This window comes from Saccostrea cucullata, unplaced genomic scaffold, assembly GCF_032062105.1.
Source record: "Saccostrea cucullata isolate Sc308-1 unplaced genomic scaffold, CSIRO_AGI_Scuc_v1 ctg14, whole genome shotgun sequence".
NCBI classification, from domain to species: Eukaryota; Metazoa; Mollusca; class Bivalvia; order Ostreida; family Ostreidae; genus Saccostrea; species Saccostrea cuccullata.
The window spans coordinates 8681-80769 of NW_026941090.1; the positions used below are offsets into that span (position 1 = coordinate 8681).

Sequence of the window (72089 nt, forward strand, 5' to 3'; positions counted from 1 at the left end):
ACCTCAATTTTTGAATTTTTCTTAATTTTTTTCTAATTAGAGTTTAGTTTTTATATCCATGTCTTTTTTATGCTATGTTATAAACAAAACTTTGATATTTTCCTCCATTCGTCAAGTGAAAATTGTGTGAAAATGGACACTCATAACACTATAATCATATTTTCTCCTAAGATTCTAGATTTGCCAGTGATTCTTATTACTGTATTAAATTTTGATAGTTTAATTTGAAGATGTACGATGTATGTCCAAGTTTGTTTCTTTTGGTCTTATATTTTAGAAATCCATCGTTATTAAAACAAATAGCTAAAAAAAAAAAATTCAAATGATGATCTATATTCATACATTGAATATTTTGGCAAGGAATATATTTTGTAGATTTGGTTTTGCATATTATGATTTTAAATTTTTTTTATTTTCTAGGAATGCGGAAAATTCTAGAGAACGCTTTTTTTAGTTTTCATTAAAAAAGCATTCGAAATGTCTTAAATAATATCTCAGTATTCATATAAGTACTTTTCTGCCTCCTTTTCCGACACGGAAATGTTTCATTTAAAAAAAAATTGATGATTCTTCAAAATATATCGAATTTTTTTTTTTCTTTTATATACATATGGAGATAATAAACAGTATTCAAGCCTAAAGTCCTGTTAAGCAATACAGTTAGAAGCAGAACAAACACAGACCTCTAAAACATCAGAGATGAGATCAGGTACAATGGAGGAAAGAATATGAAAGATAATAATTAACAGACCGCCAACAATTATCTTGTAATGGGTAAGGGAAGAAAAAAGAGATAGATACAGAGTGTGAGAAAATAACTGAATATAACGTTGTCTATTCACTCTAAGGAATGAAATTCAATTGACCTTAGATAGTGCAACATACAATTACACGGATAATTCCTTTAGTTCTTTCAATACCTGTTTCTGGTTTTATTTTACACTTCCTAAAGAAACTTAAAATATTTGTTTTCAAAGCAGGTGGAGTAGTTGTAGGCTTATCATACAATATCATTGTTCTTATATAAAGACTACTGTAGTGTCCTTTTCAAGAGAACTATTTTCCTTGCAGTTTGGTTTAACAAATATACATTATGTAAGAATAAAGATTAACGTAAATGTGTAAAATTCTTTACAATGGTTGAAAAAGACGCCTCTTTTCATGAACTGAATCAAAAACAAAGAATCTTTGTCCGTCTTATTTTCTAATTTGTAAAAGTCAGACACTGTAATCAAGTAATGACCTAGAAAGAATTTTCTCACAAGATTTGTGTGAGGTGGAATATTTTGCAAAAAAATTCTAAAAACCGAACCTTATTTGCATATCTTTCAGAAAGTGGGCTGTACAGGCTAAAGTCCTAAATTTATACTTGATATTATAATATACACTTTTTTAAAACTTGCACATTTGATGCTTTTTTATTTTAATTATTTTTAAGTCTTATTGTGGAGAAAATGCGATAATATAGGGAAAAAATTGGATAATTTAAAAAGTGTTAACACTTTAAAAGTAAAATTCTGAACTTTGTCAAACTGATTATTTACTCTTTAGCTGTGTTTTTAAGTGTTGTGCGATGATTTTTCCGATAAACGCATCTCAGGAAACGTGTTTATCTCTAAATGTACTTACAACCAGCAAAACTGTTCACTTTATTAAATCTGTTCCCAGAAATAACCAACCTCTTTATTTATAGGATCTTTTTTTTTACTTTTATGCGATTTTGTGCAAAATCATCTGTATTATTATAATAGCTATTTTTGCTCTGTCTTTACGTCCCTTCAAACAAGGGATTTTTAGAGATATACTTTTTTGGAAAATTTATTTACGTTCAATTTTTTTAATTTACATTTAAAAAAAAACTTTCAGTCAGCTGTCAGCTGGGTTTTAAACAAATAAAGAATAGCTTAGAGTTTGATATAATAAATTTAAGGGGTTATCAAATATAGACTTTAATCACCTCTTCATGTACCGCTCAGTAAAGTATGATTTAAGTATTTAATATTTATGCAATTGGCGTTGCTTTTAGGAGATTAGATGTATCTATTGAGCTTAAAAGCATCTAAACAAATCGATTATAAATCACTTGAAGCAAGTCAATTTATTTTTAAGTTTGGATTATATAATAAATAAATGGCTTAATTAATATTTTGCCATGTTCTTCCTTCCGAGATTTACCTTTAATTTTGCATGAAATCCACCAATAATCATCAAAACCCTTTCAATATTATTATATAGATAAACTGGTAATTTTAAAAAAGACAAGAATATTGTTTAAGAAACCTGCCAACAGGTTTTTACTTCAATAAGCAACATTTACATATTTAGCTTAGCATAACTTAAGAAAATAAATATTATACAATATATACATACAAAATACTTATTTTTAACTTGAAATGAGGGTCAGGTTCTTCAGAAACACTTAATTCTTTGTAAGGATGTGTGTTTATTTTTAAATAAAAGCCCTCGAGAAATCGAACGCAAACAAACAGCTGTATGAACACTTGATATGGCAAAATAAAGCACGATTGGTTACAACGTAACACTATTGAACAATAAGTCACGAACACATACAAAAATATATACAGGAATCATTGCATCTTTCCCAGCCTTTCTGAGGTTCTTGGTGAAGCGTTTTGTGGTCTTAAGTTCATAGTCTATTTTGATAGTGTTTTCTACACCGTCTGTCAAATTCGTATTGTACTTCCCGTGGTCGCCATGCCCGCGGTACTTTGGACCAGTGGAACCGATAAACTAATCTTGTTCCGTCCTCCCGACTCATAAATCCGGATTTATAATAATGTCTAAAAATGTAAAGAAAGTTGATACATTAATACACAATCCATAAAAACACATTTACCGTCATCACTACAGATTTAAAATAAAAGTTTAATGCAATATTTTAAATACTCGTAGAGGTCCTTCAAATAAATAAATTTATGGTGTACAATTTTGAAAAAAAGTGAACTACATTTAAACAAGTGCTTTGGTACCAAGAGCTACAATAATTGATTACCTTATTCCTCGACTTAATTTTTCGAAATTCATATCAGATTTTCTTTTCTTCTCTCCCCACTTTCTACTTATGTCGGTGGTATCGACAAATCGGAAGGTTCCAGTTAGCAGATTTACCCAACGTATGGACTCAGTGCCACTTCGTAGCTGTTCCAGAATAAACTTCCATAGCAAAACATTTTTGGCTCCTTCAAAATACATTATTTCTTTTTAAATATTTTAATAGTAAAAATAAAGTTATTATTTGCATTTCTATCATTAATTGAAATATAACAAACTCAATTCTCTGAAAACATGAGGGATTTGTGCCTTTTTAAAAACATTAAGGTAGATCAAATAATTTTAAAAATAAATTTCGATATTCATCTTATTTTTACAAGTAGATATTGCAAAATTATTCAGTAAAATAGCTACCTCTTTTTCCTTTTCGACACATGAAGGAACTCTGATCGACAAACTCGGAATCATCCTCTGTTTTGACCTCAACGGGTGCATAGTACGGAGGGAATGAGGTCTGGAACGCAGGGAGGGTAGTAGTACAGGGCTGGGGATAGCCCGTATAGTAAGGTTGTCTGATGTCGGCACAGCCTGACGTCACACTACAGTTGTCATCAGTGACGTAACATAGACTTGGGTCACATGGTTGGTAATAATTTTGATAGTGGACAGATTCTGGACTTTGCTCGTAGGATGTTTCATCAGGAAGAGCAAGATGGTGATTAGGATCAAAGGAAGCTATTTAAGAAAAAAGATCTTTCAAAATTGCATGAAAACCAAAAATGAAATTTACTGCTTATTTTAAACAAAAGTCAATAATCCAACGACAAAACACAATAAGGATGGTGATGATTTTTTAAAATCAAAATTTGGGGAAAAATTGTTAGAGTACACATTCAATTTTTCACAACAAAATCATGTTTCTGTTTAGGAAGTGAACCTTAAATCAGATTATTTTTAGCTTTTCCTGAGATATGGTGTTTAGTACTCCTGGATATGAAAATGGCAAAGGATTGTCGTAAATAAATATAACTTAATTCCCTAAGCTTTGTCATTCGAAAACGAAATATTTTGCATCCAAATTATCGTTTATTCCTAACTTTTTTTCATTTGCCATACTTAATATTATCAGTAGGTTAACAAACTTTACATACTTACCATTATTATCCGACTTATCATGAACAAAAGCACAAGGAAAATGAGTGAATTACAATAAAGATATTGTTTTATTTCCTTGCTAGTTTATAATCTACATTGTTCAGAAATCATTTTTACAGATTCAATCGCAAGTGAGGAAACTTTAGGTCCTTTCCAATGTACTGAATCAAAAACACACGGAAATGTACTGTATAGAAAAATGTCCTCTTTAAGGATTTAATACATTTCCAATGTATAAATACTAAGTAAAAGCTAAATAAAAAATATCTTTATGACATTTTCCTCGTCTACTTCAATGGCAAAAAGCATGTGTAATTTTATTAATAATCTTAGTTAATTACATTGGTGTTAGATTCATATTTTGGCAGAAGTTAATTTCCACTATGTCTTACCGTTTGTTCCATCATTGGGCGGTAAGTGTTCAAATGACGATGATTCTCCGGTCTCTGAGATTAGTGTATCTATAAAGAGAACAATATTTTCTACAGCCATTCTTTGCAAAAAGTGAATTCCGAAGATTTCATGGATTTCTACATTCTACGAAAATTACAATACTGAGAAGTAAAACTGAGAAGTAGTGAAAGGGTAAGTTGAAAACAAAAAGGATAATAAAAGTAGGAAAAAGGATGACAGGAAGATTTCTTTAAAAATATTGTTTGCTCGGATTGTTAATTGTTACATCCTTAAGGAAGTCAACAGTAAAACAAATCAAGTTACAAAACTTAAACGCCGCATTTCGGGTTGTAACAGACTCTCGGATGTTTATTGTGGAAATATGTTACAATCTTTTTGTAAATGTAGGTTATGGTAAGTCGTATATATGTTCTCTTAGCAAAACGATCACTTGAATCAATTAGGTATATATTTTTAAAAATGTTATTTGATTTTCAAAAATGTCTATGCATAGTTTGGTTTTCTCTTGCTATTTTTTTTAATTTTTAAAACACATGGGTAGAAAATATGTCTTTCAATAAAAATAGAATAACAATCTGGACAATAATTTTTTTGCAGAAAAAAACTAACATTTGGAAAAACTGGATACTGTGGTTTATAAAGGAGTTGTTATGAAAATGATAGGTACTCACCAGATTGAGGTTCAATAATTCTGAAGATTTCGTTCATCATTTCGCTAGAAAACACTTCTATGTTCTGAAAAATTATGAAACTAAAATTCAAAACCAATTCGTGAAGTTGTGACAGTTGCCGATGTTAGGCAATTTCCTGAAATGAGCATATTGGATATATTTCTACATTTAGCATATAAATATACTCACATTGTCATTATAACTGTCATCACACGCCATTATGTTTCGACTTAACTGAAATCATAAGTAAAATTACTTAAAATGCTATAATATTTGGGTATTAGAACATTTTAAGATAGTCATTATATATTCTTTGGATGCAAAATTTCCCACACGGTGAGCTCTCATGTGAGTGTTACTCAAAGACAAGTCTCAAAGATATGAAAAAGAAAGTTCATCGACATCTAAGCTTCTGTAAGAAGGAAACAAGATGTATGAAATACAGTCTACCTTTTCCGTGTTTTTTTCTGAATTTCCGGTTAAGGTATGCATGTGATCAGTAGTTAGTGCATTATAAATACAATCCATGATGTCACAATACTGGACCCAAAAATATGAGGGTCAAAGGTAAACGCATAATACAGAAACACCCAAATGTCTGCCTACGTTTTTACTTAATCAGATGTTTGATATTTACAATTTATTGCTTTATAGAGAGCTCACACTTTCTTTACGTCGTGTGTTTTTATGTCCAATTTTGGTGATATGCCTTGTAGCTCAGCAGAAGGGGATCGGAAACTCATTTTTAAAGAAAATTTTTGATTTTTTCCCCACCCATTCCTCATTGATTATACCTATAATATCCTTGTCATATTAGTGCTTTGTCGATTTACTTATATTTTGATAGTTCTCTTTGCTTGTTGTATCTAAATTTCCTTTTGATGTAAGGAATTGTTTGTGACAGGTATAGTACATGAAGTTGCTGTTTGCTTGTATCTATAACTGTCTTTCATATCTCCTATATTTTGATAAATTAACTGGTGGCCATTTACTATGCCCTATACGTATCATGCACTTGTTTGTTATTTCACTCTTTAATTTACATATTCAATTTCTGATTCATTCACTTATTTAGTTAATCATCCAACGAACCACAATTATCAGTTTCAAGTTAAAATGGACTTTAAGTGGAATATACACACCCTTACCTTTGTCTTTGTTTCTGGTATTCGACGAGAAATTAACACAAATGAAATTGATGGAGTACGCTGAACAAGGCTTACAAATAAGTATTAGTGGATCATGATAGGGTGACTTTTTCAAACTTACATTGAAATATCATGAACATTATTTAAAAAGATTTAGAAAACAAAAGATGATAGGCTTTGCAGTAGAGGAAACGACATTAGGTTTTGCAGTAGATAATTCTACAATTCCTATTCTGCGATGGGTTTGCCTCACCAATATGATGCAAGTACAAATATAGAATTGACGAAGACAGTGCTTTGCATGAAATATATTTAGATAACAAACAGTATTCAAGCTCAAAGTCCATAAAACAGTACGAAATAGGAGCAGAGCAAACACGGACCTCCAAAACATCAGACGTTGGGTCAGGTGCCATGGACGAGTGAGCATCCCTTGCTGATCGGTCACATCTGCCGTGTTCTCCCTGTCATGATCGGGAAATAACGGGAAAACCCGTCGTCAATTCAATGTGTTAATAATTAGTTAACAATAAGTATGTTAAACGTCAGTAAGCATTTGAATCAATGAAAAAAATTTAATTGTTTTTTTTTCCTGATAAGGACATTAAATCGACCATAGAACTTACGAACTGATGACTTTAAGCGAGAATGCTGATATTCTTGTTTCATCAAGGTGTTTGCTGTAATTTACCCCTTTTTTTTCGAGGAAAGCGCAATGATACTTTGAAAACAGTATTGAAGGAACAGGGAAGACTTTCTTTTAAGAAAATTGATATCCTGAAATACGTTTTCAGTCAGAAAAAAATGTGTACTTGAATTTGATCCTAAGATCTTGTCACTTTAAGGTATTGACCGTGTAAGAGTATGAGCAATACTAGAATATCTGAATATGTCCTTCTCTGAACAAATGAGACTCATCTTCATTTTTCTTTTTATATTTCATTTAATATATTTTCTTTTTAGATGACCAAAATTCAAAAAAAAAATTACATGTAGCAGATCAAAGAAATTCTCGAAAGCAACAAAGTAATTGAATAAGTAAATGAACTCTGCTAAAATATATAAGTTTTAATAATGTGTCGTAGGTTTATAACTTTTTTCAAAACTTCTGGCCAGTTCCTTTGAACGTATTTGAAACAATTCAGATCAAATATGAATAATATGTCAGTATTTGATGATTTCAGCGAAATTTAAATCTTTCGACAGCGGTGTGATCGGAAGTCATGTTGTTTAAAATTAGAAGAATATAAAAAAAACTTCTATTTATGGCCTTCAACATATGTGTAGGTCAGAAAAGCATTTCAAAAATGTTATTGAAATAAGAGAAATCGTCAGATCTTAATTTAGTAAACAAATGTCAGAAAACAAGTCTTGTATTTTGCTCAGAAATTCTCTCTCTCTCTCTCTTTCTCTCTGTACAATAGAAAGCCAAAAGCATGGGCATGATGTTTGCAGGAAACTTATTCCTAAGAATAAGAATTGCACATTTTATTTTGTTCCAGAAATGGTCCCACACGGTAGAATGGAGGGCAATGTAAAGGACTCAAATGCCCAAAACTATTATGCCAAATGGTAACTAATCATTTTTATCTTCTCATTTCTTAGGCAAAAAAAATTAGATTGACGACAATATGTTGGATCTGATATCTACTATGCAATTTTTGTCATTAATCTAAATACTTTCAATAAGTCTTTATCTTAGAAACTGTTGAAGGTTTTAATAAATTCAATTTATTAATTTTCAAATTCACCAAGTTCAAATTTTTTCATTTTTTCAATTATTATTCCTCAAAAATATCTACTTCATGCCCACCACTTACATGTTACAGCTTATTCTGAAACGCAATTGACCTCTACATTTGATTTCTACAAACGGAAAGTCTATCACCATAAAGATTCACCATTGTTTTGCAAAAAGGCATGCATGGCGGTGTTTCAACGGATGTCTGGGTACTAAAAGTGGCCCTTAAAATTAAACCATGATTGTTTCATTCAGTAAATCCTAAGTGATGCTCTACTTTCAAGTATTTCCTATTACACTTCTCATCCAAAGAACTATGACTAACCTGGACCTATTGGAAAGGAAATAGCATTCTATTTTGTAGTGTAAATTCAACAACATTCGGACATACAAATCCATTGCGGTTGAATAATTTCTGTATTATTGTTCTTAACACTTAAACCAGCGTATTAAAATAATGTTTAAGTCAGATAAAAATGAATGCAATTGAAATTAAGCAGAGTCATTCAACATTTTCTAATATGGAGGTTAAAGTGTAACATTCAATGTGAATAAGCGATGATTTTGATTGCAATTTGACTAAACATTTGCTTGAAAAAATGATAGGTATAATTGTATGTTGTAAGAGGATGAGATAAATACATGAGATGATATGATTACTGGTGTTTAATGTTATTGATTAACAAATAAGGGGCTAAATCTTTATGGGTTCTTATTCTAAAAATCCCTATATGTTCATTAACCTTGTTTATCTTGGGAATGAAATCACGATGATACCATCCTGTCATAATGGACGGAAAGTACTAGAAGTAATTCATAAATACTAAAAGTAATCTATAAATAGACGTAGGCTTTCCCTTATCATGTTTAATTTTTCATTTACATAACACCAGACATATGATGTTTTATTTAATTGATAATAATTGATAAATTAACCGTACATAAATGATATTACACATCTGCTCAACATTGGCAATTCTCAAATTTCCCCTTTGACCACTAATGAAAAGTGGTCGAAGATAACGAACGATGATCGATCTCAAAAAATCTTATTTTTACACTTTACAAGGATAAAATTTGTCAGGAAAAAATGAACAGTTTTTGTCAATGAACTTCCGAAGAATAAATTATAACAGGTGAAGACTTCTTTTAGTAAATAAGGTTTTAAAACGTTTTAGATCCATACTGAGACATGCACTGCTTCGCTGGTAAGTTGTCTGGCACTTAGGTTCAGCGACGACAATCCTGAGGAGCATTTCGCTCTGCTTTGCTCAATAAAATTGGTGTCATTGTAGTGTCTAAGGCAACCAGTGGATAGTTTATCAAAATACTTTGTACTCTTTTACAAACATTGTGTTGGGGAACAGCTAAGTTGTTGTACTAAACGTGCATGTATTTTGTAGAGCGGCACTAGATGTCCTTAGAAAAGCCTCGTCGGACCTCAATACAAAGATCTCTGCGCTTGGTAAGTAAAGTGGGTTCCACGCTGAATTGTCTCCCAATGAGCTTTCTAATCTCTTCAGGCGATGTTGAAGAGTGTAGGAAAAGATGACAAGTTTCAACTGTATCGGGTGTTACATACAGGTACTATGATAATGATAGCATTGTCTCATAAGAAAACCATCATTCCTTGCAAGGAAGTATATGCTTTATTTTCAATAAATATGTTTAAGATATCGGACATAAAACAAGGGGTTTGTTTGTTGCTGTTTCCTCATTATTAACCTCACTAAAGAGAACTAGAAGCAGGATAGACATATATAAATACGGCACATTTATCTTATTTAGGGAAGCATTTTTCATATATAAAATACATATTTCTTTCGAAATCTCTTAGAGGGACTTTTTTATTAAGAAGTAAACACTAGCTGTGGTCCTCATGTCGATATTCAGCTATATTACCGATGTTTGATTAACTAACTTATCATAATTACATCCATTTATATTTCTACTTGATATATCTCAATTAATTCAAAATAAAAGACATCACGGAGTCTGTCTCATCTGTTTCATAATTTGGTGTTTTACTGACTGAAGACAACAAGGACCAATAACTATTGTAAGTCTTCGGCTCTACCATTGTTAAATTTTCTTATTAATGTAAATACATTCTGTTATAATCCATTCTGTTTATGACTCTCATTGAAATAACTAACCGTATTCAAACTCAAACGTCCACACAAATCGAAAACAGAGCAAACATGGACCTCTTAAAACATTATAGGGGATCAGGTACCATGGAGGAGTAAACATCCCAAGTTGACCGATAAAAGTTTATGTTTATCATTAAGTTTTGTTGTTAGGTTACCATTTATGTCTTTTTTCTGGTAAAATATTCAATAATGAAGCAGCTATGGAAAACTCTGCAGTATCTTTATGTCAAGTTTGAGGGAAATATCGAATTAATGGTGGAACGAAAAGATATATTGAAAATTGATAAATTGATAAAACGTTGTTGATATAGCTAAATTTTGAATTGGGAGCCACCGCAGAAGACTTCTTTTTGTACGTTTTTTTTATAATGAATACAAAAATAGGCCTTGTTATAACTTATTCGATACTGAATAGCATGATCTGAACTGTATTATAAAAGTATAACCGATTACTGACAGATGAGTTGGTAATACCAAAAATTTCTCTTAATTCAATATGTCATTAATACTAGAATCGTTATAATAACATTCTGAGCGAATAAACCTATCATTGAGACATATTCTGACTGTCATATTTAATATCAATTGTAAGCCCAATGTTTTCTACTAAATTTGACTACGGAATCTCCCATCTACCTAATCAATGTGTTGTCGACATGGGGTAATACTCCTCCTAGGTATCTGAACAAACTTTTGGATCCGTATTTTAAACCATGTTCACAGATTTGTGTTGTTTGTAGGTTTGTTTTTTTTTCGATCTATCACTGTTTTTATCTTCATCCTCTTTTCTTTTAAACTTCCACTGCCGGGCTACATTTCCGTAATTCAATGAAATATAAATAAGACATACTTAAAAGATGATAAAATGCACTCAATATATCACTTACCTTCAACGCCATTTGGAGTTTCCTTTGTTTTGAAAAATTCGTCTAAACTATACTTAAGATTTGCTGCAAAATTGTAGTAAATTATGCCCATCAAAGATAAACATTCATACCCACTGAAGGTGTATTATCATTGTCCGAAATGTTTGAATTACAAAGAAAAGGATCAAAAGGGTTAAATCTTTCATTACATATTTCCTTTCTTTCAATTTACTTCTGTGTTTATTTTTTTTTTTTACTTCTTTGTTTTTTTTTTCTTCAATAATTTACTTCTTTGTTTTAAAGGATGTATATTGTTCAGTCTGGCAAAAAAATGTAAGTTTTGTCATTTAAAGTGGTTTCTTACTGAAAAATAATCATCTGTTGATTCACATTAGTTGCTGATAAAATTTATTTTGGATTTTTCTTTTAGATTTTGCATGATTTTTTATTATTTTTCCCTTTTAAGTATTCCTTATTTTTCTTCTTCATTGTCCTTCGTTGATATTTCTTTTCGCTCTCCGAATGAAATATTAAGTTAAAATAAATTCTAATGAAGAGGAGAAATGATAAATGAGTTTTCTTTCTTTTTTTCTCTATGAGGAAGAAAACTCCCTACAATTTCTTGCCTTTGTTTTAAATGTTACTTTTGTGTAATTGTGTTGGATCTAAGAACTAATATGCTGGGAATTTACGATGACATTTCATTCGTTATACAATGTAATTTGTCTTTTGTTGAGTCATATAACGTCAACTTTATCGCCTGGTCTGTGGCCTATGAATAGTAAATATCACCAAATACTAAAATCTGGAAATGTCCGTCAATACAGAAATAAAATACGTTTACAGTAGAAATCAAAATTTATTTTTTAAATATCTGAAAAGATAATTCAAATTTGAATTTTTTAAAATTATTTTTAGGAAAGTATTCCTGTATAATTGGGTTTTGTTTTCGTTTATTTTGTTTCTATATTTCAAACAATATTTAAAAAAAAGGGAAAATAGTAAAAATATCAACGGACATTTTGTCAAGAAAAAAATAAAGGGTGTACGTAAGGTAAGACTTGTACCTCTTTTAACCGAAATAGGTTATTTTGCAATGAAGGGCTTCTTTTCAATTGCTTCAGAATATATTACTTCTCTTACATTTGTAGCAGTCTACCTTCATCAACTGCATACGGGGTTTACAGTGTATCTCTCAGCTGATTCGATCCGCAAGAGCATGCTCTACGTGTGTACAATTTGTAATACGGGGTAAATTATTGACAAACAAGTTGATGAAACAACTTGTTTAAAGTCATCATTTTGTAAGTTCTGTGGTCGATACCATGACCTTGTCAGCCAATACATCATTGAGTCAAATGCTGTCTGACGTATTTCATACTAATTGTTAGGCCATTTTTTCACACTGAATTGTCGACGAATTTTTCAGTTATATCTCAATCATGACAAGTAGCAATCGGTGGGCGTGGTTCGATCAGCAAGGGGCGGTCACTCCTATATGGCAACTGTTACCACCTCTGATTTTTTAGAGGTCCGTGTTTGCTCTGGTCATATTTTCTAATGTTTAACGGACTTCTGAGCTTTAATACTGTTGGTTATCTACATATATTTTATTACAAAAAAGCATTTTTTTTTACTTTGGGGGGAATGTCAGAAAACAAATCTGTAATTCTTTTATCGTTTACGATGAAAAGCATCTTCAAAGTATATGTAATTCAACCAAACGTTGATATATCAAGAACATTTTCCATAAGGGGAAATACGTACATGCATTCGTGATGCCATCTTCAAAATTCATATACATGCAATTTCTTTACGAAAATGAGTTTTTAATTGCTGTAGAAAGAGTTGCAAAAAGAAAGCTATTTTGATCCATTCGATTATCAGTGAAAGATTATTTATTCAGCATAATTTTTTAATGTTAATGTAATGTCGCTGTCGGGAAATGCTTTAAAAACATACATAGATTGACTATTCTTTGATAAGCAATTCACAATTAGGCATGCATTTTCATTAAAAACAGATAAAAATTTGATTTAAGATTGATTAAAACACAATTTTCAAATCATTTACATTAAGAAAAAGTATTTAGATAATCGTTGAATATTTGCATCGATTTGTTCCTTGATAAAATTGTGAGTGAGTATTTTGAAAGTTTATGTTGCTAACATAGGTATTGTATTACAGAGAGATAATCTGGGATTGCATCTCTGTAAGTTATTGTTTAGGTCATTGTTGTGCAAAAATATGACTATCATATAGTGATAATTATGTCAAAATAATCAAAGTAATACAACAAACTTAGAAGGAAGAGGGAAATAATATTCCGTCGGCTTAGGGTAAGAATAGAACTTAACGATGAAAATATTATACCCAGGTAAATTTCAGATTCAGCTTATCAAAGGTACATGTGATATGTCGGCCAAAATCTTCCTTGTTCTCTCTATCTGATTGGCCAATGTCAGTGATTGGATAATTTGAATTTTCAAATTTCCATCATCGCCCTCACAGTGTTATAAATGTTTTCTTTAAAAAAAAACAACAACATAAAAAGCCGTTATTGTTTTGACACTTTTTCTTGAGCTCTTAATAATGAATACCAGAAAAATTAATCAATTGATCTGTCTTGCTATACTTTTGAACTTCCTCATCCGTCCAAAGTTGTAAAGTTTATGCTTCTGTTTTATGAAAACTCCACATCAAATTATCTTATCCCTATATTTCATTGAACAATATGAGTCTCTTTGCATATGTTGTTTAATTTTCCTTTAAGAAAACATTTGATTTTTGTTAAGATCTTTAGCGACATGCATTGATTTTAATAGGCGTTGCAACTGCATTATTTCTTGAAATCTTTAGTTCACAAACTACGTTTACTATATCTACTTAATATTTACACAATAATAAATATTCATACATTATTTTTAATTATTATTGTATTTTCTTTTGTATTAATTTTGTTTTGTAAAGTTTCCTTATTTATGCATAAATCTCTTTTTTTACTTTTATAAATCAATCTTGCTATTGAAGAAAATAAAATTTGAGTAATATATAGTAGGTATATTGTTAAACTGTGCAAAGTGAATCTAAATTCAAATTTGTACAATAATTAAATTGTCGTTTATTATCAATAATTTATAAATATTTAAATTGGTGATAAATTTATACATATGTGCATGTATTAGGAAGTTGTACATTGTTTTGATATGAATTCTTTTTTACTTTGTTTTTAAGATGATTATTATAAATTCATTTTTACTTACCGGTAATTATATAGTTGGGTGATATTAGGTGTTGCTTATGTACAGTATTTCAACAAAACTTTTTTTTAATCATGCAAACAAAAATAAAGCAGTAAATATGCTCGCATTTTGAGGTAACTTTTATTGCAACTGTCACAATCAAATATTTAAGTTACTATAAAGTAAAAATGTTCATGTTTTTTTTTTTTGGACATTATCCATAAGCTTAAGCCCATATATGTTTCTCTAGGATTAAAGTAAAAAGTAAAAAAAAAATTCTTTTAGTAAATACATTCAAAGTTTTGTAACAACTTTTTAATACGATAAAAAAATCAATTGTTCTGTACCATTTTATTTCATAGATATATAATTAAATCTTTGATTACATTTCAAGAATACACTATTCTAATTTGTCTGAGACTTCCATAAACTGTAGAAGTACTTTTTTTCCGCGCGGTATAATTTACGCTATGTACGCGGTCACAAACTTTCCGCGGAAATTTGTTCAAGCGTACTTAATATAAATGTAAGGAATATAGTGACAGTCTAAGAAATCCGCGTAATTTTCTACCTGCGGATTAAACAGAAATTGAGATTCCGCGGAATTATGACCCCGTGGAAAAAAGTACGTCTACAGTATGTAACAAATATCTGTCGGGAAAAGGTTGAAAATTCATAATATTCAGATTTTTACATAATCCAATTTTTATAAAAAGAATAAAATGTCATAAATATCACATCAATGCTGAAATAGATTTTCTACGTACATATATACATACATTTATTCTACAGGAACCCTCTAGCAGGCATGTCCTTACGGTAATGTATCACATCCGGTATATGTTTCTAATTTATGATGCTTAATATAATTATAATGAAGCATGTTTATATGCACCATTCTATTGAAGAGTGGTACCTGATTTCATATTTTCCGTCTTTTGCTTGGCTTTGGGTTTCTCCACGTTATTAAATCACTTGCAACCATTATAAATTTACATTTATTCCTATGAAATATAAATGAAGTTATCATATTTTATTCCTTTATATCTAAATGTTCAATAATATATTATAATTTAGAATCCAATATCTAAAAGGATGTTTCTATTTTTAAAGTTTTTTATTGAGATAGCGATGAAATTTAGGGAAATGCTTAAGAAAACCTTATAAGTTTATGTATTTTATTGATCCTATTGATATGGCGATATGTTGATGAAAATTAGTTAATACTTGCATTGGATACGAGCCGTTTAAGTAATACATATTTTAAAAATATGAATAATATATACGTGTTATTCTTTTTTCTATATAGTCAATAATACTTTATTTCTGACATAGTATATGTTGTATTAATGAAGAAAGGTGAAGAAATGAAGAGTAATACATGTAAAACTATAAACAATCTACAAACAATACGAACCTGTACAGGGCATGAAATACGTATCTACGGAATTAATTTTAAGAGGTGGGATCAGAAGACTAGGAGGAGTAAACATCCCCTGTCGACTGGTCACGCCTAAGGATACCCTATATACATGCATTGACCGGGGAGATGGAATATTCCGTAGTCAAATGTAGTGTAAAAACAAAGGCCTAACAATTGATATATAACACACGTCTGTCTAACGACGACCCATTGAAAGGTCATATTTGCTTATAATGTCATTATAAAAAAGATGATAAATTACTCTATTTTAATATGTTCAAATAATAATAAACCTAAAGGCTATCTAGTCTTTCCATTTTAGCCATGTATCGTGTTAGTGTAATTTTAAAAAATCTAAAAATAGCAGTTATAAACCATACTCTTCAAATCTTCAATCTTTTCAAGCAGAGCTTTCCTCTGGATGTTACTTGGATAATTACATGTACAACCCAATTCTCCCTTAAACATATATGACTTTAATATCTTTAACCCTAATGAGACATATTTTTTTAGACGAAACATACACTGAGTAATATATACATGAAGGATTTAACATTTTAAAGTAATAATATACAGATTTCAAAATTTCCATCCCCCCAAAAAGTGAAAAATCATATCTTATTCTCTCATTTTGATTTCATTTCATTCAGCAAGTTAACTTTTTTGTGAATACATTTTTCAACTGAAATAAATAGAAAAAAAATGCCATGATGTTTATTTCACTTTATATTTAGGTTTTCAGAGAAATTAATTCAAACAACCAGTCAAGTGGAGATTGAGCTCTGCCAAGCTGGTACCATAGAGATTTTCCTCTTGTCCGTATCACAACGCGGAACCGGAAACAACAAGAACGGGAAGAGATTGCACTCAGGCATATGGCGCGATGATTCCCTTGCTAGCAATTATATTTAGAAGCCATTACAGCACAGCCAACAAACTCTTTGACCAAATAAAGAATATTCCAAAAATGTTCCTTCTTGTCATGGGTTTTTTTCTTTGGAAAGTTTTCTGGAAGATTTTTTTCTTCAATATATGTGTCCGTGTATTGCACTCCCATTTCACAGAGAGAGAGAGAGACAGACAGACAGAGAGAGAGAGAGAGACAGAGAGAGAACTAAACAGAAATATTTCTCAATTGCATGAAAATTAAAAGTTCAGCCTCCACTTCGTTTGGCATAATGTGACCTTTAAGTCATATATATATATATATATATATACACGTGTAGAGAGAGAGAGAGGGGGGGGACTCAGCCCAATGAAAGGATTTTTTGCTTCAAAGCACAACAAACTATATTTTTAAACATCATTAATCTCTAAATTATTTTATTAATCAACAGCATCATACAACAATGCATACTTGTGATTTATATACAGATAATAGATCAATATATACATGTAAAAAATATATATAATAATATTTCATAACAATCTTAAAAGAACTTTTCGAACACATGAAATATTGAGCTTTCTATATAAATCTTTTAGAAAGTCTGAACACATCATAGCGACATAGGTTGTCCGCGGGACAGTTGAGATTTATTGTCCTCCACACTGCTGCAAACACGAGACAATTTAAAAAAATAAGGCCATGACTGTTTGGATTTTATGCACATATCCCGGCTCGGATTTGGAATGGTCAGCCATTTTTATTCAATTTTAGGGTTGTCCAAACACACCACACGGTCTCCATTCCTTGGGTATCTTGGACCAGTTGAACTTGTACACCAGACGAACACCATCAATACGAGTCATGAACTTGTTCTTGTAGTAGTGTCTGTAAAAAGAACAAAATAGATGTGACTTCTAAAAAAGAATGTAAAAATAAAATAAAGCAAAATAATAAACATAAATATTGATAAACTTTGATTCTTACCGAATTCCTCGACTTAGTTTTTCGAAGTTCATATCGGTTTTCTGTTTTTTCTGCCCCCATCGCCTGCTCACTTCAACAGTGTCCATGAATCTGAATGTTCCCTCAACCTTGTTCACCCATTTTATATAACCTGCGTTTGGTGCACTCAGTTCAGCCAGAAGAAATTTCCACAGAAGTATGTTTTTCGCACCTGTTTCATATAAAAGCATATAATAAGTTTAAAAAAGAAAAAGCATTTCTTCATTGAACAAGGCATAATATGCATTGTGTATATAAATAATTCAATATATCTAACCTCGTTTTCGTTTTCCAGTCTCGTTATGGGTCGGAGAAGGATATGGATGCTCTAAATCACGAAAAATGTCTATGCTGGGGAGACTTGGGATTTTTTCAATAGAGTCATTTGAGTCCTCCTCGACAACAGGACTGTGAGAAGGATCTTTGTACTGGTTGAGGTGGGCATTGCTGTTGTTATAGCACGAACAACATCCCTGGCAGTAGGAACAGTTATGACAGAAGATATGGCCGCAGCTCGCGCATTCCGTAAGACTGTAGTCAAGAATCACTTTGAAAAAAAAATACTGATATTAAAATTTGTAAAGTGATTAGTTATTTTGATATTGTATTGAACATTCTACCTTATAGGCAAAATTTCATTAGCCTATATTAATTTCTATATTTCTATAATTAAAAAAAATCCAGAAGTGATATTTAAAGAACAAGTTGTCTACCTGATGAATCATCTTCAACCTCACTTCCATCAGAACCCGTTTCTGGGAGATATGCTGGATCTGCTTAAAAAATTAAGAACATTATATACATGTAACATAAAAATTTATTATTTAATTCGACTTTTAAGGATGCATTGATTCAAACTCACCAAATGGAGTACTGGGTAACGTGGTGTATTCTGGGATACATCCGTAATGATCTTGTTCATATCTAAGTGGTGATGTCTGGGAATCGGCTTCAAAAAATCAAAAAGTTATGGATGAAATATGGAGTTAACGTTCAGTGATCAAGTTTATTTAGTGTTCAAACAAGCTTCAAGATTATAATATCGTGACATGATCTATAATTAAACATACCTATACATGGTAATGACGTAGGTGATACTTCGGAGAACTCTGTGAGTGGGTCGCGAAGATATTGTAAGATTTGTACCAAATCTGGTGTCTGGTCCTTTACACTATTCATCTGAAAGAGAAGGAAAAGCCAATTTAAAAAAAGTATATATACTTTTCTATATATCTTTTTCGCTATTCATCAAAGCACTGAGAGAGAGAGAGAGAGAGAGAGAGAGAGTAGTGTAAACTAGCTACATCTGCTGCAAAATTTTAGCTACAGGCTTCGGTACATTTTAGATAAATCGTTTTACTTTGAACATTTAAAAAAATTATAATAAGTTACATTTTTGTGAAGAGCTAGAAAACATCACATATTACCAAAATGCACAGAACACTTAAAATAATTAATGAATCCGGATCTCGGAGAGAGATAGGTTTTCCTGTCAATGATGTTCAGTTTAAGTGGGGCTGAAATTATATCTGTCGATCCTCAAATTCATACAGGCTCGCGCTGAGTGTTTTCAAAAGATAAAAATACTGGGTCCAATGAGAAAGCCTCATCACCGACAGTTATATACACTTTGTATGTACAAAATAGGAGAGGCTATTTCAAAAAAATGAACAAAATGATATTACCTTTTTTAAAACAAGCTCTTTGTATTTTCTTTACGTTATCTTAAATGTCCCTCAAGGCACTGACTCTAAACAAGAAAGAAAAGAATATATAGATGAAACAAAAATGTAAATGTAAAAAAGAGTACAAAAGCATTTGATTATATTGGGGTAAAACACAGATGAAGAGCAAAAGAAGGTCCCTCAATGATACATTTGTAGATTACGGCTTTTAACAGAATAGAAATTTAAATACCCGAGTAATGTATTGTAACTAAATGCAATCTAAAAATACATCTCAATCCAGATATTTTTAGTTTTTATAACAAGAACCTGCAACGATAAGTCAATATTCTTTACTTTTTTTAACAAATTAACCTGGATACGACTTCAAACCTGCGAAACTTCGATATTTAAATGATAAACGCCAAATGTTTTGCATAATTTACGAACCAGGTTAATGCAAATATTTTCAAAACCTTTTAAATAAAATCTGCATGAAAATCTCACCTTGGATTTCGTTGCCTCGAAGACGCTGCACTGTCATGTATGCTTGCAACTACGACTGCAACGCTCACAGACGCTGTTCTAACTGAGTTGGAGAGTGCTCTTGCGCGTATTATTTATACCACACTTGGGATTTCCCCTTAACTTTTGTCACGTGACAATATTTAGGGAAAAAAGAGGATCAAAAGAGAGGAATTTCGTTCTGTCTGTTTAGTTATTAGAATCAGCTGATTTTATTATTCTTTTGGAGTTTTTCATTAAATTAAAAAAGCAGCTCAGAGAGATTTAAATCTGAATAGAAATATAGTAATACGGCGACGTGTATGAGACAATTGTGGAATTCACCTCGTTCTTTAAATACTTCCAGGTAGTAAAAAAAGTAGAATGTACCCGCTATCTGTCAAATAAAATAAACAAATGGTGTCACGTTTAAAAAAAATCAATAGGCGGGGTTAAGCGTAAATTGGTAAATTACTAGAACATTTTGAAATAAAATTGCATGCTGAAATATATCAAATAACCCATTAGATTTCCTTTAAGTTTCATTCTTACGAAATATAACGGAAGGGGTATCTAAATTTAATTTATATATATTATATGGGGGCACTTAGACCGATTTTACGCATCATCAACGCGTATTTCTTAAGGTCACACAACAATGTGATACTTATTATATTCATGGTCAAACTGAATAAAGCCAGAGGCCTTTTGGGGCGTGCTGACAATAATTACATTTTGATAAGTTAATCATTAATTATAGCGTCGAAATAATTAGATAATACAGTGTCAGATTGAATTTTTGCTTACTCTTTTTTTCTGTTTCTAAAATAACTAAGGTTTAAGTTTTCCATTCCAATTCACTAATCCAAAAAATACATGCATCAGGATAATTTAAGAATATCAAAAGAATCTAAACTCAAAAATCTATCACTACATGGAATTAAGTATTGAAAAAGAAATAAAAAGAATGAACATAAATTGCAAGGTCTTAAAAAAGGAAAATATACACATGAATCAATGTATTGATATAGTATCTATCAACAATGTTCCGAATGTGCTAATTATAATACATGTATATTTTTTTGAACCTGTCTATCTCAGAATAGTCAGCTGATTTTGTTTATTTTTCAATAATTGTTAGTAAATATATCACATTAAGATAAATTTTGATGAAAATTTCTCCGAATTGAAAAAAGTAACAGGGACGGGGTGATAAAAAAAAACATATCATGGTATCCATCAACTCACTGACAGCTAGGCACAATAAATAAATATATTAGATATCTATCGTGGTACTTAGAATTTGAGAAACTAGTCTTATAGTTTGAGATTTTATTTCGGATGTCCCTGCTTAGCTCGCAACGTGATGTAGTTAGAAATCTATAGTTTTTTTCCTGCAGGAAATTTTGTGAATCGAACATAAAGGAAGCTGAGTCATGCCTAGATATATGTGTGCAAAGATCAAATCTCAGTGAAACGTGTTCTGGGTTCCGTATGTTATAGCGAGTTCGTACATAGAAACAATATTTATATAATATTACATGCAATATATTTTTTAAATGCTTGGCAGTACACAGAAATTTGCATATTATAAAAACACTTTTAACTGTAGCTGGCATCTAATTAATTTTTTGGTTGTTTGCAAAGCAGGTAAAGTCGCAATGGAGTGGGACATCCCCGACAAAACACACATTAAGTGGTCTGTTATTGCTCATCTACATACAAACACACATACACCCCCTCACCTCACACGAAAACACAAGTATACGTCGCATTACTTCATCTTCTACACGAGTGTAAACTAAGTTTTCTGTTTGAATGCATTATATAACATCCAGTATTACAAATGAACTTAGAAATGACTTTCAAGTACATATACACATGTACATCTTAAAGATTGATATATGTGTAAAGTGCAGTCTCTCAAAAATAATCGGTTATATTGATTTCTTGTTAAGATTGTTAGTAAAACACATCCTTGTATTTAGTTAAAACTGTATTCTAGGACACACGTATGTTTATGTGTTTGTTTTTATACATTTTCTACAATATAAGATGTTTCGATCTAACTGCATATTCAAAAAGGATATGTTAATCTGAAACTTTAAAAAATGTATAAGTTACCTACAAATGGAATTCTCTATATAATAATGATTTATAAATTTTGGCGACATTCGAATATATAGAGTTTGTTTTGTTCATTTTACATATACGATTTATAAATCGAGTTCTTTTTTTCGCAAGTTTTCAGACCATCGTTGACAATTTGAGCCTAAAATGGTGCTTTTTACCACTTCTCCCTTTTGATGCCCCCATTAAACATATCAGATGTAAGTCTTAAACCCGATGAAACATATTCAAATATAAAACATTATCAAAACCTGCAACTATTCCTGAAAAATACACAAGGTTAAACCCTTTTCTGTTTTATGAGTTCCATGTAGATTAACTTGATTGACTTAGAGACTGCCGCTTTGCAGTTTCCAAATTTAGAACAAGGCACCTTGCCACACTGTTATTTCTTATCAAATAGGTTATACCAAGAAGAAAGTAAATTTTTTTTAACTCTAGACACACTTGCATCATCGATATCTATATATTACTGGTTTGACCTAAATAATAGGAAAATGAATTATGGTAAAAACTTGTTTATTATGCAGAGGAAATAATAAAATGAACATTTTTAAAGTAGACTTTTTGATCAGAAAACTTACTCTCTGGGAGCTAAAAACATCATCAAAACCTGCAACTATTTTTGAAAAATACACACGCTTAAACCCTTTTCTGTTTTATGAGTTCCATGTAAATTAACTTGATTGACTTAGAGATTGCCGCTTTGCAGTTTCCAAATTTAGAACAAGGCACCTTGCCACACTGTTATTTCTTATCAAATAGGTTATACCAAGAAAAAATGATTTTGATATCTATATAATGCACTATTTTTTTCTAATTTCTGGGAGAGTATATTTAATAAAAAAAATGATTTTGAATGTACTATTTTGTTCTTATTAACAAAGAAGGCAAATTCAGAATCTGCATTATGAAATTATTAACTGTTATTTAAGTTTAAAAACTAGATATCAGGGAACGCTGAGTGTTTTTTGACTCGGTCAAAGGTCATAAACAAGATCTCTCTACCCCGCTACCTAATCCGAGCGATGGTTTGCAAAATCATGTACAAATCTGATGTCTTAATAACCTTAATGCCCAACACCCACATCTTATAGCATTGCACCAACAAAACAAACATCGAAAGTGGATTGTTTGGCATTTTAATATTTACATAATTATGCATGTTGTACAGGTATATAATATTATGTCGATACGATATAATTCCGGTGAGCTTAAAATAAAAATATTAATAATACCATAGAGTCTGACAAATCCATTTCATATTTATAAAAAAAATATCTTATTTGAAGAAAAACGTTAATGGCAATCTAATAACAAACTTTTTAAGCTTTATATAATGACTTTAATTTTTCTATACCCAACTTCCCTTACTTATGCCTAAATTTACCTTTACCACCTGCATATGGTGTTTATCTCGCAGTTGATTCGATATGCATGAGCATGATCTACATATGAACAATTTCTCAAACGAGGTAGGTTATTGAGAATCAAGTTGATGGAAGTAGAATATCAGCAGTCTCCTTTTAAAGTCATTTCGTAAGTTCTATAATCTATACAATTACCTTGTCAGCAAACATGATCCATCATTAAATCAAACGCTGACTAACGTTTTTCATTAATCGTTAGGTCATTATCAACACACTGAATTGTTCACAGATTTTACCGTTATTTCCAGATCATGACAAGGAGCACCCGTTGGGTATAACTGGTTGACAGGGGATGTTCACGCCTTCATGGCACTTGATCCTACCTCTGATCTTTTAGACAACCGTGTTTGCTGTATTAGATATTGGTATTGTTTATTGGACTTCTGAGATTGTATACTGTTCAATATCTCCATATAGTATATACAACAAACATATAATGTATATATGGATACCCCTTTCCGTTCCAACCCAGGGGTTGAACTCCCGACCTTCTGAATCTGTCTTTGCGCTGATCTACACTACATAATCAATATGAAAGGAAGTGGATGAAGTTATTTGGAAATTATTTTCATTAGAAAATCGATACCGATACATGTATACATTAATGGAATTTATTTAAATTTTTAATTGTAACTGGGTTTTTTTTCACAAAAATCCCTACGACCAGGGCAAAGTATCTGTCATGAAGAAGAGCACGACTTTCTCTATTTTCTTTGCTACTTGAACATAAGACAACAGCTCCAATGTGAACAAATAACAGTAAAAACAGGATTGTAAATATTTATCATAGTCGTAATTTTTAGTAATAAACAGTTACTCTTTATATTCAACATATATATATATATATATATATATATATATATATATATATATATATATATATATATATATATATATATATATATATATATATATAAAAATATTAAAAGCAAACTTAAACATACAAATTACAAACGGTAAGTAATAATTCACTTGAATTCATAATGTTATTTTTATTAAATTTGTATTTTATGTTAGCATATTGTGATTTTCAAAACTGCATGTATATTGAAAAAAAGGCGTTAAAATTAATATTTTCATTCTGTTTTTTTTTAGAATTTAAACTTTAAACAATAACTTTTGAATGTATTATTTTAAAATGTTTAAAGATCTGAAACCGAAAGAAGGATTTCAAATTGTATACATATTGATATAGATGATAATAGTCTTTTAACGTCAGTTTATACCATTTGATCTACGTATAGTCCGTAAAAAAGGGAGAAAAACAGTTTACAAATTCCATATTATGGCATATTAAGAAAAACATTGCTCATTCGTAAAATATCGATTTCAAACAAATGCAGAAAACTAGGGAAACTAAAATTTCTTCTGAATGATGAGCGGTGAGTGAGAATACGCAAACTGTAATATATTAATATGATAAAATTAATTGAATGTATAAGAAAAAGTTCTAATAGTTACAAAAAAATCAAACAAATCCTAAGGTATAACCTTCGTATAGTAAAATTCCCTTTGATGGACGTGTACGCAGATATCGGCTAATAGAGGGTGGATATAAGGATGTCCTTTGGTCTTTCCATCCCGCAAATGTTTTCCAGTTCAGCTAACTGTTTTCCCAAAGCAGTTAATTCATTTTCGATTGTTTGTTTTTCTGATGTAATGTCATTTTTTCATGTTTTCTTTTGTTTTTGTAACCTATTTGCATATATGCATATTCAAAATATTGTTTGATATAAAAAAATCATACTTTGCATAAATTGGTTTTAAAAGAACATAGCTATTAAATACATATTCCAAAGCTTTAATGCCAAGAGGAATTAAATTTAAACAAGCAGACTGGAAAAGCACAAGTCTTTTGTTAAGAAAAATTATGGAATTCCAGAGATAATGAAATCTCCCTAAGAAATACCAAGGTTAAGGTCGTTTTGTTGAGCTATTGACACAAACGTGAAATTTCCTTAGGAAGTTATCTACTAGAAGAAGGTGGAAGTGATAAAAGGTGATAAATGCTGACCAAAAAAATACATGAGCATGCGCACATACAAGCTTTGGTGCCACAATCTTTAATATTCATGAGAATGTCGTAAGCCACCTTTACATTTTAAATTTTACGAATGCAAACTAAGGGTTTCTTCTGTAAATCTTTTTAACTTTTATTCTTTATTGCCCACTGCGTGTGTCAAATTGTTCTTTTGTATGCATATGCATGATGTCATTCACTGCAACTAGCTCGAAATTAAAGGTCTCACCTTTTTAGGTTTATCTTTAAAAATGATAGAGAAATGATAAGTTTTGGTGCCTTTTAGTGCAGATCGAAGTTTGTTTACAATTTGAAATTTGTCGGGGTCACCTATATAAAGTGTACGTTAAGACACACGTTCCGTTTATTTTTATTTACATGTGTTTATACCGTCGTACATGTAAAGTTTTTGAATATAGTAAAAAATAAAACAATTTTGTTTACATTTTGAGGCAAAATGATAGTATTTATAGAATCATTTAATATTTATAAATACTTCCGCTCGTTTGCTTTATAAGGTAAAATGGGAAGAAATAGAGGTTATCAGGACACGACATCAAATATATAACTGTCTATATGAATAGGCAGGTAGCATTGAAGTCTTTACTGGGAAGTAATTGTTCAATAAGGTTTATATTTCACATAAAAGCGTCATGAACTTTAAAGAAATAATCTTTAGACAAGGTAGTATTTCGAACATAATGTAAACAAATTGTAAAGCAAGGCTCTTAAACTTTGTGTATTTTTTCGTGTGTGAATTCAGTCAAATCCAAGTACTTGTACTTGTTTTAATACGGTTGGCACACTTTAACACAATCGTGTAAAATGTTTAGAAAATTATCGCTAAGGCTTTGAAGGATATAAGGATAGACTAAAAATCTCTAATTCTCTACGGACCTTGACCTTCTCCTCATTTAAAATATTTTTTTTATAGAATTAGAATCATTTTTTAAAAAAAGAATGATTCTAATTTTGTCATAGCATTATTTTGACCTGGTTAAAAATGTCAGAAGATATTAATTTCAACCACTCGATCTTCCCCTCACAATGAAGCTTTTAATTGCGGAGGACAAAAAACGTCAAATGATAGTACGTCAAGTGGAAGATTTTTTTAAATTTACAATCTGTAGTACATTAACACCTGAATTCAAGGCTACAGTAGTTCATATCACACATCTGAATCTCGCCACACCTTGCTGCATTATCTAGTGTAGTTTCAATATGTCTGAGATGACAACAATGAAATATTTTTAAATCTTTATTTCAAAATCATTTATTTTAAACAATGGTTCAACGATATAACAAATGGTGATATTTAAACTAGCTAGCAATGAACCAAAATAAATTAAAATTAAAGAGATAATGAGTTATTAATACCTTTCTTGTAACAATTTAAATATCAAAAATATGATAGAATAAACATCATGAATACATGTATCAGTCATGTGTGAATTTGAGAAAGACAATCTAATTTTTTGTAAAATCAAAGGGACTTTTTTTGTTACTTTTTGTTCTGATTAAAGCGTCTTTTATCATTCATTAAAGTACATATTTTGACAGAGGGTTTGAATTCTTCAAAAGAAAATATCATGCAAAAAAAAAAAAAAGAAAAATAGTCTTAAATTAACCTAATAGTATTTTTGTGATTATATTCAACTAATATAGAAAGTACAGAACTAGATTATTGAGAATGTAAAATTTGAAAATGGTGTAGAAATAAAATTAGTAAAATGGATCAACTTTGTCTCTTTTTATTTATAATGAGGTGCCTCTAGCGGAACTGAAACAAATGGAAATTACGAACAGTATTCAAGCTCAAAAGTCCATTAAACAATACAAAATAGGAGCAGAGCAAACACGGACCTCCAAAATATCAGAGGTGGGATCAGGTGCCGTGGAGGAGTGTGTTCCTTGTCATGATCGGAAAATAGCTGAAAAAAATTTAGTGTGTTAATAATGGCCTACCAATATGTATGAAAAATGTCAGTCAGCTTTTGTCTCAATGATAAATTATTTTTGCTGACATAGTCATTGTTTCGACTACAGAACTTACGAAATGAGGACTTTAAAGGAGACTGCTGATATTCAAAGAAATTTGAATGTATAGTATAAACTTAGGAATGAAATTGGATATTGGTAACTGCAAAAATACTTCATTTTCAACAGACTCAGCTACAAAAAAATATTGTTGGAAGCATTGCCTTATTTTTACCGCACGACACATTTTCTATTTCCTCATCGGAAATAACCTACTTTTAAAATTTCATATTTTATTAGTTTTGCAACATATATAACCGCAACATTTGACCACATTGACATGAAAGGTAAAATAGTTATAAGAGGTTCACATTTTTCTTACTAACATATACTAATGCTCCAATATAATAATGCTCTTGTGAGAATCTTTGCAGTTGAATGATTTACATTATGTATTTTGAAATATCAGACATTAATTTAACTCAAAAGTCCGTTTGATAATACTAATCAGGAGCAGAGCAGACACAGACCTCCTAAACATCAGAGGTGGGATCAGGTACCGTGGCGGAGTGAGCATCCCCTGCCGACCAGTCACTCCCCCGCCGTGTACTTCTTGTCACGATCGGAAAATAACGGGAAAAATCGTTGACAAAATTCCTAACAAAAATGACTCCTTAAACATTTTTGCTAATTTGTGTGAAGAACTCACAAAGCTTAACATTTTCTTTAATAATATCAATAAAATCCACTTTTTTTATCAAAAAGCAATCATAGTATTTTGGTCAACCAAAACAATATATTAGTTAATTTATACAATAAAATCTAGATTATAAATTATGTATAATTAATACAATAAATAAACTAAATATTTAAAGTAATTTCAAATTGAGAATAAATTTCTATTTACATGAAGTCAAATTCTATCACTGATACTTTTTACTTAGGGTTTGGATTACACCATATGAAATTGCTGTCAATCGACTCTCGTGTCAGTGCATACTGAGACCCGAAATAAACCCTTTCCTTTGCTACATCAATAGAAAAGTGAATCCATCTTTAAAATAATTGTTAGAGCATAAAGCATCAGCTACAATTTTACATAATTTAAATGCTGTTAAATTACGTTTACCTGTATTAAAATCCAGGAAGTAAATATCAGTTACAAACAAAAAGGGGGTCCGGGGGTGTAGACAATGTCACTGATTTTTTATTTCTATTTTTCTATCAGAATTATGCGAGTTTCAAGTTAACCCCATTAGTGGAAATAGTTAATAAAAAGTTTTTCTTAAGTTACTTCATCATGAAATATTATCGACGCTTTTTTCCAGAATACCGAAATTTGAATTTTAACTGCGCAATTCCAGAATCATATATTCACACGCATTTATGGGTAAAAGTGTATGAAGGTTTTAAGATCTTTTTTTAAATTTTCATATATCTGATATCTCCATGAAATTTACTGTTTTATCTTTTTCTTTTTTTTTTTGTTTAAACATGTACATTTATTTTTTTCCCGAGAAAGTTTTTAAAATTTCATTAATTAAGCCAGTTAATTAACAAAGATTGCCTCTCCAAAATACTTTTCAATTGAAAACTACCGGCTACAATTTTTTTAATTGATTTTTTTTTATTACCTAATATTACCACAGTAGGCAAAATAAATATTTTTATAATTATACAATTGAAAATGCGATTTGCACTGAATAAAATTACTTATTTTTGGAACTTCTTATTCCCTTACATTTTTATTTTTCAAGCCTAGAACCAAATTACGGTTATTGTAAAAACGTTAGTATGTCAAGAGACCACCTTCACTCTACATTATAATAAACCAAACAAACACTTAAGCATATCTCCATGCAACTTTTATAATAATGGAATACATATAATTTTTTAAGTTGCTTTTTTTATCTGTCTGAAAAAAAAGTAGATTGTAATAAAGACTAATCATGAATATGTCGACAGGGATGTTCACTCCTCCACGGCACCTGAACCCACCTCTGATGTTTTAGAGGTCCATGTTTGCTCTGCTCCTATTTTGTATTGTTTTATAGACATTTGATCCTGCATACTGTTCGTTATAGCAATATGTTTCATAGAAATGGAAAAAATTTATTATTTATTTGTGGTGTAAATGTTTAATATATAATAGTAATAATAAACACATGCCTCTTGTGGACTGAAAACGTAAAACTGCTTTCTTCTTCAGAATTAGAACTTTACAAGTTTCTTAATCGTTTCTCAAAAATTGAAATTGTGTTCAGTCACATCCTTGTCAAAGTAAATGTAGAAGTAAAGCTGATTTTTTATTGTGTATATTCATTATTTTTTGGCACTGGAGTACTTACATTTCGTCGAAGTAATTGCAAAACCTCAAAGTAGAACTGTTTCCTTTTTGTCTCCCGCTTTTGCGAAAGCGAGGGGACATTAAATCTCATTCGTCTGCCCGTCCGTCCGTCTGTCTGTCCGTCAGTCTGTCCGTCCGTCACAAAAACTTTAACCTTGCCCATAACTTTTGATTTAGTGGAGCTATGACTTTCATATTTCATATGTGTATTCCTTTTGACATGACCTTTCTTTGAGAACCATCAAATTTGATCTTAACCTTTGAGTTTGACCAACTTTTACACAAAAATTCCATATTTTTATTTAGGCCATAACTTTTGAATGGTAGGTACTAGGACTTTAATATTTCACATATATATTTTTTGTAGCAAGACCTTTTATTGGATACCAACAACTTTGACCTTTTGACCTTGACCTTGGAGATTTCCGTACTTATGAAAAAACTTTAACTTTGACCATAACTTTTGAATGTCAAGGCTTAGGGCTTTCATACTTCATATATGTAATTCTTCTGAGAACACCTTTCATTGAATACCAAGAACTTTGCCCCTTGGACCTTGACCTTGGAGTTTGACCTACTTTTCAAAAACTTTGACCTTGGCCACAACTTTTGAACAGTAGATACCAGGACTTTCATATTTCACATACGTATTCTTTGTGGCAAGACCTTTCATTTGATATCAACAACCTTGACCTTTTGACCTTGACCTTGGAGATTTTTTGTACTTATGAGAAAACTATAATCTTGATCATGAGTTTTGAATGGTAAGGGCTAGGGCTTTCATACTTCACATATATGTAATCCTTTTAAAAAGACTTTTCATTGGATACCAAGAACATTAACCCTTTGACCTTGACCTTGGAGTTCAGTGATAATTTGTAAATAGATGACTTATGATAGGGCGTTCATATTAGAAACAAAATGTCATAAAAAATGACATCTCACCCAAAAAGACACCGAAAGCGGGGGACCACAATTCTTTGAATTTGCTTGTTAGATTTGTTGTTATCATGCCGACTTAACTTTCAAGTAATTCTGGTAATTAGTAGAACTGTCTTCAGTGTCTCAAATGAAAGCAGAAGTCTATTGTGTTGTTCCTTTTTAAAATATTTTTTAAAATGATTTTTTTAAACAATTAATAATTTTTTTTTCATAAAATCATCTTTGGCTTTGTTATTAATTTTATTCAGTTGTCAGGTGCAATACGTTGAAAAACGAATATTTTCCCTACTTAAAATCCCCCGACATTTTTATGACACTGCATTGTATTATTGTTACATCGAGAACCGTGGGTTGATGTTTAATTGTCACACTAATAAATGCAGCTTTAGATTTTGATCCGGGACAGCTTTGGATATTCAAAGAAGTTTTATAGAAAACAATATACGTGAATTGTTTACAAAATGTTGCCCGAAACAACGGACCTAAAATTATGGGTATATATTTTCTATTCGGTAATTAAAACGTGCAAAAACCTTATGTTATACAGTTCAATCTATTTTTAAAATTAACTTGTTTACTTGTACATATATCAGTTATCATAATTTTGAATCAAATGAATAGATTAAAAAGCACTTGAGCACATAACCTGGGATTACTGTTAGGAAACGATTGCAGTTTTATTCAGTGACAATGATGGCGTCTTGATGATATCATTGTGAGAAAATTCGTTTTCAGCTTCCAAAAAATAAGCATGCTACATTTCATTATCGACTAAAAACTTAAGAATTTAAAAATATCCTTTTTTGATTAAAAAAAAACAAAAAAAAACCCAACAACAAAACCCGCATGTATACATTTAAATAAGTTATTATAAATTACTGAAAGAACACAGACCAATGAAAGAAGATGCACGTTGACTCCAAGTCAAACTTACATTAATAATTATAAGTCATTTGTGTTACAAACCTTGGGTTTTCAATGTGAGACACCCGTTATCAACATAAGTGATGGACAAGACTCTTTAAACTAAAGTGGACAATGAAAGTAATCGACAGATAAACTTAACATCAATGGACATTCAAGTACCGCAATTATTATACAACTGCTTGTGTGGTTTTCCAGGAAAAGAAAACAAAGAACTTTTCAAAAAGTAGAAGATGAAAATCTTTTGTATCTTCTAAAATAAAAATATATTGTCCATTATTTAAATTTATTAAATATTTCTCATATAAAAAAAAGAAGTATATTTGGTAAGCATATCGAATTTTTATATTTTCAATCATTGAAAAGTCTCCAGATTGGTTGCTTTGAAATAATTTTTTGTTATGTTTTATCTTTAATGGCAAAAATGAATTAAGTTACAACAACAACATTACCGTTTTGTCTTATATTAGACATGTACGATTATATATATATATAACAAAATGCTCTTTTTTCCTTCAACATTGTAACATTTTAATTTTACATCTACAAGTAACATCTCTATCCGTGTACAATACTTCGCATATTTCAAAGATAAGACTTTGATTTAGATGTATGCTACGTAGTTCTCATCAAACAATTGCAAAAGATTGTTTCTTATCTTTTAAAATTGTTTTTTTCTTTTTACCTATTCAAGCACTTGCTAAAAGATGTACTGAAAGTTAATCTCAAATTTAGCTTTAATTCTCGAGTAAACAAATACAGAAAACACGTGTTTTTTTTCATTCTGTGATATTTCATCTTAAGGTAACTTATTCATCTAACTTATGAATATAGGTATGGTATAGTGTTTCTCTTCATTATTCGAACATTCGATTGCATTATTCGAACGAAAGTCGACTATTTGGGATATTTTCTGAAAATAAAATCTCGGAAACCCTTTCATGTAATGCCTTTATTACAGGCACCCAACGCAGGGATAAGTTCTTGAAATAAAGTTTATTTACACCAGCAATTCTCAAAAAAAAAAAATGTATGATTGCCCGTAAATCATCTTTGATGAAATAAGAATATAAGCAGTCTCGCTTAATGTCATCATAAGTCATATGGTCGATACAATGACCAGCAGATACAATTTATCAATGAGTCAAATGCTGTCTGTTTGTTTCACTCCAATTGTTAATCCATTATTTACACACTGAATTGACGACTGATTTTTCGTTATTTTCTGATCATGACAAGGAGCATACGGCGGATGTGACTGGACGACAGGGGATGCTCACTCCGACATGGCACCTGATCCCATCTCTTAACGTTTCGGACGTTCGTGTTTGCTCTGCTCCTATTTTGTTTTGTTTAAAAGACTTTTGAGCTTGAATACTGCTCGTTATCTCCATATGTTTCAGTTACACTTGAGGTACCTCATTATAACCATTAAGAGACAAAGTTGATCCATTTTACTGATTTCATTTCTACACCATTTTCAAATTTTATATTCACAAATCTCATGGCATCTGATGCTACTTCTAATGTTTTGGAGGTCCGTGTTTGCCCTGTTCCTATTTTGTATTGTTTTATGGACTTTTGAGCTTGAATACTGTTGTCATCTTCATATATTTCATTCAAAAGTCGGTCAGAACAGTCAGTTTTTATTCTTGTAAATTTAGAGAATTGTCAGCAAGGCATCTTTAAAGCTTATTCAAATAAATTTGTGGAGGAGTAGAGGTATACACATACTATCCCATGTCAGGTGTTAAGTACTGCTTGTTCAATGAATGATTTTCCCGGCTATCAAAATGTCCTTACAATGTATGAATATTGTTTTAATAATTATCACTGTTTCAAAACTTGTGACGGCTATGGTGTGTTCCTCGCAAAGGAACGTTTATGGCAGTAACAATATGTAACTGGTACATGGTTTGAGATCGAGTATAATTAATATTTTTACAAACAAAGAACATTATAACGTTGCATAACTTATTTCAAAAAACAACATATTCAGTAATTTAGAAAATATTCCCGTGAAACATCTGTAATACTGTACTTTCCAGCTGTATATAGAAAATTATCGGGTATTATTGTCAACTTTATCAACTATGACTGTGTTTGATCTCTTATTTGTCCAAGGACATATACTATATTGTTTGAGAGAGGACGCTTTTTTTTCAATTTTGGGACGAGAATTCCCTCTGTTTATTGCACCCTTTCTTGTATTAATTTAATAATATTCGAATGCCGAATGTTCTTTATTCGATCGTCGGTCCATTCGATTGCTAGTCGAAAAGTCGACTCTTTATTGACATCCCTACTTATATTGATATCATTTTGATATGAATAAAAAAGGAACAACAAAAATTGATACATGCAAACTGAGGTTTCTTCAGTGCGATTCATAAAATATGCCTACTTGACAAGTCTGTGTGATTTACCCACCAATAACTCACACACAACACAAAACATTCCTTAATTAACAACATTTTATTATATTATTGTATTATTACACATTTCATTATAAAAACAAAATTGAATTTGTTCAATGAAAGAAATATATATTATTTGCAAATAATATAAATGTTTATTTTTAATTGATTATTACTTGTAAAATGCGTTGTCGGAAGTGTTGTAGCATTATGTCAAAATTAAAACGAGGCTAAGGTTGCAGATATGTAGCCTTCGTTGTTCACTCATATCTTTTATTTTAGAAACTTTGGCCATAACTTCCTTGTCTTATCAGTTTCCTATATATTTTCATATATTTTATCTATTGTTTCAAAATTTATATATATTTATATACTATAAACAGATTCCGTAGGTCGAGAATTCAAATGGGTATTTTTTCTTCGTGCTTTCTAAATTAATTTTTCTTTATTTAAAGACAATTACATTAGTTTTAGAGTTCTTAGAATATGTGCTTTATAAATGAAATAAAAGTTCATGCACAATGTGTATCTATAATGATCCTCCAATAAAACTAAAAATCAAATAGCTGTATTTCACTTCCATTCTTTGTGATCGTGTAGAGTAGAGTGACGCCGCGAATATTCTTTGGCATCAAAACCAATTCTAATTACTTAGTAACTTGCTTCGAAGGGCGAGTTGGTTAGAACGCTGTTCCTGTTCTGCTAGAAGGCAGATTCCATAGATCGACTCAGTATAACCGCGAGCTGGAGAGGAAGTACGTACTGGGAATTTCTTTGTGCTTATATATACATTTATTTGCTGAAAAAGGTCATTGTATCGGCCGTAGAACTTACAAAATGATGACGTTAAACGAGACTATCATCTTTGTGTATGTCAATAACTTACCTCGTAATTAGAAACTGCTCGTATATAGAGCATGCTCTTGTGTATCGAATAAACTGAAGGTTTTAAACCCTAGTATATTCTCCCTCACTTCGTTCGTCCGAATATAAATTAAGTGCTAAATGAATAAAACACATATTAAGTAGGAATGCTGCTCGCTAGTGCTTTTAATCAATTCTAATACAAAACCATTTTGAATAATACAACTGTATAACCCAAATTCATTACACTACATTGCATCACTATCAGCCATAGTACAGTGTACATGTAATTTTTAGCTCACCTGAGCCGAAGGCTCAAGTTAGCTTTTCTAATTACATTTTGTCCGTCGTCCGTCCGTCTGTCCGTCTGTAAACTTTTCACATTTTCGACTTCTTCTCAAGAACCACTGGGCCAATTTTGACCAAACTTGGTTCAAAGCATCCTTGGGTGAAGGGAAATTTAAATTGTGAAAATAAAGGGCCAAGTCCCATCACAAGGGGAGATAATCAAGAAAAGACAAAAATAGGGTGGGGTCATTAAAAAAATCTTCTTCTCAAGAACCACTGGTTCAGGAAAGTTGAAACTTATGTGGAAGCATCATGGGTTAGTGTAGATTCTAAATTGTTTAAATCATGACCCCAGGGGTAGGAGAGGGGGGCACAATGGGGAATCAAAGTTTTACATAGAAATATATAGGAAAAATCTTTTAAGATCTTCTTCTCAAGAACCACTGGGCCAGAAAAGCTGAAACTTAGGTGGAAGCATCCTGGGGTAGTGTAGATTCTAAATTGTTCAAATCATGACCCCCGGGGATAGGGCGGGGCCACAATGGGGAATTAAAGTTTTACATAGAAATAAATGGGAAAAATCCTTGAAAATCTTCTACTCGAGAACCACTGGGCCAGAAAAGCTGAAACCTATGTGGAAGCATCCTAGGATCGTGTAAATTCTAAATTGTTAAAATCATGACCCCTGGGGGTAGGGCAGAGCCACAATGGGGAATCAAAGTTTTACAATGGGGAATCAAAGCATCCTATGGTATTATAGATTTCATATTTTTTAATTATGATCAGTGGGGTAGGGTTGGGTCACAGGGACGTAGTATCCGGGGGGGCCAGGGGGGCCAGGCCCCCCCACTTTTTCCCCCAACATTACCTTTACTATAGTAAATGTTCATTGATAGGATGGTTGGCCCCCCCACTTATAACCATAGTATAGTGATAGCAAGGATTGTAAGGAAAAAATTGGAAGTGGTAGTAAGTTGGCTTTGAAAAAGTTGGTCACTACCCCCCCCCCCCCCCCCCCTCCCCCTGAAATAGGATTTTCGAGTTTGGGCAATTTTTGTTTTTGTTTTTGTTTTTTTTTTTTTGCTTGTCAACTTTTTCAGGTAAGTAAAAAAAAAAAAAAATTTCTCAGGTTGGCCCCCCCACTTTCAAAAACGATGCTACGTGCCTGGGTCACAATATGTTTTACGAGGTGGGAATCTGGTAAAGAACAGAATGGTCAAAGCTTCTCAGGTGAGCGATGTGGCCCATTGGCCTCTTTTTAATCCTAGCGAGCGAGCTTAGAGTGCCATGCTACCGCATGGCCTTACTATTTATACCCTATATAACCACGTGACTTTTAAAGAAAACTTTTCGAACACGCTAAATAAAACCATACCGCATATTATTTTAATTTGCAAGTGATATGGGTATATTGTAAAATATGGGTATACTGCATAAGTGATGTTGAAGATTAAAGTTCTGCATGAGTAAGGGGTGATGTTGAAGATTAAAGTTCTGCATGAGTAAGGGATGTTAAAAAGTAAATTCATCACGCTTATCGTAATGCTTTGATACTACCATTAATGTGTTTTTCAATTAAAATATCCAATAAGCAGACTTGCCAGATTATGTGGTGTCTTTTATTTCAAGCTCACCGGGATCTATCTTGTCGACATATGAATGGAAATAATTGTCAATACGTCGGCAAAATATCTAAATGTTGAGTTGAAGGCAACAGAAAGTGTGGGTTTTTAGCTCTACTGGTCAGAGACCAGAAGAGCTTATGCGATAGTAATGCGTCCGGCGTCCGTCCGTCTGTCTGTCTGTCTGTCTGTCTGTCCGTCTGTCTGTCCGTCTGTCTGTAAACAATTTTTCAAAACGCTACTCCTCCTACAATTTTAGTTTGATTTCAGTATTACTTGGCACACAAGTAGACTACACTAAGATACATAGAAAAGTGCATCGATTTTTGATTTTGATGAACGGTGTTGCCATGGTTACTAAAAATAGAATTTTCTGTGAAATTCCTTAAAAACGCTACTCATTCTACAGTTTTTGTCTGATTTCAATATAACTTGGCACACAAGTAGACTACACTAAGATACATAGAATAGTGCATCGATTTTTGATTTCGATGAACGGTGTTGCCATGGTTACTAAAAATAGAATTTTCTGTGAAATTCCTTTAAAACGCTACTCCTTCTACAGTTTTGGTCTGATTTCAGTATAACTTGGCACACAAGTAGACTACACTAAGATACATGGAATAGTGCATCGGTTTTTGATTTCGATGAACGGTGTTGCCGTGGTTACTAAAAATAGAATTTTCTGTAAAATTCCTTAAAAACGCTACTCCTTCTACAGTTTTTGTCTGATTACAGTATAACTTGGTACACAAGTAGACTACACTAAGATACATAGAATATGACCCCCGGGGAAATTTCGTGCATCGGTTTTTGATTTTGATGAACGGTGTTACCATGGTTACTAAAAATAGAATTTTATGTGAAATTCCTTTAAAACGCTACTCCTTCTACAGTTTTGGTCTGATTTCAATATAACTTGGCACACAAGTAGACTACACTAAGATACATAGAATAGTGCATCGGTTTTTGATTTCGATGAATGGTGTTGCCTTGGTTACTAAAAATAGAATTTTCTGTAAAATTCCTTAAAAACGCTACTCCTTCTACAGATTTTGTCTGATTTCAATATAACTTGGCACACAAGTAGACTACACTAAGATACGTAGAATAGTGCATCGGTTTTTGATTTTGATGAACGGTGTTGCCATGGTTACTAAAAATAGAATTTTCTGTAAAATTCCTTAAAAACGCTACTCCTTCTACAGTTTTTGTCTGATTTCAGTATAATTTGGTACACAAGTAGACTACACTAAGATACATAGAATAGTGCATCGGTTTTTTGATTTCGATGAACGGTGTTGCCATGGTTACTAAAAATAGAATTTTCTGTGAAATTCCTTTAAAACGCTACTCCTACAGTTTTGGTCTGATTTCAATATAACTTGGCACACAAGTAGACTACACTAAGATACATAGAATAGTGCATCGGTTTTTGATTTCGATGAACGGTATTGCTATGGTTACTAAAAATAGAATTTTCTGTGAAATTCCTTAAAAACGCTACTCATTCTACAGTTTTTGTCTGATTTCAGTATAACTTGGTACACAAGTAGACTACACTAAGATACATAGAATAGTGCATCAGTTTTTGATTTCGATGAACGATGTTGCCATGGTTACAAAAAATAGAATTTTCTGTGAAATTTCTTTTAAAATGCTCCTCCTTCTACAGTTTTGGTCTGATTTCAATATAACTTGGCACACAAGTAGACTACACTAAGATACATAGAATAGTGCATCGGTTTTTGATTTCGGTGAACGGTGTTGCCATGGTTACTATAAATAGAATTCTCTGTGAAATTCCTTTAAAACACTACTCCTTCTACAGTTTTGGTCTGATTTCAAAATAAGTTGGCACACAAGTAGACTACACAAAGATACATAAAATAGTGCAATGGTTTTTGATAAGTACAAACCAGTAGAGCTACAGTCTCGACAGAGACTTCTGGTTTAAATTTGGAATAAATCCTTCTTCATATGAATTCAAAAAAGTCTTCTTATAACGGGGCGCAGTTGGTACCCCTTGAAATTCCCATTGATTTCTGGGGGACCTGGTACACAAAAACCACATAGATATTGTCAATCAAAATTCAAACTTCTTTTCAGTATCAACTTCAGAGTAATATTGCAAATGTCGAATGACAAGATAAGTAAATGTACGAGTTTCATTTTTATGAAAAAGCAGCCGTCAATGATGGCCGGTAAGGCGTGATTATACTGGGATAAATTGATATAATCTGCAAAACTATAACTACTTTTATTCATAGTCCCTATTTAAACTAAAATTATGTTCAGCTTTTACATGCCGAAAAGTTCTCTCTCCCTGAAATTACAAACGAAATTAAAATTTTATTGAAATATGTGTGCATAAACACACACACACACACCCTCACCCTTCCTGTCAAAACACATATACCTACACACACAGACATAACACAGATACACACAAACTCCTTAAGTATGATGTATGCGTTCGATACGAGTAACATCGATACTTAATCAATATATATTTTCTAGAAAAGCTCTTAAAAAAATTGATTATCAACGGAATTGATAAAAATTAACTAGGGGTCATATTGATAAAAATACCCAGTAATCAATGAATCTTGAATAAGGAAGAATATATTAGAAAACATGCCAGCCAGATCAAGGGAAAATTTCATCATTTTAAAGCAGTTTTATCATGGCCAAAACAGTCTGTTAAAATAAATGGAGCAACAAAAAATTCAAAGATTCTTACATTAAGCAACATTTCAATTATTTAAAATCAATATTAGTTAATTACATGTATTAACTTTAATATCATTATAAGAGGCATGGGTAAAACAATTCAAAGTTGAAAACTTGCACTAAAATAAGTGCATTTTTAAGTTTGAAAAAAAAAATCAAATAGCATTCAGGGTTTTTTTTCAAACTCAAAAAATAGAAGGATAATTTAAGTTTTCTGTCTGGATCCTTTAATTCAAAATTTCTTAATGCATCTGATATTTTCCATTTATAAAATTTTTATCTTTTTCAAGTTGTTTATTTCATTTTGCTGACATCGTGATTTCCATTGAATGTTATCCGTCTGTTTTAAAGAAATAATCTTTTTTCAGTTTTTACTCTTATTTTTTGTTGAAAATTTGAAAAAAAATACCGAGACATATTTCGTGTTTTAATAGACAATTTATATTAGTTAACTCTTGTCCAGAAGTTTTTGAAAAATAATTTTATAGGCTAAAAAAAAATATTTTCGCATTTCTAACAAAAATAATAATTACTAGAAACTCTTGTTGCTACAGCAACAAAGAAGGTCTTCCGTTCTCCTCTATTTATCTACATGAATGAGCTTTTATCTATGTTAAAAAGGCATATAATATTTTTAATGATTTCAGGAAAACAAACAGCCGGAAGTGTAACTTACCAAGATTCTTTTCTTTACTTTAGACAATTATAGTCTTAATAACATGTACAAAAATCATTTTCATTTTTTTTTTCACTTCCTGTGACGACCGGAAGTGACGGCGTACGCATTTTGCCCTATATTTTTTGCCCAGTCTTCATGTTGTTTTATTCAGATAAGTTTAGAGAGAGAGAGAGAGATCTTGTAATATTATCTTCTCATCTCGAGGACAAAATAATCACGTGACCGGAAGTAAATTTTTGAAAAGATATTTGAGGTTACTCTAAATATTTAAGTCTAAATAACATGTCCTAAAATCATTTCTAATGCTCTTCTTATCAAAAATATTTATGGGATAGTATAATACTAAATTTATGCAGTTTTTCTTTCATAAGCGGAAGTTGTCCATTTTGTTTCCAGTGGGACTGACATATTTCAAAACTACAAAAAAGATGCTATAATGTATTACTAAGAAAGATTCCATAAGAAAAGTTTTTATTCATTTGTTCACTTCCTGTGACAACCGGAAGTGACGGTGGACAATCTTTTCCTGACTATTTTTGCCTACACATCTAGATCTACCACTTGTAAAAGTTTGGTGTCTTAATCTCTTACCCTTTACGAGATCTAGTTATGATAACTTCTCATTTTGAGGACAGGAAATCACGCAACCGGAAGTGAAAGATATTTGGCGTTACTGAAGACAGTTACAGTCTTAATAACATATCCAAAAATCATTACAAATACTTCATCTATAAAAAATATTTACAGGAAAGAAAAATACTCAAATTATGAAGCTTTTCTCTTATAACCGGAAGTTGTCTTCTTTGTTTCCGGTGTTACTGACTTATTTCAAAACTACAAATAAGATGCTATTATGTGATGAAAAAAAGTTTCCATAAGGGAAAGTTGAATTTTTGGACTTCTTTGATCACTTCCTGTGACGACCGGAAGTGACGACAGACGATCTTATCCCCCATGGAATTGCTTACTCATCAGGATATACCATTTGTAAAAGTTTGGTGTCTTAATCTCTTACTGTTTAAGAGATCTAGCTATAATAACTTCTAATTTTGAGGACAGGAAATCACACGCAACCGGAAGTGAATTTTAAAAAAAAAAATTGATGTTACTGTAGACATTTGCAGTCTGAATAACATATCCAAAAACAGTTGCAAACACTTTATCTATAAAAAATATATATTGGAAAGAAAATACTCAAATTATTTAAGTTTTCTCTTATAACTGGAAGTTGTCGTTTTTGTTTCCGGTGGAGCTGATATATTTTGAAACTACAAATAAAGCGCTATGTGATGCAATAAACGTTCCATAAAAGAAAAGTTGAAATTTCCGATTTTTTGACCACTTCCTGTGACGACCGGAAGTGACGGCGGACAATCTTAACCTATATGTTTTTGCCTTTTCGTCAAGATATACCACTCCTATAAGTTTGGTGTCTACATCTCTTACCGTTTCCGAGATATAGCTATAAGAACTAATCATTTTGAGGACAGGAAATCACGCGACCGGAAGTGAATTTTCCAAAGATATTTGACGTTACTGTAGTCATTTGCAGTCTGAATAACATATCTAAAAATCATTTCAAAAACTTTATCTATAAAAAATATATATGGGAAAGAAAAATACTGAAAATATGCAGTTTTTCTCTTATAACCGGAAGTTGTCGTTTTTGTTTCCGGTGGGACTGACATATTTCGAAACAACGAGTAAGATGCTATAATCTGATGCAAAAAAACTTTCAAAAAAGAAAAGTTGAAATTTTCGATATTTAGGAACACTTCCTGTGACGAGCGGAAGTGACGGCGGACGATCTTAACCCAAATGGATTTGCCTACTTATCAAGATCTATCATCCCTGTAAGTTTGGTGCTTTAATCTCTTACCGTTTCTGAGATCTCACTCGGATTAAATATTTTTGAAAAAAGCGGAAATCGGACATATCTGACGACCGGAAGTAAATTTTGAAAAAATGAAAAAAACGTCTCGGGGTATTTTCATTCTCTATCATCCCTGAAAATTTCAGGAAAATCCGTCCAGCCATCTCTGAGAAATCCTGCCGACAAGATTTGGGGAAAAAAATAATAATAAGAATAATAATAAGAAAAAACAGTAGAATCACTGTAAGGTCTTCCGTCTGAAACGGAAGACCTTAAAAAGAAAATTATTAAAAATTATAATTTAACAAACTGAAAAGTGAGGGTATTTCAAATACATCTAATTTATGTAAATACAAATAGAAAAGTTTTGTTTGGTATCCCAAAGTATATTTTAATATAGTTCAATTTGTTTCTTTTTTTCGTTATGAATGTATGAGAGAGAGAGAGAGAGATGCATGATGATCATATTGCTAATCGCAACATTTTCCGACCAATTAACGACATTTATGTAGGTTTTGTAGATTTCTCTCAAGTTAAATATATCCAATTGCACAAATAAGTTATCTACATGTAATAATCTATAAAGTAAGAAATCTAAGTTTTATATGAGTGTGTTAGCGCTATGACATGGCAGCTCCACCTCTGACTATTTAGCTTGTTTTCTCCTTTATTGCTATAGTTCCAGTTTTAAGATTTGTTGTGCATTTTTGTAATAGCCTTTTTAATCAAGAGCAGATTTCTATTTTTCTCAAAAACCTTGCTTTTTTAGTAATTTTTTAAAATAATGTTTGGTTATTAGGTTCATTGAACCGTGACTTTATCGCAATTCTATTGGTACGAGCTATCTTGTTCTTGTGTTCCTGTTGTGTTTTAAGTCGTTCCATATACTTTCGTACTCATTTTAGATATATATGTTCTGTGTGACTTTATTCTGGCTCTACTGGTACGAGTTATCTTATTCTTGTGTTTCAATTGTGTCTTAAGTCGTTCCACATATTTTCGTACTCAACTTAGAAATATAGTTGTCGTACGATGTGTTTTGTAAGACCATGTGTTGCTGGTGTACCAGGTCGAACGGATACTTCTCGTTTCAGAAGGGGGACGAAAGCTGGACGCAGGGTCATCAGGCATATCCACACTGTCTGTGGTGGGCGGTTGAGATACGAAGGACATCAACTGGGGGTTAATGGAGATAACCTGGTGTATATCTTCGATGATATACTAAGGAATCCTTCATCTTCCTTGAAAGTTTCTGATGAACCATGCGAAGCTCTCCCAATCCCAACATTTATTCAAAATCGAGTAAAGAGAATTGATTATCCAAACAGTCGTAATGATTCAAATTTGTCAAGACCAAAGATCTTTGACCTAAACACTTCCTACGGTACGGATGCCGTGTGTAAGATAAACACTCGCATTACGTATGGTAAACCAAGAAAAGTTGGTATGGAAAACAGAATTCAAACACTCACGAAAGTGAAATTGAAAAACATAAGACCAAGTTCAAAGCTGTTTTCATTGTCTTCTCTTAACTGCAGATCAGTTAAAAACAAATCACTATCAATATGTGACTATATACTTACAGAGGACCTTGACTTAGTCGCACTGACTGAAACTTGGTTAGGTTCCTCTGTTGATGAAGCTGTTGTGAATGAACTGAAACCATCATGCTACGAAATCATTCGTCAAGATCGCAACAGTGGACGCCGTGGTGGTGGAATAGCTCTTGTCTTTAAGAATGGAATTGATGTGACCGTTCTGAACACAAGCTCGGATATTTTCACTCAATTCGAACATCTAAAAGTTACAGTCCGAATAGAAGACATGAGAATGAATCTATGTATCATTTACAGACCGCCACCTTCTACTGTGAATGGTTTAACTACCAGTCAGTTCTTCTCAGAATGGGACACCTATCTTGATCAGAATACTATATTTCCCCAAGACCTAGTAATCACAGGTGATTTCAATTTTCACGTCGACAATCGTAGTGATCCTGAGGCAAGCAGGTTGTTACAATCCCTTGATGATCGCAACCTTATACAACACGTGGACGAGCCGACCCATGTTCACGGACATATCCTAGACTTGCTAATCACACGATCATCTAGTGAAATACTACATTCACGTCATCAAGTCAAAAATCCTTCATTGAGCGATGTGAAAGGAAACTTGTGCTGTGACCACTATGCTATACATGCAACGTTCAACTGCAGAAAGCCACAACATCACCGTAAAGAGATTACGTTTAGAAGGCTCAAGAATATCAACATATATGACATGAGTAGAGATATTAAAAATCAACTACAAGATGAATCCGCACGAAATGAGAACACGTCTGTTGACCATTTAGTACAAGGGTACAACAAATGCCTCTCGCATATTCTAAACACTCATGCGCCTCTTGTTAGCAAGTCAATTCTTATAAGAGCTAACACAGAGTGGTACACAGACGAGCTCAGGACAGCGAAACAACAGAAGCGGAAAACGGAGAGACGTTGGCGTAGATCTAAACTGGAAATACACCACCAGCTTTTTAAAGCGGAATGTAAGCAAACAGGCCAATTACTACACAAGGCAAAAGAAGAATTCTATTCTACTAAAATTCAGGAATTTAGATATGATCTGAAAAACTTCTTTAGGGTGACGAATTTATTGATGGGTAAGAATCAGGAGAGTCCCCTACCAACATCACCATCAGATGAAGATCTTGCAAATAAATTTTCAACATTTTCATAGACAAGGTAATATCCATTAGAGAGACATTTAAACAAAAAAAAACAACAAAAGAAGACAGTATTTAGGCACAGACGTATACTATCACGGGCCTCTATTAGCTGCTTTTGAACGTACCACTGAAGATGAAGTACGATCACTAATAATGAAGGCACCCAGTAAATCATGCAAACTGGATCCAATTCCAACAAAGCTACTGAAAAAGTGCCTGGATCCGGTAATACTGCTTGTCACAGACATGGTAAATGCATCTCTCGATCAGGGAATTTTTCCGTCTGCTTGGAAGGAGGCCATAGTTCGTCCACTTCTTAAGAAACCTGGACTAGATAAGGAAGTGTTGAAAAACTATCGGCCCGTATCGAACTTGAGTTTTATCTCAAAAATATTGGAGAAAGTTGTGGCTCGTAGGATTGATGCCCATTTGGATGCGAATTCTCTTCGCGATCCACTTCAGTCGGCATATCGTCCCAGGCACTCCACGGAAACGGCCCTCATCAAGGTCCACAACGATATTGTGACAGCCCTAGACCAACAATCTTCAGCAGTCCTTGTCCTTCTGGATTTATCCGCTGCTTTTGATGTTATTGACCATAATATATTGTTCCAACGCCTAACTGTGTCTTATGGTTTCCGTGATGGAGCTCTTGAGTGGATCAAGTCTTACCTCAAGAACAGAAAACAATGTGTCACAATTGGATCCGTCCGATCAGAGTCTAGACAACTGCCTTTTGGTGTCCCCCAAGGATCTGTACTCGGACCGAAATTGTATTGCCTCTTCTCCAAACCCATTGGAATCATATGCCACCGCCATGGAATGATATATCACTGCTAATCTGCTATGCAGATGATACACAAATCTACATGATCATAAGACCACTGGAAAATTGGAACAATTACTTCTCTCGACTTGAAGCGTGTCTTAGTGAAATTGGTTCATGGATGACATCAAACCTACTCAAACTAAACCAAGAAAAGACCGAGCTATAATCTTCTCCACAAAGCAACACCAGAAGTATCTGCCAACATTACAACTAAAAGTTGGTGATAATATCATCGAAAGCGTGCCATGTGTAAAAATTCTAGGTGCATTTTTCGATCAACACCTTACTATGGAAAAACAGGTATCCTCGGTCGTCAAGTCATGCTATTTTCAAATAAGCAATATTGGACGAATACGGCGCTTTCTTACAAAAGAAGCCTGCAAGACCATGGTGAATGCAGTTATCACTGCCAGGCTGGACTATGGGAACTGCCTTCTATATGGAGTGTCAAAGGCCTTACTAGACCGGATTCAAAAAGTCCAGAACACGGCAGCTCGTTTAGTTACAAGATCATCGAAACGGTAGCATATTACACCTATCCTAGCTGATCTTCATTGGCTACCTGTTTCTTTTCGTCCACAATATAAAATCTTGACATATATCTACCAATCCTTACACGGGTTAGCTCCATCGTATATCAAAGATCTTATAATGGAATACAAGCCTACCAGATCACTGCGATCTGAGTCAACATCACGGTTAGTTGTTCCTAAGATCAGGACGAAGACATATGGTGAACGTCGACTTGGTTGGGCAGCAGCATTTTTGTGGAACGACCTTCCTAATGATATAAAGCAGGCCCAGTCCCTGGATATTTTCAAAAGACAATTAAAGACGCATTTTTATAGGATAGCTTTTTAAATTATAGGTGCTCAATTTTTAGCAGCAAATCATAAATCACAAATGATGTTCTTTTATTGAGTTTTATTGATGGTGTAATTGTATTTTGTATGTAATTTGTAGTATTTTAATGTTATAATTCCGAACACATATATGAGTATGGGTTAATATTTTATATAAGTTTTCATAGCTTTTAAATTATGTTTACTTGCGTTTTATTGTACAGCGCTTTAGAGTTAAATTATTAATATTTAGCGCTTTATAAATTCATATATTATTATTATTATACATGTAAGTTGGTTATATTATGTTATGTTAATGTATAACCGATCATTAAATGATTTTTTTTTAATTTCTAAACATGCTGAATATATTTAAGGAATGTTTTTAAGTTTTGTGTGAGTTATTGGTGTGTGAATCACACAGACTTGTCACATAGGCTAACGCGCTTCATGAAAAATATGCCTACGTGCAAGTCTCTGTGATTCACACACCAATAATTCACACTAAAGTGAAAAACATTCCTTGTATTTACATTTTACAAGTTTGGAAGCAACTAAAATATACTCAATATTTGAATTTCTCGCTGTCCTATATCGCTGCATTTTTACTAACGTCGCTGTAGCCTCATTGTGACGTCACTTTAACGCACGTTTCTCTGTGTATATTTCTACGCGTGAGTATACACAAAACTGACTTTCAAATCAATTTCACAGTTGGCTTAGTAGAAAAACACAGCGAATGTAAATATTTAAAGATAAATAAGTACTAGTAACATCTCGTGGTAGATGTTTACAATCTAATAAGAAACTTAACATTTTAACTTGAAAATCAAATATAGCTTAAATTTCTTTCTAGAAATAGACAATAAACATAGGAGTCAAGCGCTGCTCTATTAACATATTACCAAAGAAATATTCATATGCATGGATCCGGAGATCTTACATATTAAACCCTGATATATCAACAATCAAAATTTTTTAATGGATATTAAAATATATGTTTTCAAAAATACACGTATTTTTAGTGTTTGATATTCTTGGTGTATATTTCGACAAAAGCCTTTTGAGCTTATTTTTGTACGTAAAAAGTTATCTTCGCGCTATCATGTTATGACGTGAAAATTTCACGTTAATTTGTGAGAAATACGTTTTTACCAACGACAATGAGCTCTATGGTCTTTCGTAACTTTCCAGTCTTTGTACGTCTTGAACAAATTAAAAATACAAGTAAAAACCAACGCTGCAAAAGTATAAGCAACTCTCTCTCTCTCTCTCAGATTTTCACCTCAGTAAATTTCTTAAGGGCTTTCCATAAAAATTTGTCTTTAATTTCACATCTACCGCAGAAGTTCAGATTACAAGTGTCAATGACCCTAGACCTTATAGATATGATGGCTCCCAACGAGCAAACGTTACCCTTAAGTTTACTTGTCTAATTTGCACCTTCATTTGTACTTTATCTAATTCAAACGCTGATGGACGAGATTATCTATTCAGGAAGTCACGTTTCGTTGTTTTAAGTTTTACCCCATTATAATAAATTTTAGTTGTAACACGTCTTTTGGTTTGATGAAAGATTTTGTTTATATCGTATGACATAAGTTGCCTACGTCACAATGGGTTATGTCAGAAATGTATTACTCTGCTTGACCTTATTTTTTGAAAAATGTTCATTTTGAAGTTATTTTTGGAGGCGAAAATTGTCTTATTGTATATACTGGAATTAAATTATAAAGAATGAAGCTTATTTTAACATAATTTTGCGGTTTACAAAGCGTAAACAGTCCCAAGTTATGTTATATAGTATAACATAGTTTAAAATAAGTTTCATTCCTTAAATAAAACAGATATCTTATCTGCTCATACTCGAAACAGTTCTTATGCTCAAAATACTTTTAAACAGAAAATTCAATGGAGTTCAATTACCTTTTTTGTTGGTATTCAAAATAATTTATATACTTTGAATGTGTTTTGTAAGAAAATTTAATTTTCTTTTTTCCGAAACAAGGAAAATCTATTTAATCATGTCAACTCAATGCTTTATTAATACATATTTTATTTAGTTCTCCTCGTGCTTTTAGCACATACATGTAAGGCCTGCACCGATGAACTCCATTCTTGTAGGTACAATTATCCTCGGCTTTGGTTTCTGTAACTGTTGATTTTTAGCTCACCTAAGCTGAAGCTAAAAAAATATGCTAAGGAATATAAAGCTTTGTCGAAATAGTGCGTGTATTTTAATTAAAATCCAAACTGAATCCTCATTACCTGAATAAGGATTTCAGAGCATCTGTTATTTTAGTTACTGAACTGAATTTATTGATCTCTTCACAATTTTACAATTGTATAGCGAGATATAAATGTAATCTAATGATGACAAATAAAAACACATATATGGCATGCGCGAGTATGAGGACAGACAAATAGTACAATTATAGGTTTAGGTCTTTACTATTTTGGGGAGCACGTTTTAGTAATTTTTTTAATAAATATACACAGTTTTCTTAAAAATGACTGTTTATCTGAATTCATTATTTCTCTAAATGTAATTGTATTTTTGAATCGTAATTGCTTTTGTGTTAAACATTTATTTCTTTCACGTGTCATTGACGTACAATTTAATATGTAATGGAATTCATCTCCTATTTCATTTAATTGACATCTCTTACATAGTCTAATCTCTCTTGGTTCATTTAACCAACGTCCAGTTTCAATTGGCAAATAATGATTACAAGTACGGAATTTGCAGAAATTTATGGCTTCTTTTCGTGATAGAATTTCTAAATATTTTTCAAATTTTAGTTCGTCTTTGTATATTCTATAATTTAGGGTCTTTGATAAATTTTGAACATCCGAATTCCATTTTTGTTTAAATTGATCTATTAAAGTTAGTTTTACTTTCGCTCTTAACCAATTTGGATTGAAGGCTTAACTGTTCAAATATTTGAAAGTCCACAATCATTTAAGATATTCAAGACATTATTTATCCAAGCAATCTTCTTAGTCTTTTGATTTACAATATCACTTAATTGAAACAGCAGACTTGATATTTTTGTTTCTTTTCCAAATTTAAGTTTTCACCAATATGAAATAATACGCGTTTGTATTTCAATGGACATGGGATGTCGACCGAGTTCACCATACACCATGCAGTCCGGAGTAGATTGTTTAAGGTTAAGAAGTAATTTACAGAATTTTAGATGTATTCTGTCTACAATTGCATCATTCGAAAATCCCCATACTTCACATCCGTACAACAATATAGGCTGAACAATTTTATCGAACAGGTCTAACTGACATCGTATTGATAGATTATGTAAGCGGCCTTTCTTAAGAATTTCAAATATTGCTTTATTTGCTTTGTCAACTTGTTTCTGCTTTGCTTCCTTGAAAGAACCTGACGTTATTAAAAGATGTAAATATTTCATTATATTATGGACGTTAATCACAACATTACAATGGATTAATAAATAAGATGAATCTATTACAGTTCTCCCTCTTTTTTTCAAATTTTTCAAGCCCATCAATATGTATACGTGTATTCTAAATCGTTGGGAAAAAAGATTCTATTTCAGTCACAGTGTCAAGTGCGTTTGTTAGATACATCTTGCTTAACACGTTTAAGTATGGGCGTTTAAAGCTGTGTATCTTGAAGCTGTTTTTAGTCTTAGGCTTGAAGTTATATTTACACAGTAAGTTAACTATAAATAGCTGAGCTTATTATATACATCAAAGGTTATGAAATATAAATTACGTATGAATATCAATAAAATGCAAGACGTTTAGCAAGATCATTTATCGGCTATTAATTAAACAGATATAACCTTTCTTATTCAAAGACGAGTTACAACTTTGACATTTTTTTTTATTTTGGAAACCTTTTTTGTTATAAATAATAAAAGAATCAAATTATGAACTTTGCAGTAAAAATTGCTTAATATTTTGCAGCTTCGTTCAAGGTTTGAATACTTATTTACTTACTGGGAAGTTATATCTGATTTAAAATGCAACAAAATATACGTAACTTAAAGACATAAACTCGAAAAGCCATCCAAAAATTGTGCAATACACCTTTCTACTACTGATTATACAAAAATATATACAAGGAATATTGTTAAACTGATTGCATAAAGTTCATAATATAAAAAATACAAGAACAACATTCATAGTAATATAAAAATGTAAAAACTAAACAAAATTATATCTAAACCTGAAGTACATGTACTGATTAAAGAACAAATGTTTCAGCTAAGTACATGTTTTGTATTAGTCAGTGTTTTTGAGAATCTGATTGGCTCATGACTTAGGGTAAGTACAAATATATTCAGATTCTGTTGTCTCGTAGTAATCTTATTCCATTCTAACCCGTGAGCTCCGAGGGAAAAAAAGAATGGAAGAAAAGTTAAGGAACATAACAGAGAATTCCCGTTGTCTAATTACATCAGGATTGATGATAAAGAAGACAAATATGACGATGGTCTTGTATTTTGGATTATTTTAAATTGTTTGAGACATCTGTTTCAGATTTTGTTCAGCATACGATGAGATTAATTTTAAAGGGTTATTGATAAATTACTCAAATTTGACCCCTGGAAGAAAAAAACGTTTGTTTGTGAGTGTGTTTCACATTTCATCTCATTTAAAATTCTTTTGCAATTCTTTCTATTTATGAACACGCAGTGGGACTTTTTGTTTCAACATATTAAATTGGATCTTTTTTACAGTTCGAGAATTTCAATCAAAGAGAGATAAATCGCACTTTTTGCAATGTTTTGGGAAAACTTTAGAAACCTTTTTTAAAAGTGGTCTATTTAACACAATTCCATTTTTCTTTCCTATATAATTATTTTTCACAAAAAAATAATGTAATAGGTACCGAATTTCGTAAAATGCCAAGTTATACTTAGGTCTCACGGCTATCTAATGCCTATTGCTACTAAATTAATTATCATAAATCCTTTATCTGAAAAATTGTCGCTTTAGTGTTAAAACATCCGACAATGACCGACATCTAAGAGATTTACTACTAATCAGAATCAAATCTTTTCCATTAAATTTTAGGTGAGTTTTAATGTCTGTCAAAGATTGTGAAATTATTTTTTTTCCTGATTCAAAACTGATCCGAAGCAAATGAAATGCTATTTCTGGTGTTTTTTTTTTTTTTGCCTTAAAGGTGCATAGACACAGACTTGAAGTTAATATTTTCTCAAATTTTCTGTATATTATTACGTCATATATATTGCAATAGCATTTCACGCGAAAATATAATAAATATCTTTTTTCATCGCGAAGTTATCTGAACTACGACTTTCTAGACGTTTTTGATTAACACATCCTCGCATTTTCACAAATTATAATTTTATTCTTAATACTTAAGAAAAATTTTAGAACAGTTACTATAATACAGAAAATTCAGAGAAGAAATGTTCGATAGCAAAATCCCCTCACTAGTATCGTCAGTCCGTGCGCAGTTTTCTGTACAGAATTTAACAAATTGAATACACCCGTGAACATAAACTGTTCTTGTAAACAGGCACGAGCTCTGTCATTGTTTATGTTTACGGTTCAACGGGTGTTCAATTATCAAAGTCTGCACACACCATTGACGCGTTTTCCTTTCGAACATTTTCACTCTGAACTTTCTAGATTAAAGAAGGTGGATTCGTAGAACATTTACTTAAACCCGGTTTGTAACTTTGTCGGTAAAGAGTTTTGTTTCGGAATCCAGTATATATACATGTAGGTACGGTAAGTTTGGTTGTTGAGATTATCAAAAATATTCAAAACCGGCATAGGATCTTGAAGAAAAAAAATTGGTGCATTTGTAAGTTTTATGAAGAAAAGCCTAAAATAGTGTCTGCCAACGTCACCCACTTCAGTTTTTGAATATTTTAAATATATTGTGTAAAATGCTTTGAAAATTCACATTTATCAAAATCTTCGTGGGCGATGCATGCACTGTATGTTTTCTGAAAGAAAATTCCACTTAAAATTGATGTCTTCTGCAACTTTTAAAAATATATACAAGTTCATAACGTCACACGCAGCATTTATGAGGTCATATTGGAAAAACGATTTATATTTTAATGCATGACATTTCAATAAGTTAGAAAGGATGAATTGATGCCATTGGTTTAAGTTAAAATTTTGAGATTTCAAATTTCGGAAATTCTTTGGCATTTAGAAAATCCACATCTAATTAACATTACTTCTTTAAAATGTTACTGTACAATAATTCTTATGCAAAACATTGTTATATTTTGTCCAGTTTTCATTCTGGGTGATATTGCCTAAAGGATAAAACTCCATAATGACTTACAAACTATGTTAAATTTAAATAAAAAAAAATGACCTGTAACATAATGTTTCACAAATTAGACTCTACTGGTCTACGTGAGTAAGTTGAGTTTGAAATGCAAAACTCAGGTACAGTTTTCTCTTGTTTTTGTCTGTTTCATTATACTTGAGGATAAAAAGAAAATGAATCGAAAGTGATTAAGACACTGGATACCAGGTAGTCATAAGTTGAAATGAATTCTTAGATTAAAAAAAACACACTCAAATACATCCTCTTACACATAAATGTTTAACCATAGATATACATGTAAAACAGAAAAAAAGTAATAGAACTTATGTTTTGTTGAGATTTTTAGAAATATTAATGTTCTTATTGCTAATCTTCAAGTTATTTATAGCAGGTTTTGCAATTGCTTGTCTCTTAACAGCTTTCCCGACTTTTGACTTGGCTTGTTCAATTTCGTTGCATTCATCTGCTTTTTGATTGTTTAACTGTGTTGAAAGATTTGTTGGTTTTCCGATTTTTTTCTGATCTTCCTTTGCATTCGTTTTGTTCTGAAACTTGTTACGCAGATTTCCTGGGGTATTTTTCCTTATAGAAACATTTTTCCCTATAGTGTCTTTGTTTTGATTGACACTTTTCCTATCGGGCATTGTGTTCGGGTTTACCATCAATGCAGTGTTCGTAATGTTTCCAGCCTGTTTTTTACTGTCTGGTTTACCTTTTTTCTCATTTCCCTCGTTTTTCCCGTCTTGGTTTTTATTGAAATCTTCTGTCTTGTCTTTTGTTGTGCCGTCTGTATATTTGTCTTTTAATCTTCTTTCTTTCCCAATTCGTCGAATAAATCTTTTTAATCGTAAGGCTAATTTTGCAAGGTTTGAGAAATCCGCAAGAATTATCAGCCCCATCAAGACTGTGATCAATATAGGCCCGAAAAGGATTCCAACACTTTTAGCTGAGGGCCTAGGATCTTCTGCACAGACAAGTCTCCTAATATATTGTGACGTGGTTGTGACGTCAACAGTTAATTGCCTCTTTATTTCTGTTATTTTTTCCTGAATCTCTTCTTCTGTTATATTAGAAAAGGAGCATGGACATTCACAGGTTTCTTCCGTTGGAAGAGGGGGACATGCGTCACTTCTTTCTATATCTATAACAGCCATTTCAAGTAAAAAAAAAATATAAACATCAAATATATAATGCCAAGAATCCGGTCTAGATTTAGGGTAAACTTAATAAAAGTGACATATAAACGCTAATCTTAAGCAATCCTAAGATAGTGGTGCAAAGCAATTAATATCAACAAATCTACAGAGGTCGAACCTACGTGTTTTACAGGTTTTAAATTTCAAAGGTAATTTAATTTCATATTTTATAAATATTTTTCATCAAATATTATTTCCTGAATAGATTGTTCTTCTGGAGAGAGCAGATTATACTATACTGCATGTTGTATCTCCCAGGAAATTCAAAGCATGAACTTCATTCATCCCCTTTAATTTAAAAAAAAATGCCAAAACATAGAAATGGTCTATCAAAGAAATTTTCCATAGTAAAATAGCATCTAAACAAAGTCGATAACCTATGATGATAACACAACGGATCAAAGTATTTATTTCTTATTTCAAAATCTTTATATTTTAGCAATCCACTTTCATTCATGTTTCTGTATTTATTTCTGGCTGTTCTATAGGAAATATGGAAAAAAAACGAATACTAATTACGTAAAAAGAACACCTTCTAGTAGACAATACAAATCTGGAGTAGAACATGCGCAGATCTCCAAAAATATCAGAGGAAGATGCCATAGAGGAAAATGCATCCCCTATCGAGTGATCTCAAAAGGCACGTACTCATTGTTATGATCGGGTACTAGTATATGAAAGCATTCGGAGAAATGTTGATGTCTAAATAATGGCTTAACAATAAGTATGAAAAACGCCAATCAGTATTTGAGGTCAAGGGTCAATTGCACTTATCGGGTACATGCCAAGATTAGACAAGCAAAGATATCTTGATGTTTCATTTTTTCATTATTCTTAAATAAGATAGAGGATATTCAATGTTTTGTAGTTGAATATGGAATTTATTTCACGAGTGGGACAGGATTTTTGATATTTTCACGAGTGCGAAGCACTCGTGAAAATATCAAAAAAATTCTGTCTCACGAGTGATATAAATTCCATATTCAACTACAAAACATTGAATTTTCTGTTTATTACATTTTTAAAAAAAGAAATCTTTGATTTTTCCTTTGCCTCTGTCTTTTTGTAATACAGTCAGTCTCGTGACGTCATAGTTGAGCAGTTGAGACGTCATAACTTAGTGAGGTGAAAACACTGTAAACATGGATTTAGCAACATATTTTTGGTAATTTTGACAGTTTTATTCGCTGTCAGAATGGTTTATTTATTTCCATCTATCTTATATTAGGTTAAAGAAGATTTTTTTTACAGCAATCTTCGTTATGGGAAGGGAAATCGAGAGTTTTACCGCACTTCTGATATTCGTCACACTGTGACAGGATATCATTTTGATATCCTTTCACACTGTGACAGGATATCATATTTATTCAATGAATAAATTACAGTATTTCACGGGTAAAAATGTAATAAAACGTTCTATAATACACCAATTATAATATTCTTCTCATCTGTTATGAAATTCTGCAAAGCTCTAGAAAAATAATCAAATCTGAAGTAAGCCATGCACAGAAAGATTTCAAAATTATAAATAAATACCTGCTAGGACCTTCCAACAAACTTGAGCTGTACCATATGCAGAGAGAACTATATGATTAACGTCAAAAACGAAGCCGGTGTCTTTTGTATGGCTAGTGTTGGTACCATTTTCAAATACAGTTAGCGTTCCATTATTCCATGCTGTATAATTCAAATTGTTAAATGTATGTTTAATTCACATATGACATAATCAAACTTCTTGTTTCATTGTTTTTCCATCTTCTGATTCTATCACTTTTTTCTATCGTTATATAAGTCACAGATCCCGACACAATTATAACAAAATAAGGACAAAAATAAATATTTCAAAAGGCATACGAAAGGGTTATGACTACAAGGTATATTAATAACCCTGCAGTTGTTTACTTTTAAGTACTAATATAGTCCTCTACTTATCTTTTATCGGAACTATGGTCAAAATTGAGTTGTTAAAACATTCCTATAACCATTAAGTTTACTTTATTGGTAATTGTAGATAAAAGAGTTTATACTGCCCTCGGGCAAATATTTAATGTTGTCTTGGATTATTTTTTATCTTTAAACATTCCAAAAGAATCTTTTTTTTTTTTTTTTTTTTTTTTTTGGCTAAATGATATAAATTCTAGAAACTAGATATTTTAAATTTGCCTACTTGGCATAAGGTAATGCTTACTCACAAATTCTAAAATACCTCCAGCTGTAACAATCCAGAAAACTACCAGTCTGCTGATATAACCCGTCTCCATACCGCTCCTTTCGAATGGCAAAATATTGGTTTTTACTTGCTCCAATGACTATCTCGATAAAGTTATGTGAATAATTTCCACGATCGTTCATCAGTCGAATATGCGCATCTTTACAACCAAGCGCTATGAATTCAAATTCTGCCATTCCACTAACATTCAATCCCAAGTCTGTCAGATCGACTTCGGTGGTTCCTATTGTTGTGATGGACGCTCCTCTTTCTAGCACAATTATTTACAGACATTAGACTTTGTCTTACCGTTTTGAAACAAGACTAAAAGAGTTGCGATGAATATGGTTTAAAAATCTATCTATTTTGGCACATATTTTTAAATTAACAAACAAGTACATGTAAATAAAAAAAGAAAGAGTGTGTGTGTGTGTTTCTTTATTCTCAATAGCATTTATATGACTTTTTATTATCTTTTTCAACACATGAGTGCCGAGTATAGGTCAAATTTTCTAGCTCTCCACAGCCAAATGGTGGCATCTCCATATGAGTGAAAAATTCTGGAGAGGGACGTTTAACAACATACAATCAATCAATCAATCTTACTTCCTGTTCTGTAGACCGTCATTGCGGTTGACCCTCCGCAGGAATTGGGCACACTGCCACATTGTAAGGTACATCCACTGGAAGAAGTACCATCATTTGTCTGTGAGCAAAAGCAATTCATTGCATTCTGGAAAGAAACAAAAAAACTTCTGTAAGTGAAGCTAGCAAAGCTAATTGATGCCTGTGTATTGATTTTTGAGAAAAAAAAATTTAAAAGCGCTCAAGAAGCTATATCAAAACCACAAAGTAAATATAAAAGTCAATCGCATAAAGAGCTTCTTGTATCTTAAGAATAAAAAATATTAAGAATAAATATACCACATACATATATAACTAATTGTTAAATTGAAAATTATGTACAAAGTTTATAGTAGATATAAATTGGATAGTACAGACACCAGATGTTCATTTCATTCATGAAGACACATGTACAATTACCGAAACCAAAGACGAGTAATGATTATAATGTTTTAGAAATACTTGAACTTAAAGTGTTTTTAAATTCGTATCATTGGTAATGAATGTCCAACAAGTGTGCAGGCGAGAAGTGAATCCAATCGATCTGTTCATCCTTGAAAAAAGAATAACTGTGAAATGGCAAATCTTAAGTTGAGTTTACCCCTTTTGTAATTAGCTTGTAAAAAAAATTTTCATCTATCTATATATGTATCTTCTTATAGATGAAGCTTCCAAATGGCCATGCTATATATAAAATGTTATATCAATACAATTTTCTTTCAAGTTGCAAAGAACATAATTGTAACAACTAGATCCATCTTTAAGATACCTAAAAAAAAATCTTACATTAGTTTTTTCTTACCTGTATAGCAGCATATACATATCCGTTTGCTGCGCAATGCTCCAGACAGGTTTCAACTTTATTTGTTCCAGCCAAGCTGATAGTGTCGTTTCCAACGCTCATGTTGTCAAAACAACCAACAATCTGGTCTAGAAAAATTATTAAATACACGAGAATTGAAAACGACATTTTCATTTTATCAAAGACCTAGACTTATCATACTTTACTTTTCTTAAATCGAAAAAACAATTTTAAAGGAAATAAGGTGGCAACGAACAATACCACAATATAAATTGAGTGCAGAGAAAACACAGACTCCTAAAACATCAGGTGATCAGGTGCTATTAAGGAGTAAGCTTTCCCATTAACCGGTCACTTTCGTCGTGAGACCTTTGCATCGATTGGGAAAGTGGGGTTAAAGAAAATAGCAAATAGAAAAAATTAGATATGTCAGTCAACATTTATTCCAACGATATGTTACATCAACGGACCTTATGGGGTAATTTTTTTTCTTATATGTTTATTCTTGTTAATTTTAAACCAATGACAACTCGTCATGTCACGTGATAAAGACTACCCATACGTATACGTACAATCACAGTCTGTCACGTTAGTTGCTCCATCAGAGATGGTTGTCTTTGCTCCTTTACATGGTTCACATCTGAATGATGGAGGGGTTTCTCCAAAAGTTCCCCTTGGACACGTCCTGCATTCTCCTGAGTATGTAAGGTACTCCCCGGGTGTGCAGGCAAAAACAGCAGCTTATAAGCAGCAATTTTAAAAAAAGAGAAAATTGATCTGCTATTTTTCAAGGTCATTTAAGGATTATTCTTTTGAAATAACTTTAACTTTAATAACATTAACTTGTGAATTCGTTTCGCTGCATTTATTATTTGAAACCAAAAAAAAAAAACAGTAAAAAAGTGAGCAAAGGACAAGATATGGTAGAGGCCGATTCTGACCCTTATTTGATGTAAAAAAGAAGAAGAAGAAGAACACTGTTAAGAACTTATAATGATGCTTGTTTTAAAACCAGCACTAATTTTTATCCAAAGCTTACGTAGATGGAGGCCACCAGAGGATGCAGAAGTAGGATATTTTCCCGAATTTCCTCAATTCTGGTGGAATTTTTTTCATATTTGAGATACTTTTCCCTTCGGAAAACATAGAGCACAAGCTTGCCTATCTGGGATTTTAATGTACTAGTATTAAAATGCATCTGATGCTAGTGTATGAAATATAAAAAGAAGATGGGCGCATTTGGCGTGTGATCTGCAGGAACCATTTGTACGAAACATTTATGGTTTAAATGTCCATGGTTTGGTTGGCTGAACATAGCTGGTCAGATTTTACAAACACGTCCATAGGTTTTTTTCATTTAGTTTGAAAGTTTGGGATTGTAACATTTTTGTCCGTTTTTCCTAGAGGGTACTATAACATAGTAATGTTTCACAAAAAATAAACACCTAAAATATTTAATGCATATAGTTGCATGATACGTGTACATGTACATTATATAGAATAGAAGATTAGAATTGAATTCGCTCGAGAACCAAACTGAACCAAAATTTATCTAATTCAAAATTTTAATACATCAGTACATAAAACGGAACTGACGAAATAAATAGTTGTTTGCATGAAAAAAAAATAAACGCCCCATGCCAGGCTCGAACCAAAAACTAATCGATTCCAGTGCACTGAACAGGTAGCCCAACTTACTGAGCTATCACCACTACACATATACAGGTGATTTTAAAAGGACAAAGAAGCACCACATTCACACATTTGGAGTCTTCTCTCCATTTTAAAAAAAATTGTATTCGTTTTTTTTTTATTAAAATACACACAAATAACGTTTCAAAATCATGGAGAGAAGACCCAGAGATAGAAAAATTTTAGAAAAACGTGTTTAAAAATGTATCATTTTGTACCAAGTGTCTGATCTGGCCAATTTTCAAGTTATTTTTTAGCAAATCAAAGCTCAATTTCGGGAAAATATTTTCCTTTCCTGTTGCACAGGAACCCGATAAATAAAAAAATGTTAAAATTTCATGTGACATGTCGATAAAATTTTCACTTTTCAATTACGCCCAGCTGCCGAATGTCAATCAAAAGCGCCCTCATTCTTTGGTAGATAGGCCAGCTTGTGCTCTATGTTTTCTGAAACAAAATGTTCGGTAAATTCGATGAAAATTTGCATACAAATCTGAAAATTAGGAAATTGACATAATTTCTAACCTCTCTGTGACCTCTGTGTATCCAATAACTTAGAACCAAGTCAGGGGGACCAAAAAGTTTTTTTTTTATTTATTTACTGTTGCGTCATTCTAAAAGACATCCAAAATCAGAGTCCAAAAAAGAGGTCTTAGTTTATCTTGTCCTTGAGAAACAAGACATTGAAATTCAAATTCATACTTCCCTGGATTGTTTATAGATATTGAATGGGAAAATTCTTTCTTTGAAAACATGATCTGAAATCTAACTTTTCTAATTTTTTAGAAGACTTTTTATCAAACTACAAAGATTCAAAATTCGAATATGTAATAAGGGGGATGGTGGGTAAAATAATTTGTATATTTTGACGGAAAGAAACAGATGTTTTCTGTGAAATGGCAAATGCTTCAATATAACCAGCAAAATACTTTCTTAAATGGCCTTGTTTTTCTCTTTGTTCTCTACATTGCATAGTTTGGAAATCCTTCAAGGTCAAATAATATCAATACGACATATTTTAAATTCAATGATATTTTCAAAGAACATATTTTTTTCTACAATAATTAAAAGCTACAAGACATACACTGTGTAAGAATTCAGGTAAGGATATACTGTTTTTGATCATTACACTTGCTAGCAAAATTAATATAATTTCTAAAAAGAAATTTTAGGAATTTGATGTTTTTGGTTTGTTTTTTTTTCCTGAAATGAAATGAACCGTCCAAAGTCTTTATACTTTTTTCTAATACTTTTCTAATAGCTTTACCTCTCGCTGTTTGGGTGTACTTGACGATGACTTTTCTTTTTTTTAACTTGATTATATACTTGACATATTGTTGCAAAGTAATACTTACAGTTTATGACTGAAAGACCTCCAAAACCTATAAGAAGACAAATGAGATTAATCTCAACTAAATCCCTTGTCATTTTTTGTTGCGACATTGCAAAAACGTTCTTTTTTTTCTTATAAGAATTTCACTAACTGGCAAAATCAGACCTTATCTAATCTCAAAACATTTATATTAAGAAATCCTTTCTACACTATTTCGTTTTTTTAATTAGAAATAAATAATTAATATCATGCATAAATTTGCAACATAGGTTGATATATATCAACAAAAAAAAACAAAAAAAACTAGATAAATTCGAATTAGTCAAAAACATTATCAAGTAATTGATTTTCTTACTCTCATCATCAAGTAATCGAAATTGTTTTGTTTGTTTTGAATTTTTTGTCTGCAAGAAGGTTCTGATTAATGTTTTAAAGAACTTGTCAAACCCTTTTTATATAATTGTTAAGCTTTAACGGGTAGGTATATTCAAGAAAGTATATAAAAATAGTCATAATTAGCACCTAGTTGTTACATTTCTTCTCGTACAGGGGAATCAATGTTTAGGAGGAAAAATTTTATATAGACGCAGTGAATTTAAATCCTTCGTTCTATACAATAAATGTGAACTACAAAACTCAACGCAGAATTTGGCCATTGTTAGTTTGATATTTTATGTTCCCTCTGAAAATCATTCACTCCTTTATGATGTAAAATACAATAGAAGGGCTTTAATCTAGACCTTTTGCACTCAAGGCTACTGAAGATGATTTTTTGAAGTGAATGTTTGCTCTTAATAAGAACTATACATCTGTTTAGCCACTTCAAACTCGCTGAACATTTCTTTTACTTGAATTAAATTCTTAAAATTGTCAAGAAATGATGAAAATCAAATGCGGATTTTCAAATTTCCAAAGAATTTTAACAAAAATGAAATTTTCACATATTTCAATCAATAGCATGAAAAAAATACTTTTTAACGCTTTTTACACCAATTTCTCACAATAAAAAAACAACAGGTTTTTGACATCATGCTAAAGTGCTTCTTCATTTAAAAAAAAATTGAAAAATATTCAGAGCTTGACAATGACTATTTAAATATTTTATTTCTCAACAATGTATTTTATATTCAAGTTCTCTAAAACTAATATTTAAAGGTAAGAGTTCCTTCTAAACAATATCACTAAAGCTTTTGGAGACTAGAAGTGGGTCTTCCGATATTCTATTGGAACTTCTATGAATTACTTAATTATTAAACTACATAATTGGAAATCCTTTTGATCTTTTCAAAAATAAAAAAAATGGAGACAGCCGTCGGTTATCAACCTAAAAAGTTAATTAAACAATGCAATTCGAAAAAAATCAAATGCATAAGAAGTGGGATCAGATGTCATAAATGAGTAAGCATTCTCTAACGGCAGGCCCCATCCACCGTATGTTCCTTGTCATGAGCGAACACATTAAATCCCAGTTCCTTTAAAATACAGTTTAAAACAAAGACAATGTTTGTGACCTGCTTTGTCAGCTTGGGCCAGAATACTAGTATACTGATCAGTCATGCATCTGAATTTTTAAGTCTCTAATTTTACTCATATTTATGTCACCACTAATGACATGACCTGCAGGAATGTAGTTGAAGGATGAAGAAGAACATGAAAAAGTTGAAGGATTACGTTTCAGATGTTCGATATATATGCACTGTGGAATTTTTAGTGTTAAAACATTTGGAAGCAATAGAAGATGTATATTTTGCAATAAAATACTGAAAAGATGGGTTTCAACTTGAGATATGGTCCAATACAAGACAAGACCTTTTTCTGATTGAGGATATTATTAATTTTACCCTCAAGTTTTGTTTTCTTTTACTCGTTAGCAACAAGACAGACAATGCAGGGAGTGCAATGAGGATCAAGAAGTTTTATATAAAATTGTAAAATCCTGGCAAGTAAAAGTACATGGTGTGTGTATACAGTATCAAAGATGGGACCAGATTGGTCATACTGCAAGTTGTCCAACGGTCCTAAAATTTAATTCCTTTATCAAAAATCATTTTAATTGCTAAAATGATCTACAGATGTTTATTTTAAGCTGAAATCCGAAGGAAGCTCTAATTTCTCGTGTAATTTATATCTCTTCTCTTGCAGTTTTAATTCAAAATGTAATTTTATGTAAAACATGTATAGTTAGCAATTCTTTCATGTCTATAAATTATGCAATGAAATGCAGTTTAACAGTTGATCTGTTTATCTTTCTTAACCAAAATCATTTTTTGCAGAACTCTGTATTGCCATTTGCAAAAGCAAGTCCGTTTAAATGTCTGAAATCTTTCTAATTTACTCAAAAGTTTCATTTAGCCCAAAAATTCACCTTTGTTTTTTCCAAAGGTACTCGGGTGACCGTCAAGGCTTGTTGTAATATTTTCCCAAAATTCAAAAGGTTTTTGTTATTCTATGCCTATTCTTAACGCTTTGCATTTTTAAAAAGAAATTTTAAATGTATTGTAATCACTATAATATCGGAATTAATTGTAATCGACGATTTCTTAAGAAAATTAGCATAATAAGATTACTTTTTCTCAAATCTTCCAAAAACGGATTAATTCATACTGAAATTAAAATTTTGAATGAAACATGTGGAGATAACGAATAGTATTCAAGATCAAAAGTCCATAAAACATCGGAGATGGGATCAGGTGCCATGGAGGAGTGAGCATCCCCTGCCGACCGGTCACACCCGCCGTGTGCTCCTTGTCATAATCGAAAATGACCGGAAAAATCTGTCGTCAATTCAGTGTATAAATAATGGACTAACAATTAGTATGAAAAATCGTCGGTCAGCATTTGGCTCAATAATAAATTGTATTTGCTGACAATGTCATTGGATCGACCATAGAACTTACCAAATGATGATTTTAAACGAGACTACTGATATTCTTGTTTCATCACCTTGTTTGTCAATAATTTATCTCGTTTTAGAAATTGTTCATACGTAGAGCATGCTCTTGCGTATCGAATCAACTGAGATATATAAACGCCTTATGCAGGTGATGAATGTATATTGCTGCATAAGTAAGGGAAGTTGACGATAGAAAAGTTAAAATCATCACATTTATCATAGAGCTTGGTTGTTAGAATACCATTAACGTCTTTTTCAAGCAGAATATTCAAATATGAAACAGATTTGTTAGACTCTTTGATATTTTTTTTTATCTCAAGTTCACCAGGATATATCGTATCGACATAAGAATGGAAATTACCAGTCTTGATTGAAAAAACCTCGTCGAAAAGCCACAGTAAGTGTTTTCTTCTTTTCACGCATAAGATTTTGGACAAATTCTGCTTCAAATGAATACAAAACTAAGTCTGCTAATAACGGGGCGCAATTGGTACCCATGGGAATTCTAATAAATTGTTGGAATATCTGGTCTCCGAAAACAACATAGATATATCTGTCAATCAGAAACTCAAGCACCTTTTTGATGTCAACTTCAGAGTACTTATGTGTGCAATCAGAATGTTTTAACAAAATAATTTTGCAAATGAACAACGACAAAGTAAGAAAATTTACGAGTTCCATATATTATTTTCTCTTTTTTGGTCTTCGTGTATTTTATTCCTATGTTAAAGACAGCTAACTATAACATCCACATTGAACTTATGATAGGGGGAAATTATTGAGAATAAAAAAGATCAAAACGATATTACAAGCTGAGTATGACTATGTTTCATTCTACCCTATGTACTTAAGTTATATTTAGCTAATAATTCTCATACAAATCCTTTGAAATGGATCCCTTCTTGTGATGCATTGTTAATGAACACTCCTTTACTGTTAGCAGTGGTAATTTAACATATTAGAAGGATATGTCATTTTCTTAATGTCAATTACCAACAATAAATCAATACATTTTATTTAATGAATTGTTTTCCTCCTATGCAGTTGTAAGGCCTTTGAATGCCAATATAGTTCATCGTTTTTGTTTCTCTGTAGCGACTATCAAATCGGATGGCTGTTTTATCACTGGTAAATGTACTCTGGTTCAGAACTTTGATTCCCAGATTAAGTCAACATCCTTCTTTGACCTTGGATGAAGGATTTAGATCCAGTTATATAAATGATTGGGCTTTAGATTTTGGTTTTTACTTTGCACATCTAGGGAATCAGAAATTTAAAGAAATGACACACTTTCTAAGAGCAAGCTTCAACCAAAAATATAAATTTATCACTCCTTTAAATTGTTTCATCCGTAGACTTTCTTTATATCCGTTAATAGATGTTATTAATCATGTTTTAACTTTAAAACTTTTTTTCTGAATTCAAAATTACAAAAACAAAATGTATACTTGTATGGGACATAAAAAAATTGTCAAGAAAAATTTGAAGTGAATAACATATGAAACAGTTTAGGGAGTTCATGTAGGCTTCATTAAAACATTTTATTCTGTCTTTAAATAAACAAATATACATGTTATATGCAGACTTCAACAAATTATCTAATGGCCTTAACATACATGTACCAAAAAATACAAAAATATTTCCTCTATATCCTGATATTTGTACGGCACATATTAAAATTTTTAAATTAGTTATTTTTAATCAAAAATTTGTCATTTTGCACTTTTTAGTCTTGACAAAAATCTTTTCACAATACATAGAGGTATGCATTTACAAAATATAAATGTATTGTTTTACAGTTTGTTATATAACGTATATTTCAAGGAGAAATTTAAAGATTTGACAGGCAAAAAGTCAAATATTCTTTTTATAAAATAATTGTTTTAGTTCATTTGCACTGCGCATGGTGTTATATCATAAAATGAAAATTTTACTTACTTAAAATACACAATAGAATCATCTTTCTATGGCCCTGTAGATTAAAAACCACATATCCTTTTATAATATCCTGGCACTCATAGACTTTTCCACATTTAAATGGTAAACTATTATAACTGAACTTAACTATTCAACACCTGTCAAGTTAATATGAACTCTAATTAAGAGAAGTGTGTGTAAGCTAAACACATTGGTAATCAATTTGAAAGGTTCTCTTGTAAAAACCAATTTTTTTAACTCCCAGTCGTACAGTTAGTGTGAATACATGAAAACATTATGTTCTTGGACGGAAATATATGATTTGCGACTGCCTTCCTGCAAAGTAAACATAATGAATTGATTTTATTTTTTAATTGTTCAAACTTTACAGTACGCATTGAGAACTTCACCGACATGTTTTTCCTCTCTCTCTCCTGTTGCAATATTATTTGTTGTTTTCTGCTCAACAATGTTTAATTTGCCATAATCACTTCAGACCATGGACCAGAACAGAGTTTATGTCTCAACGGAGGGCCTTTTTAATGTTGACAGATTCATTTCAGGGTCTTTTTTTTTAAATATAAAATTTACTAATACTTATAGTTATTAATGTAAGGATTCCGTTGTACAACAATTTTTTTCGGCTTTTTTATTATACATTTTTCTAAGAAAAAAAATCAAATATGCGCTGAATTAAAAGATGCTCAAGTTTCAAATAAATTATTTTAATATTTAATACAAAAAAATAACATTTAAAAAAAAAACGTGTTACATTTAGAGGGAATAAAATGTAAATAAAAGGCCTGGTTCCCAAAAAAAACAGTCACAATTTTTTTTTTATTTCACGTGTAAGTTTTTATTACGATTTCCCCCTTTACACATTTCTAAATAAAGTTTATTTTTGCATTGGTGAAAAAAAGTTATTTTTGCTTTAGGAATGGTGCAATATTTTTCATGGACACAATTCCCATAGCTTATATTGAAATCAACTGAATTTCGTTTGCCAATAAAAGTATTCCAGGCTCTCTAAGTAACGGACAGGAGAGAACCCTAAAAATAGTTTTCAGCATTACAGTGATAAATAATGTACAATATATAGGAATGAAGAAAACTTCGATATTTCTACTAATATTGTGTTTAATTAATCACACCGCCTGGTGATATTTTAATAATAATTTGACTTTCGATTCATGCTTGGATAATTCTTGACAAAATGACTGTTTCCTTACGGAGATCTATGAATCGATTTTCAAAAGAAGGCCAACGTATTATTACAAAGGTAAATGCCATTCTTAACCTTGAAACATTTCATAAAACAATGTTTGTTGTTCTTTCTATCCCAAGATGTCGAAAAGTTGCAAAAGAATGTAAAAAATCATACATCATATTGATATGGTTATTGATATACTGTTCGAATAATTTTTTGGCGAATGGTTCTCAAGTATGGAATATAATTACAGACACAATAGAAAATTCAATAAATAAGGGAGAAAGGAAAAAATCCAATTTGTTATCAATAATTTCTTTAATTAATTTTTGACAAAAGTAATGAAGGATTTTATTATGCATGCAAGAGAATTTCGTAACTCTTAGAGACATTACTTCACTTTTCATTCTGTTTTACATTCAGAATTTTCAATTTCCCTATAGCCATTGTTTCACTGAATAACAAATATTTAGAAACTGGGCTTGGGTATGATAGGTGTACTTTTCATGCATGAGTAAATTTAATTACAAGTATATTTTCTTAATGAAAAATTTAATTAAAGTTGTTTGAAGTTTCAAATCTATTTTAAATGCATGGGGTTTTTTTCATTTTCAAATGAATTTTTTATTTCTTTTAATTTGAAAGCTGCGAGAAAGTAGTTTTAAAATTTACCACGCGTTAAAATCAAATTGATTTAATTCTAATAATAAAGGATTGAGTTCAGAAAAATTCTACCCTTAATCTGGTCTCAAGAGAAGACATGAAAATTCCTAGTAACCAGACCTTATTGTGCAAGTGCAGGACAACTCCAATCATCTTGCTATGAGGTGCCTTTACGATATTTAATGACAATTAGTGATGTCACCTATTTGAAATACATGTAGGTGATAACACCAACTGAGTAGGTGATATCAAATATTTTAAGCGTCCCTCATACCTTGCAAAAGATGAAGCAGCTTAATAAAATATACTTATGAGCAGTGTCGGGAACATTTTTTGTTGTTGTTCAAACGATGACCCACTGTTCGTCCCTTCTTCCCATTAATCCACTAAGGTTATTTACGAAAATACCAAAACCTATTTGAATATCTGCAATACACATCGGGTCATTTTACAAAAGATGAGATGGTTACTGTTTAAAATATAAGACGATTTTTAAAAAGAGAGTTTTTTGTAAAATATAAAATGCCGTCGTTTTCGACATATATTTGGGCCCAGAGAGACATTGAAAATAAAATTCTGAAACCTCATTTCAAATCACCCTCATTCATTTTAACAAAAGATGAAATAAAGGGTTCTTGGAACAAGAATGGTGAAGGGGGAAAATGTTTTTCGACCTCTGTTTGGACCCTCAGACATAAAACAACAAAATCTCCAAACCTTATTACATATCTAGTCAACACGTATTGTCTTGTAATAGATGATTCAGCTACTATATAAAAAAAATTAAAAAGTTCTGAAAACGAGAATTGTTGGGGGAAACTGTGTTTCGAAACAATTTTGACACCGGGATTAAAATGAAAAATCCCAAACCTTTATGATATCTAAATGACAGCAAATTTCATATTCCAAAAGTCAAATTGGTATTGAAAAAGATGCTTGAGTTTCTGATCGACAATATCTATATGATGTTTGGAGACCAGATCCTCCAACAATCCATTAAAATCCTGATGGTTACTAATTGCACCCCGGTCGTTATTAGAAGACTATTTTTGTATTTATATGAAGCAGACGTTGTCCAAAATCTTACACGTGAAAAAAATAGAACACTTGCTGTGGCTTTGAACTCAACATTTAGATATATCCACTACGTATTGTCAATCAAAAATTGTAATTTCTATTCTTATGTCGATACGATATATCCCGGTGAGTTGGACACTCATTTAGATATTTTGCTTGAAATAGTCATTAATGGTAAGCTAACAACCAAGCTTTATGAACACCATGATGACTTTTACTTTTTAATCTTCAACTTCAATTACTTATGCAGCAATATACCTTCATACACTACATACGGTGTTTATATCTCTCAGTTGATCTGATACGCAACAGATGCTCTACGTATGTAGAAATTCTAAAACGAGGTAAATTATTGACAAACAAGTTGTTAAAACAATAATATCAGCAGTCTCATTTTAGGTCATCATTTGGTAAATTCTATGGCCGATACGATGACCTTGTCAGGAAATACAATTCATCATTTAAAAGTCAAATACTGACTGATGTTTTTATATCATTTGTTATGCCATTATATACACAATCTTTCAGCAGAATTGCTTTCTGCACATATGCAATCTAACTGTACATGCGACGTATACATTAGACGTTTGTAGATTTTTACTGTGAATCTAATCTGAGTGATTCTACTACGGACAATTCTGTTGAAGGTTATTTTAAATTAATTTCATTTTACACAGTAACTACCTCATCTTTTTCTAAGGTTATTTCAAATTAGGTTGATTAATTGCAAACATTTACATTGCCTATAATGAAAACTTATTTTTTGCAGTTTAATTTTCTCTTCTAAATATTTTTTTTCTATTTCTGAACACTAAACTAATGTATATTTATGGTTTCAAACATCCGAAATCCATTAATCTACACGGTCAGCAACAAAAACCTGATAATGATTTGACAGTTATCACATGCATTGACGTTGTTCGCATGTCGTGTTGTCGCCTCAAGTTTCCATGAAACGAGAGGATAAACTTCCAACTTAATGTGATACAACTGTGATCGCCATACTTTTGATCAAAGGTTTATAAAACACTGATCCCAATAGACAAAATAATTGTTTCGTGATGCAAATGCTACACAGTTTAATCAACAGATATTGTTTTCTGAATGTCAAAATGTTAATGGAACTTCGCTGCTGATGTTCCGACTTCATGAAAATTCAGTTGTCCTGATCGACGTAGGCATGCAATTATGAAACATTTAAGGTACAACTGATAAATAATTATCAAATTTATTTCCTCAATAAAAAACATTTTTTAATTAAACATTTGTTTTACATTTCCTTTTTCAGATAGCATATTGACTGTTTAAATTTGATTATGCGGTATCGTGGAAATGTGCAATCCACTGCAAAACTACAATGCAGATTAATTATTTTCGTTAAAAGTGTTTGTCTTTCTTTATGCTCGATCTCATTTAATCGACTCCAGTTCTAAAGAATTTTTGTTTTGATACAATTCACTTGGTCATTGCTTTCTTCTGTGTTGGATGTTATTGGAGGACACCTCAAATTGCGTTTTATCATTGTTAAGGACAGATGATACTTTTGTAAAAAAAGAAAAAAAAGAAAAAATTAAAAATAACAATTTAAGTCATGTTTTGATAAGTAAATGAACAAGTTTCACCGTGTAGTTTTTAATTTTTTGTTCAGAGTTTCACAATACTGGTAATAAGATTTGAAGTGAAAAAAAATTTGTATAGATTAATAAGGACTGTTGCAGAAAGGTAGAATTTTGAACATCATAGAAGGTTTACATTTTCTTAATATTTTAGTAATTTATTATCATCATCATTTGGAACAAAAATAGGCCCAGAAATATATAACCAATCCAGGCATCCATTTTTTTGTATCATCTGTACTTAACGAGGTTGGCTCCTGATATTTAAAGTCTTGAACTTTTTTTGTCAAGTATATTTTTAGTTTCTACACACATAACTTAGTTAAAAATCAAATCCAAAAATGGGGGTCAATATGCTTCTTTTGGCGCTACAGTACATTTAATATGACCTTTTTGCACTGAAATTTCTGTCTTAACTCTTTACAACTTACTGAATTAATATGCAACATACACTAAATGTTCACGTCATAGAAATATGACGTTACCATTTCCCTGCAAGCACTTTATAGCGGAGAACAAGTTTCTCTTAAGTTTAGCCATCGTCGCAAACCACGGACGATGAAGTTTAGCGTAAATAATATTATGACGTAATATTTAATAACAAAATATTTTTTCTTATTTTATGAGATTTAAGCAAGTAGAACATAAAAGGAATTTGGTAATAAAATTGAAGACTAAATAAACTTTTTAAAGTGCGTGAAAATGCGTGATTGCGGGGAAACGGTATGTGCGTGATTTTGCGTTAGAAATAGGAAGTGGTATATGCGTTAAAATGCGTGACTGTGGGGAAGGGGGTTAATCAAAAATTACATCTTCGACGTTTTCCCTCCAATATTTTTATCCAAATAAAGCATTGAACAAAATAAACTAAAAGTCTATTTAAAGAAAGACACTTTAATATTGTGACTAGGAAAAAAGTTTCAAATTGCTACGCATAATCAATTATTTGGCCTTTCTGCACACACACAAAATATGTTTTTCTGGCATTGAAAATTTAATAAGCAAGAAAATTATTTCAAAGTCTTAAACTTTTGCTGAAATTAAGCAGATAGGTCAAAGTTAATTTAAATATCTAAAAAAGAACATCAGAATTGGGGGTATATGATGTAAATGTTAGATATTACTTTTAAAAAGTGTCAATTTTATGTTAAAATTGGCTCAATTTTTTTGCTGGACTCTCAAAATATACAATATTTGTCACAATTTGTTGCAAGAATTCATAGAAAATAATTTATTAGATATTTCAGAACCAGCATAGCACATTTCACTGCAAAAAATTAACTTTTTGTGCAACCAGCATGGAAAAATAAGAGTATTGTATTTAGTTAAAAAGTGGAAAAAATGATCATTTTCATCTAAAAAAAACTTCCGCCACAAAATATAGTTCCTGGCTTAAGGGGGCCGACTATAGTTTCCATTGCGCAATATTTCGCGCATCATAGTAAAATGAAGCGTATTTACTGTTTTAATGCAACTTTTTTCGCTTAATTATTAAAATTAAACAAAATTAAGAAATTATAGGTATGAAAATGTAATTACAATTTGATATAACTGATTTTTTTAGCCGATTTTGCAATTGATAGGTAGGTTGACGTCGTTGCAGTGTGTTTTTGACGTTATGATAATCTGTAGCTCTTAGAGAAAGGGGAAATAAAATATTATTAAAGAAAAAGTAATAAACATACGCTCTTGAAATTTAAAACATAGAAATTTGCAAATATTTTTATTAAATGTGAATCCATTGTGTACGTCATATTTTCTAATACTCTATAAAAATAGTAAAATTTGCTAATTTTTTTGCATTTGAGATGCCCCCTCTGGTATCAAGACGGTGGAATTTTGTGTTTCTTACATATATTGTATAATATAGTATTACTCATCAAATATTATAGTTTGAACAAAATATCTATTGTAGTATTTGTATAATTTGCTTTAAAGTGCTAAAAATTGGCATTTTCCTATATAATCCTATAGTAAATGTACCAGTATTTTGAGACGATCCCTCAAAAATACCTGGACGGTAG

The 72089-nt window shown here is 31.5% G+C and overlaps 4 protein-coding genes and 1 long non-coding RNA gene across 7 annotated transcripts; 2 read left to right on the plus strand and 3 right to left on the minus strand.

The window, feature by feature from the left end:
* Positions 1-2438: 2438 nt before the first annotated feature.
* Positions 2439-11357, minus strand: LOC134257149 (retroviral integration site protein Fli-1 homolog). 2 transcript variants are annotated; one of them, XM_062739792.1, is made up of 7 exons: positions 11182-11357; positions 5442-5486; positions 5253-5316; positions 4560-4628; positions 3427-3747; positions 3014-3200; positions 2439-2801 (listed from the first exon to the last, which is right to left on the minus strand). In XM_062739792.1, the coding sequence occupies exons 1-7, from the start codon at positions 11191-11193 to the stop codon at positions 2648-2650; spliced, it is 852 nt and encodes a 283-aa protein (XP_062595776.1). In that variant the 5' UTR covers positions 11194-11357; the 3' UTR covers positions 2439-2647. The 2 variants fall into 2 exon arrangements, with proteins under 2 accessions (XP_062595776.1, XP_062595775.1); XM_062739791.1 differs by lacking the exon at positions 11182-11357 and adding an exon at positions 5703-5795.
* LOC134257151 (uncharacterized) lies at positions 4802-16823 on the plus strand. 2 transcript variants are annotated; one of them, XR_009989861.1, is made up of 5 exons: positions 4802-4974; positions 7903-7972; positions 9545-9725; positions 11464-11493; positions 16560-16823. It is a non-coding gene; the product is annotated as an uncharacterized LOC134257151 (long non-coding RNA). The 2 variants fall into 2 exon arrangements; XR_009989862.1 differs by lacking the exon at positions 11464-11493.
* Positions 16824-17131: 308 nt separating this feature from the next.
* LOC134257081 (protein C-ets-2-like) lies at positions 17132-20018 on the minus strand. The gene is made up of 8 exons (XM_062739724.1): positions 19888-20018; positions 19402-19466; positions 18787-18895; positions 18579-18665; positions 18430-18489; positions 17994-18263; positions 17699-17888; positions 17132-17599 (listed from the first exon to the last, which is right to left on the minus strand). Exons 3-8 carry the CDS (start codon positions 18893-18895, stop codon positions 17482-17484), a joined length of 834 nt encoding a protein of 277 aa, XP_062595708.1. The 5' UTR covers positions 19402-19466; positions 19888-20018; the 3' UTR covers positions 17132-17481.
* Positions 20019-43162: 23144 nt separating this feature from the next.
* Positions 43163-44869, plus strand: LOC134257091 (uncharacterized). Its single transcript, XM_062739733.1, has one exon. It carries the CDS (start codon positions 43163-43165, stop codon positions 44867-44869), a length of 1707 nt encoding a protein of 568 aa, XP_062595717.1.
* Positions 44870-53103: 8234 nt separating this feature from the next.
* On the minus strand, positions 53104-65684 carry LOC134257135 (uncharacterized). Its single transcript, XM_062739780.1, has 8 exons — positions 65524-65684; positions 60715-60741; positions 58240-58407; positions 57668-57795; positions 56848-56974; positions 56225-56512; positions 55569-55709; positions 53104-53977 (listed from the first exon to the last, which is right to left on the minus strand). The coding sequence occupies exons 1-8, from the start codon at positions 65543-65545 to the stop codon at positions 53160-53162; spliced, it is 1719 nt and encodes a 572-aa protein (XP_062595764.1). The 5' UTR covers positions 65546-65684; the 3' UTR covers positions 53104-53159.
* Positions 65685-72089: the final 6405 nt, after the last annotated feature.

What these genes read in the sequence shown, in the direction of transcription:
- LOC134257149 (XM_062739791.1), bottom strand. Translation starts at nt 5,780, where the DNA reads ATGGATTGTATTTATAATGCACTAACTACTGATCACATGCATACCTTA. An exon ending in ATGACAGTTATAATGACAAT is followed by an intron (nt 5,317 to 5,441) that starts GTGAGTATATTT and finishes ATAATTTTTCAG; the next exon opens with AACATAGAAGTGTTTTCTAG. An exon ending in GTGTCGAAAAGGAAAAAGAG is followed by an intron (nt 3,201 to 3,426) that starts GTAGCTATTTTA and finishes TGTATTTTGAAG; the next exon opens with GAGCCAAAAATGTTTTGCTA.
- LOC134257081 (XM_062739724.1), bottom strand. Translation starts at nt 18,895, where the DNA reads ATGAATAGTGTAAAGGACCAGACACCAGATTTGGTACAAATCTTACAA. An exon ending in GGTTGAAGATGATTCATCAG is followed by an intron (nt 18,264 to 18,429) that starts GTAGACAACTTG and finishes TTTTTTTCAAAG; the next exon opens with TGATTCTTGACTACAGTCTT. An exon ending in AAACTAAGTCGAGGAATTCG is followed by an intron (nt 17,600 to 17,698) that starts GTAAGAATCAAA and finishes TTCTTTTTACAG; the next exon opens with ACACTACTACAAGAACAAGT.
- LOC134257091 (XM_062739733.1), top strand. Translation starts at nt 43,163, where the DNA reads ATGTGTTTTGTAAGACCATGTGTTGCTGGTGTACCAGGTCGAACGGAT.
- LOC134257135 (XM_062739780.1), bottom strand. Translation starts at nt 65,545, where the DNA reads ATGATTCTATTGTGTATTTTAA. An exon ending in TAACGTGACAGACTGTGATT is followed by an intron (nt 57,796 to 58,239) that starts GTACGTATACGT and finishes TAATTTTTCTAG; the next exon opens with ACCAGATTGTTGGTTGTTTT. An exon ending in ATGTATATGCTGCTATACAG is followed by an intron (nt 56,975 to 57,667) that starts GTAAGAAAAAAC and finishes GTTTCTTTCCAG; the next exon opens with AATGCAATGAATTGCTTTTG.